This window comes from Muscardinus avellanarius (assembly GCF_963383645.1).
Source record: "Muscardinus avellanarius genome assembly, chromosome: 6".
Lineage (NCBI taxonomy): Eukaryota > Metazoa > Chordata > Mammalia > Rodentia > Gliridae > Muscardinus > Muscardinus avellanarius.
Window position 1 is genome coordinate 52,013,769 of NC_137791.1, and position 72,089 is coordinate 52,085,857.

Below are 72,089 nucleotides of genomic sequence, written 5' to 3' on the forward strand. Positions count from 1 at the left end.
AAAGAAGTTGGGTACAACTGCCTGGGAAAGCAAATTTTACTATTTTAAGGGGGTGGTTATTGGAGGGAGACTCATTTGATTAAAGTTTATAGACTTTTGTTGTGGAAATGTACATGTACATATGCATATGATGTTCTGTATACCATTTCAAGAATTTATTAACATAAAATCCTACACATTGATGCAGATTCAGGGATTCAGATAAAGGAGATTATATATATATATATATATATATATATATATATATATATATATATATATATATATTCTGCATATGCCTTAACTGTAGTAATAACCAGTTGCAAGAAATGATTATGTTTGACTTTTCTTTGTGATACTGGGGATGGAACCCAGGGGTATTCTACCTACAAGCTACATCCCTAGCCCTATTTTTTATTCTTTTATTTTGAAACAGTGTCTTACTGAGTTGCAAAAGGCCTTACTAGTAGCTGAGATTGTCTGCGAACCAATATCCTCCTGTCTCAGACTCACAGATGCTGGGATTACAAGCGTGCATCACCATGCCTGGCTTATGTTTGACTTTTAACCCCTCCTGAATAATTAAAAATAAACAATTAAATGTAATCAGTACTTACTAAGCACCTACCATGTTTTTGGCAATGCAAGAAATATAAAAATGTTTAAGATGTAATCCTTGCCCACAGTGGTAAATATACTATTGGGAATATGAACAAGTGATTCTAATACAAGACAGGCTTAATAAGTGTGCAAATCAAAGTACAAAGTATCGTAAAGGAACACAGTTTGTAAGATTGATTCTGATCCTGAGAAGCCCTAAGGGAAAAACATCCTAAAACTCAGTTCTAATTTTTTTTTTTTTTTGGCTTGTGCTCTTTTCAAAAGTTTGCTGCCTACAAAGTTTGAACTTAAATTGATAAAGTAGAAAATTTTGAGCACACTCAAAAGTTGCTCAAAAGCAACACTCTGTCTAATTTTTCAAAATATCTATGTAAAGTTAGGACAAATTTCAAAATGCTTCCAAATCAGATACTCTTGCTTGCTATGCAGTTTGGAATATCCAAGAATAAGTTGTAGCAGGTATGAGGGCCAGAAAATATAACCTAAAAGAGCTGGTGAGAATGTGGCTTTTTAAAACCAAAGCCTATTTATGAGGTGTCACAGCAAACAATGTACTAGCTCATGAGTAACTCATCAGTATGCGTGGGAACGACTGATAAAATCCCCATGCCATGGAAAACAAGGGCTCACAAATGCACGCCGAGTTCAGCTGAATTCTGAAAGGCTGTTTTCGGGTCTTGGTTTCAGTTTTGCAAACCTCCGTAGTAAGCCCACCATTTTACCAGCACACTTAAACTCAGAATGAGTTACCTGTTCTTTTGAAAACATAGCAGAATAGGATCAATAAAATTAGCCTCCAAAGCCTGGCTAGAAGGAAGAAGGGAAGGAGAAGGACAATGCAGGATGGCCCAATAGATTTTTTTAAATTATTATGGTAATTTTTGGAAAACACAAGCCGTCTCAACTTATTGCTGGTGAGCCAGCTTTCAGTCCAGTCCCAGTGTCACCTTACTAATGAACTGTTAACCCATGGAAGATAGTTTCCCATTTGGTCAGAGACAACCATGACAAAATATCTCTTTTGACTTCTGCCAACAAGCCTACTTGGTAACTTCCGGCCAGTATCTGTATATAAAGCAAGAAACAAAAACAGAAACAAAACAAAACAAAACAAACAAACAAAAAAGAACCCTCAACAAACACAATAACAAAAAAGAGCCCCATTTATCTTAGAAAAGGAAGATACAGCTCTGAAACACTTTTCAAAGTGTGGAGAAGGAACTTTAAGAGATTTTCTCCATCTACGTGTCTGCTTCTGTTGTACCTGGCTCGGCTGTTTCTTGTTTCCTTCACAGCTTGGGCACGAGAAACAAAGCATTTCCTAACTGATCTACTAAGTTCTTTTCTTACCCCCTGTACCAGGAACACTGATTTCATAGCTTCCCGTGTGTTCCCCAAACTGAGAGTGATTCACACATTTCATCAGCAGAGCTGATGGGAATGAGGAAGGAAGCATTTCATCTGCCTAAAATTCACAAGTTGTCAAGCAGATACATGCTGTTTTGCATGGTTATTTATTTCTAAATAATAATCTTTTAGAGAAATTAACTATTTTTTTCTTTCTAATGTTTTTTCAGTCTCAGACTTAAATAAATGCAATATGGGCTTTTGTGTTGTCAAAATCAAGGGGGGTTTCCTACACAGCAGTGAGTGACTTTTATTACTTGGTTGGTGGTATAATATTTTACAGTGTCCAATTGGCACAGCTGTTCTTTTGAAATACATATGGGGGCTTCCTGACTGTCACTCTTTTCTAAGGTTTTTCTAAATTACATTTTAAACTGAGCGAACACCTACAGTAGCTTTTAAGCTCTCTTGACTTTTAAGTCTAGGTCAGTGAGCTTTGGACTGCCAGGACTGAGGAGGTAAATAGGAAGGAATGCCAAGAAAACAGGAGGCCCTGGAAATAATATGTGTTTATTTTTCAAGCGCCACTTGATCTTTATACCTTACATAAATTTAGAAAAAAAATTTAAGGTTTGAAGCATTTGGAAGTAGGAACAGATACCCTTTATTGGTATCTGAAAGAGGATTTAAATGCTTAGAGAAATTCATTTGTTAGTTATTAAACATTCAATTTCATAAAACAAAAATTGATTGAATATTCTATAAGCAGACTCTATGCTAAATACTGTAGTTTTATAAAGTTCAATAAGGAGCTAAGGATGTGGCTCGGTGATAGAGAGCTTGCCTAGGAAGCACAAGTTTTGATTCCTGGTGTCAAGAGTTTTAGAGAGGAAGGGGGGAGGGAGGGAGAGAGAGAGAGAGAGAGAAACACAGTAAGATTCATCTTTTGCCCTAGAAGTGGGAAAGGGGAAGGATGAGCCCTGTAATATATTTGATCACATTGTAGATCTTAGGAGGTAAATAAATAATTGTTTGGAAACTTCATAACTAGCTTAGTTGGGGATATAGGGACATTAAAAAATTCACCACATAAAACTATAAATTATAATGAGATTTGAATCTTGAAAACAGTAGGTTCAATCTGAATAAAAGTTCTCAAGTAGTAACACTGAAACATCAATATATTCTAGTCTAGAAATGTAAGGAGGCCCCATGTTGGGCACAGTTAAGTATTAAGAAGTAATATTGGAAATATGGCATCAAGTAATATAAAAAAACAGGATAAAAATATTAACTGATATTTGCTGGGGATATGGCTCATTGGCAGAGCATGCTTAACATGTATGAAGCCGTAGGCTCAACCCCCAATACCACCATAAATATATTAATTCATAGAGTTACTTAATTTAGAACCTTGTAAATGTGTTTGATCATGGAAAATTATATAATTGGGACTATGAATTTGGAAGCTCAATCTGTCAGCAGAATATAGATCACTATTAGAGTCAGGAGATATAAAAGGTGAAGAAATTGTTCAAGTGTCACTGCAAGTTCGAGAGTCTGTCAATAAAATAAAAAGAAGTGCCTGGAAAGAGACTTAAGAAAATAAGAAGTGTGTTATTTTACGTGTTATTTATACCGTCAATGAGAGAGAAGGTGGCTGAAATGTAAAAGTAGGGGAGTGGGGGTGAGGAAAGAAAGAAGAAAATTGTTTAGAATGAAAATGATGTTTATTTTGGACATGGTGATTTTGAAGTCCTGATGATAAGATATTCTAGTTGAGCTGTTCAATGATAAAAACATGCCCAGTAAGTAGTGAAAACATCCCTGGTTTTGGATGGGGGGGACAATGATGAGAATCTCAGTGGTTATTAGTCCTGAATCCAGAGTTCTTAGTTCTTCCCATGATAACTAACCATAAAGAGAATCAATTGGCTTTCCTTCTTGATACACATATTTTCATCTGTCTTATGACACTTATTTTCAATTCCATCAGAGTTATTTGTGTGAATATCTTATCTCCTTTACTACATTATAAATACCTTGAAAAAAGAAACCACGTTTATTTTCTTGTTTGCCCAGTAACAGTACTAAACACATAATGAGACATTGTTATCTAAATGATTGTAAAGATGAATGAAATAGTTGCCTCATTATTATTTCCATCTTTTTTTCCTTCCTATGATGATCACTAATCAGACTACAGCCCTGTCCTTGAGAGAACTCATGGGCGTATATGAATCACATAGCATGACATGGATATGAGTAGATCGTTTTTCCAGGCTATGAAATGATCACCAAATATAAGGAAAAGGGCTCCTTATCAAGGCTAGCCAGGTCCCAAACCAAGTAAAAAAGAAGATGATAATAATAGGTTAACAACATAGTTTAAGGTAATAGTAATTCTACAGTTCTGAAGAAAGTAATTGCTATGACTATTACTATCGGGAGAGAAAAGATCCAAAAATTTACTCTATTTCTCCTTTTATGATATTAAATACTTAATGCAATGCTTCCTTATAGTTAGGGATGTTCATGGATATATTATATTCTCAATCAATTTCTTGAAATTACAAAATGGAGTTTTTAAAAAGCAAAGTTCTAAAAAGGAGATGTTAGAAGAAAGATAAATCCTGCACACCATTATTTTATGTGTCATTTTAGATGGCATGAGTTGGGTGCTCAAAAATAGATTTTATTGTATTTCAGTATAGCTTAATCCACATCAATATGTCTTACCTGAGAAAAGTAAACTAATATGGAACAAATCCAATGGGAAAAGTAGTTCTCAAACCATTTCTTTAGCATTCTTTCTTTACAAATCCTTTTTTTTTTATGGCCCCCACCAAAAGTTTGAGGGTAATCACTAAAAGTAGAATTTATTATTCTGGAATTCCTGTTCAGTAGATTCATTATAGTTGTAGGAAACAAATTCACTGGCAATTTTATCTTATGAATAGTAATTGTTCAGAAATTTAAGCAGAAAATCAAAGAAGAACCTATGAGAGATTTAGAAAGCATTTAATTTACTAGATAATTGCCCACCTTTTCCCTTTTTCTTTTTTTCTTTTTTTTGGTGGTACTGGGGTTCCTGGAAACCCTTCTACCTCCAGGCTACACTCCCAGACCTATATATATATAACATATATAATATGTATAAAATATATAATATATATAATATATAATATGTATAATATATATGTGTGTGTGTGTGTATATATATATATATATATATATATATGTATATATTATTTTTTAATTTGGAAACAAGGTCTCTTAAGCCAGCTCGGCTGGCTCCGAACCAGCACGATCCTCCTGTCTCTGCCTCCCAAGCACAGGGATTACAAGCGTGTGTCACCACACCCGGCCACATTTTCCCTTTTATTGGTTAAGATACACTTTAAGCTTCAGGCAAATATTGTAACTTGTGAATAATTATTTAATCCAAATTAGTAATATTCTTTATTTTCTTAACAATCACTTTCAAAGTTTCTCATCCTTAAGAACAATTTGAGTGCCCATTTCTAAACACCGAATATCAAAACAGGACTCTACTGTAAGTCATTCAACTTTTGTGTAGTATCTTCTTGCTTCTGAATTCCTATTGGTTATCATAGTTTGGTCTGATACTACCTGCTGGGTGTTAGAAGAAGCTGTCTTAGTTAGCAAACAAGATCCTTTTTGTATTATTGCCTATAATGGCAGTATCAACATGAAAAGCTTTAATGGTGTCAGTTGCATCTAGAAAAACCACTATATATTTTCCAAACACTCAACAACTATAAGAAAAATCATCTTCTAAATTTGAATAAAGATTCCATATCTTGAAGAAGGTTATATCAGTAAAGCCGATGAGAATAGGTCTCTAAATAGAAGCAGTCACCATATGAATATTAGGTACCTGCTTTGTCTTTCCCTGCATCTTTTCTGGCCACATGTTCTATTGCTGTGGCAATCAGCTATGCACAGGTGTAACTATGCCTTTTAGGCATATATGTTGCTGCCAGGTGCTGTTCTGATACCAATGTATGTTTCAGAATGCCATGTGACACTGTTAGATGCTTGGGCTTGAAGTGCAGAACCCCGGAACTAGGCAGGAATGGAGCCAGTGAATAGATGCTTTCTTCTTCTATCCTGCTTCAGGTGCACTAGTTTAGTCCTCTATTTCTTTCCCTGAGATTATGTTCCTCTAAACTATCTGATCATTCATCCTTATCTCAGGCTCTGCTTTCTGAAGAATTTCAAGATTTATTATTTTTCTCTATGGAAACATTTTGGTTTTAATGATAGTGTACACCTAGGTATAGATTTGCTATGGTTGCTCTCATACTTTAATTAATATGTATTACCTTTCTTTCTCTTAAAACAACTAAAACATATTGATCATTCTTTTTTTTTTTTTTGGTGGTGGTACTGGGGTTCCTGTAAACCCTTCTACCTCCGGGCTACACTCCCAGATCTATTTTATATTTTTGAAAAAGGGGCTCTTAGACCAGCGCAGCTGGCTTCGAACCTGCACTATCCTCCTGTCTCTGCCTCCCAAGCACGGGGATTACAAATGTGCGCCACCACTCCGGCTATTTATTTTGAAACAAGGTGTCACTAAGTTGCAAAGGGCCTTACTAAGTTGCTGAGACTGGTGGCAAGCCTGCAATCCTCCTGTCTCAGCCTCCCAAGTACTGGGATTATAAGCATGCACCAGCACATGCAACTCATGACAATTTTTTTCTTTTCTTTTCTTTTCTTTTCTTTTCTTTTCTTTTCTTTTCTTTTCTTTTCTTTCCTTTCCTTTCCTTTCCTTTCCTTTCCTTTTCTTTCTTTTTCTTTTTCTTTTTCTTTTCCTTTTTCTTTTTCTTTTTTTGTGAGTTGGGTCTGGGAAGGAACCCAGGGGCATTCTACCTCCGAGCTACACCTCCTGCCCTATTTTTTTATTTTATTTAGAAACAGGGTCTCACTAAGTTAGCCAGGTGTGGGGGTGTGGTGGCGCATGTTTGTAATCCCAGAACCAGCATTCGGGAGGCTGAGACCAGAGGATCGCAGTTCCTGGACAGCCTCAGCTACTTAGTGAGGCCCTCCACAACTTAGGGAGACCCTATTTTCATAACAATTTCTTAGCATCCTGAATTCAACTCACTCTTCAGAAATAATTTGGAAGGAGTTTAAGTATTGTCTACCTACCTGTTATGTTGGTTAAAATAAAATGAGTTTGTTTCTAAATGTCAAACAAGACTTCAGGGAGAAGGAGAGAAACTAAAAGGAAATAACCATCACCCAATTAAATAACTTAGTGTCACATGTTTCTGGAATATTCAAACCCAGATTGTATGGGTTTGAATTCCACCTCTGCCACTTAAGTGGTATGAACTTGAGAAAGTTACTTAACTTTTAGCTTCTTTGATTATAAAGTGAGAATAAGAATAGTCCTTACCTCACAAGGACATTGCCACGATCATGGGAGAGAACATGCATGAAGTACTTAGAACATTGGCCATCATGTGGTGAATTTTACATAATTGTGCTGAATTCTGAAACTCAGATTCCATAGTTTATTTTTTAAATTTTTTTATTTTGTTATTTGGGGGGTAGTACTGGGGGTGGAACCCAGGGGCTTTCTACCTCCAGGCTATACTCCCAAACCTATTTTATACTTTATTTGGAAACATGGTCTCACTAAGTTGCTGAGAGCCTCACTAAGTAGCTGAGGCTGGCTTTGAACCTGCGTGATCCTCTGTTTCAGCCTCCTAAGTGTGGGGATTACGAGCATGCGCCACCACGCCCGGCTCTCCCATAGTTTGTTATAGCCCACCCGTTAGATAAGACACTTTAATTCCAAGCTGATTCCAATCAGAATCAGAAAATGTTTAAAGAATTATAATGTTAGTTCTCGCAAACTAAAACATAAGCCCATAGAAACTGTTCACAATGGAATTAGTATAGGATTCTACTAAGATGGCTGTCAAATTCTATTTTAATCACAATATATACAGGTACAATTTGATATATTTAAACTTGCATATTCTCTAGAATGTCTTTTAAATTTGAAAATTATTTAGCAGATTCTTTGAACCATCATTAAAGTTTATAGGCAAAATGGTGTTTGTATTTTATGGAATTTCTAACTTTTTAGTCTGAAAATAATCAACATCCACAAATATTATTACCTGTCATAAAGTATTGTTCACTGCTTAATCTGAGAGGTGGAGTATGTCAGTGAAATGAACTTGGCCTTAGTTTGAAAAATAAGTTTGGATCTAGCTTCTTACTGTGCTTAAATTGACCAACATGCTAAATCCTACTACAATCCTACTACAGTGTTCTACAATTTATTTTCTCCTCCTCCTCCTCCTCCTCCTCCTCCTCCTCCTCCTCCTCCTCCTCCTCCTCCTCCTCCTCCTCCTCCTTCTTCTTCTTCTTCTTCTTCTTCTTCTTCTTCCTTGCAGTACTGGGGATGGAACCCATAGGCATTCCATCTCTGAGCTACACCCCCAGTCATATTTTTTATTCTGTATTGTATTGTATTGTATTGTATTGTATTGTATTGTATTGTATTGTATTTTTGCGGGTGTGGGGATGGAACCCAGGGGCATTCGCCCTCCAAGCTAAACCCCTTGCCATTGTTTTTAATTCTTTATTTTGAAACCGGATCTGAGTTGCAGAGGACCTCATTAAGTAGCTGAGGCTGTCCGCAAACCTCCATCCTCCGGTCTCAGCTCCCCAGCACCCCCACCCCCCCGAATGCTGAGGGTGGAACCCAGGGGCTTTCTACCTCCGGGCTATACTCCCAGACCTATTTTATAATTTATTTGGAAACAGGGTCTCACTAAGTTGCTGAGCGCCTCACTAAGTAGCTGAGGCTGGCTTCGAACCTGTGTGATCCTCTTGTCTTAGCCTTCCAAGTGCCGGGATTACAAGCGTGTGCCACCACGCTCGGCTCCAGCTATTTTTTATTTTAAAATAGGCTCTCAAACCAGGCGTGGTGGCGCACGCTTGTAATCTCAACATTCGGGAGGCTGAGACCTGAGGATCGCTGTTCCGACCACTTCAGCTACTTAGTGAGGCCCTCCACAACTCACTTAGACCCGGTTTCAAAATAAAGAATAAAAGCGCCCAGCGTGGTGGCGCACACTTGTAATCCCCGTGCCTGGGAGGCGGAGACAGGAGGATCGCGCTAGTTCAAAGCCAGCTGCTCTGGCTTAAGAGACCCTGTTTCCAAATAAATTAAAAAAAAAAAAAATATATATATATATATATATATATATATATATATATATATATATATATATATATATGTGTGTGTGTGTGTGTGTGTGTGTGTGTGTGTGTGTGTGTATGTAATTAGGTCTGGGAGTGTAACCCGGAGGTAGAAGGGCTTCCAGGAACCCCAGTAACCACCAAAAAAAAAAAAAAAAAAAAAGAATAAAAAAATAGTGCAGGGGTTGAATGCCCCTGGGTTCCATCCCCAGATCAAAAACAAAACAAAACAAAACAAAACAAAAAAACAGGCTCTCACTGAGTTTCAAAGGGCTTCACTAAGTAGCCAAGGGCTGTCCTCTAACTGCGATCCTCCTGCCTCAACCTCCCAAATGCTCGGATTAAAAGCATGAACCACCACACCAGGTTTACAATTTCTGTATCTAAAAATGAGAACAGGGCTATGTATTGATATACATAGTACTGGTGCTTTATGACAATGAGAAACCGGTTTTTAAAATCTGGTGGAAGTCATATATTTCTATTAAAATATTAATTATCATTTTTAGCTAGCATTAAAATCACAGAATCATTTCATAACTTTCAAAATTTCTTCTTTCTAGCTGGCCCTCTGTCACCCCACCATTTCTCTTTTATCCATAATACCTTTACATATTTTTTGTAACTGTCCACATCCAAATAGCCATGTGTTGAAATAATGCTTGAGTTATAAAAAGCACAGAGAAAACCATTTGTATCACACATTGAATTTATTTTTAACTGGAGTGGGAAGAGAAATCCTTTCTTGTGGTATGAACTGTGAAATTGCCCTCCTGGGGTTTGACCAAGTGTGAAGACAAGAGTGGGAGCTCTTGGAAGCTCTTCACCAGGGTGCAGAGGCCACTTCTACACTCCTCAGTTCAAAGATACTCTGACAGTTTCTCTATCCAACCTGAGGATGTCTCTCCATTATGTCTCTCCATGAAAATCCAAATCTAAAAGATGAGCAAACAAGCCTATTTATAGATTTATTAATAGCAATTGCATCATTGAAATTAGGATAATTAAATCATGTGAGTCAATAAGCTTTTTATTATTTTTCTTCTTTCCCTTTCATTTTCTGGCAGCTTCACTTACTGGTTCCACTCTTATAATGTAGGGTCTAAACCTCTACAGGCTCACAAAATAAAAGAAAAATTACAGTTCCACCAACTACTTGAATACCTTTCACTAGGATCAGTTAGCACCTAATTCTATATAAATTTCTTGGGAGGAGGGACAATATTTTCCTAGATGAAAGTTATAAATATGTTTTTCTCTTAAAGTTATAAATATTATTTTCTATATTCAATCAGTGATTCACCCAGAATTGGCTTTATATATAATGTTACATAGGAATCCAATTTAATTTTTCCCCCATGACCACCCAATGGCCCCAGCAGCATTGGTTAAAAAGATCAATTCTTTCCTACTGCTCTGTCTTGTTTTTGTTGTTTTGTTTTTCTAACAATGCATATTGAATTTTTAGAAAAAAATTTTTCTGTATCTACTGAGATGATCATACTTTTTCCCTTATTCTATCAAAGTAGTGAATTATGTTGATTGAATCTCTAGTGCTGTATCAACTTCAGATTACTAATTAATCCCAATTGGGCATAATGAAATACCTTTTTAAAAGTATTTTGATTTATAAAAACAAAACTTTTTAAAAAATTGCCTATAGCATTCCTATTTTATAGTACTGCTTTCAAGTTTTGGGTTCTACCATATACTAATTTTATATCATAAGTTGAAGAGTAAAACTTCTGTTTTTATTCTTTATAAGAGTTTATGTAAAACTGAATTTACTTATTACTTGAGTATTTTGTGTAACATTCTGGTGACACTAAGCAGGCTGGGTATTTACTTTGTGAGAAGATAAATTGCTGAGTCAATTTCTTTAATGGTTAAAAGTCTATTGAAATTTTACTTTCCTGCTTGAATCAGTTTGGGTAGGCTATATTTTCAAGAAATTTATTAATTTTATAGAAATTTCCAAAATTATTGGTCTATAGATTTTCATGAAATCCACTTAGTAAGCATAAATTTTAGCAGAATCTGAAATAATATCTCCTTTTTATTTATCAATTTTTCTCTTTTCTCTGAAATTGTATTGATAGAAACATAGCAATTTTATTTATTATCTACAAAATAAAATTCTTGTATTACACGTTTCTCTTCTGTTTAATTAACTTATGCTCTTATTTTTGTTATTTTCTCCCATCCCTTTTATTTGGGATTATTTTGGTCCTCTTTTATTTTTTCTTCTCTAATGTGGATAATTAAGAACATAGTTTCTACTAATCATTCAATTACATTATATACATTTTCTTACAATATATTTTATTTCTTTTTATATTTAACCTACTTTTGAATTCCATAGTTATTTTATCTCTAACCTAAATGTTATTTATAAAAAGCTGCCTTGTTTTTTAAAATAAATGTTTAGTGTGTATATTTAAGATATACAGCATGATGTTATGAGAGACAAATAAAGTGGTTATAATAGTAGTGAATATCTTAATTCCTAAATATACAGAAATTTTATTAGTCTAACTATAATATTGACTTATATTATGACTGCATTAAATTCAGAGAAAGCATTCAGGTCTTTAATAGTTTTCAAAGAAAGTGTGAAGACACCTAGCACAGTGTGTGGTCATTAAAGTTTTAATCAAGTATCTGATTCCAACATGGGGGTGTTCAGAAAGAGATTTGAGAGGGAACAGGGAAGTAGAAAAATAAAGACCCTGTAAAGAAACTGTGCTGTGGAATCCAATTGCACACTGGCATGGGAGAGAAATTTCAATTATTATTTTGGATTATACATTCTAATTTTACATTGATACATGCTGAAAATTTAGTTAGCCACAAATTGTCCATTTATTAAGAATAAAAAAAATCCATGGTTCCTGGATAGTTTTATCAAAGATGGGAAATTTCTGTTCACCAAATTAATATTAAAGATATTGTGAAGAACCTAATTAAACAGAATTTAATCGCATTTTGTGATTTGTAGCTTCTGTGTTCTTGAAATCACTTTTTTAAGTTTTCTGCTTTATTAAGACTATGGAACAAAACAATAATCAATAATAAGTTATTATTTATAGGAATATTTTAATACAGGGATTATTTTAAAAATAGAAAACGTTGGTGGCTGTAATGTTTCCAAAATTCTGAGGTTGACTTGGAAGCTTAGTTAGTTGAAGGAAATATTGCCCAGAACTCTGTTTTTTCAACACCCATTGAGCCATCAGAGACATGATGACAACTTTGCAAATTGTATACCTAATGTTTAGATGAAATACCACAGGGACCATGAAACAGGTGAAAGGATTAACCTCAAATGTCTACAGCTGGGCAGAGAGGTGAACCAGAGGATCAGGTAGGATATGAGTTCATGTTTGTGGGACAAAGGATACACTCCTCTATTTAGAAGGGCACTAAAATTTAAATCTCACTGAATGATACCACGAGGCAAGATGAACCCTCTTCCACCCAGAAAAACCTGAAAACAAGATTTTTCTTTCTTTTTCTATTGATCCTATTATTTTGTGAAGTTCACTTATTTTGGAATATTCTCCTAGAGTCATAAAACACTGTGCAGCCAGACGACACACACCTGCAGATTCTAAGTCAAGGCTCATTCGTGAACTCTGGGAGCAAGGCTGACTAGCTCCTCCCATAGCTTCTTCCAGTTTGTTAAGTAATGATGGGAAATGAACCAGTTGGCCAATTTCTTGGAGCCTTTTCACAGTACTTAAAGTTGTTCTGCACACCTTCCCCAAATGTGGAGCACCACACCTTCTCCCTTTCTTTTTGTGCTCACATAGTCTTTATCAGTGCTAGTCATTTCATCCTCCATCCCTTCTCAAACAATCCAGGCACTTCACAGTACCCTGGGAACCAGAAATCTTTGTATTTGGATTAGCAAGCATTCTGACCCACTTAAACTTGGAAGTAAATACTATAACTGCATCCCCAATCAAATTATTGCTAAAAGTGGCTAATTTTCCGGAGTAGCCTATAAAGGGCTACAGTTTGTGGGTGCTGATGAAAGCAGAAGAGAGATTAATAATGGAGTTGAAAGCAATCAACAAAATTTTATAATGGCTGGGGGTGAAGGGTACCTGTTGATGAGGAGATGCTCAAAGAAAGCTGTACTTTAATCCTCTGTGCCAAATTTACACTCTCTTAGATTAAAAATGTACACATAGAGGGTAAGCCCATAAAGTAAGGTTAAGACTTATTGCCAAGTCAGATGAGGCGTTACCTCTGGAGCAATGGGGAATGGAGAAATTCTGGAGAGTATGTTCCCAAGGAGCTCTGCACTGCCAGCAATATCACTTTTTTTTTTAATGTTGGTCATGATTATACCAGATTTAGCCTAAGATTTATTCATCATATGTACATTAATATTTTTGCACTTTTCTCCCTGTTATCTTTTTAAACTATAACAAAAGTTAGGGGAAATAAATAAGACAGATTCCAACTTTAAAATTTTTAAATTGAAGCAGAGATCTATTTAAAGGGGAATAAGCAGTCTTATTGGGAAAAGAAGCTAAGACCCTTCAAAGCCTTGGGATTGATTACTACTTAACCAAGCCCAATGCATTTAACTAAAAAACCTTGAGAAATATCAAGAAGCAGACGCTATGGAGAGAAATGTCTGTATCTGTCTGAAGCGTTTTGTAGCAAGACCAAAAGTTTTTTTGGCAAATAAATTTGTGTTATCATTACTTCTACACTATTTGCAGATTCTCTATTTCTTCACATTCCTGGAACCAATATCCTATGAATATAAAATATGCACTGTGCACATTTAAACTTTAATTTACCTATTATTGATTCCTCTCAAACCCACCCTGTTATTCTCCTGAATTCTAGTTTCTCATTAAAACTTACTTGTTTCAAGTCAGAAACATTCCACATAAGATTCAACTCAGCTCAGGCTTAAGCCAAGTAGCACTGAGATAGCTTTCTGCAAGATGTCACTGCCTCCAATTATTTTAGTAGTCAGAGGTATTCATCTCTAACTAGCTATACAGCAGTTGCATGTCTGTTTTTGCACTAGATTGAAGACTGATGCTGAGGATTTATGGCTCCCTGAGCCTCTCAAGGTCTCTGGTCTCCACGGGGTCTTTATCATGTGTCAGAGAGTTATCTGCTAAAGTCCAAATTCAAGCTTGCATGCTATGCCTCCTGGTCCTTAGGGCAGACTATTAGTAGTTGGAAAATGTTTAAATTCTACGGAAGACTTTTAATTCCATTTAAATTTGACTTTTCCCAACCCTCATCTAATTTAGGGTAGAAGTGATTTTTAAAAAATTTTAACCCTTCTAAGGACTGATTAAACCTTTATTTAAAGAGCTTCTGAGCAAAACCATGTGCATATTTTCTATTGAATTAGTTCAATATAGAAGCATATCTGATTTTATAATTAATAATAATCCATTATATGTATATCAATTGAGAGTTTACAAAGTAATTCTCATTCATTATATATACAGAATCCTATAAGCTAGGCCAAATGGTACATGTGAACTATTTTAAATTTATTTGTTTTTATTTTTTTTAAGTTTTTAAAAATTTATTATGAAACAGAGATAAATTAGTTTTTAATATGATATCTGCATATCTCTAATATGAATATAACTAATCATCATACTATATTTTTTTCTTTTAACAATTTTTTATTGAACATAAATAGTATACATTTAAACTATATTTGGTGCCCTCTCCCCCCTGCCCCCGTTTTCCCTTCCCCCCTCCCACCAATGGTTGTCCAAGTTAACCATGTCTTATTCATAATTTTACACATGTTCAAATGTAGACCCTCATTAATCAAGATCAGCCTTCCCCCTCTCCTATCTTTCCATTCAAACTTTGCTGGTATTTCCCCTCCATTATCTGGAGTCCCACTGGTATCCTTTGTGTTTCCTAGTTTGGGCATATTAGAGGAAATATTTATTTTTATTTTTCATCGGTACATTGTAGTTATACATTTTAATGGGATATGAGATGGTGGAGACATACCTGCACACATCACCCAATTTGCTCCTACCCAATTCCCACCCCATTCCCATCCCCTCCCTCCTTCTCATGTTTGGCTTAGTGATTGATATTGGTATGTTTGTTAAAGTATATCATGTGCATTAGAGAATTTCCCTCTTTCCCCCTCTCATCCCCTCAGTTAGGTCGCCTTATTTGCTCATCTGTAGTATCTCCTTCTTTGTCTAGCATTCCTCCTATTTATAGTAGTATTAAATAATTAAGAAAATTCAACAAAATATATAAATTGGAGTAAATATTAAAGGGTATCTCAGGTGATAGCCAAATTTGCTGTACTAATAGAATAATAACATTTGTAAATTGAACTTAAAGTTAACAGTACATGGATTTATTTTTTTCTGACTAAAAGAAATTGAATATTGTCTTCGAAAGCCTACTTAACCTCTTAAAAATCTTTTCTACAAACAAAATATAGACTTGAAGACATTTTTAAAAACCTGTAAGAACATAGATACACATTCATTAGTTCGGTAGTTTGGTTTCCTTTCTTTTGGGTAAATACCCAGAAGTAGTATTGCTGGATCATATGGTAAGTTCCCATTCTTGTGGGGATCCTCCATACTGTTTTCCAAAGTGGTTGTACTAATTTGCAATCCCACCAACAATGTATTAGGGTTACCATTTCTCCACATCCTCACCAACATTTGTTGTTGTTTGTGTTTTGAATGATTGCCATTCCAGTTGGAGTTAGGTGAAAACTCAGGGTAGTTTTGATTCATAGCTGCACAATCCACCATTGCCAAACTATGGAACTATCCAAGACATCCATCAACAGATGTATGGATTACAAAACCATGGGATACGTACACAGTGGAATTTTACTTAGCTATACACAATTAAAAAAGAAATACACAATTATGTCATTTACAGGGAAATGAATGGAACTGGAAGCCATTATGCTAAGTGAGATTAGTCAGTCACAAAAAATAAGAAATTGGATACTCTCCCTAATATGCAGAAGCTAGGGAGAAATGGGTAACAGGAGGAATTCTAGATGAAGAAGGAGATACTATAAATGAGAAAATAAGGTGACATAACTGAGGGGATGAGAGGGGGGAAGAGGGGAATTCTCTAATGCACATGATGTACTTAAACAAACCAATGTCAATGACTAAGCCAAACATGAAAAGGAGGGAGGAGAAAGGAATGGGGTGTAAACTGTATAAAGGCTAATTGGGTGAAGAGTACAGGTATGTCTCCACCATCCTGTATCCCATTAAGATGTGTGACTAGAATGTACCAATAAGAAATTTTTTAAAAGAATTATAAAGTACTAATTTTGATTAGAAAACAGAACTTTTTCCTAAATTATATTACTTCTCTTTTAGTAACTAATCATTACAGCACCAATATTCTTTTTTAGCTCCTTTCCATCAAATAAAAAAAAACCTGTAAGAATATACCTACATGATGTACTAAATATTATCATGATAAGATACATGCATGAATTATTTGAATTGATAAGGGAAATGAGTAATTAATGTTTACATCATCATATAGTACAGCCCTGGCACATAATATACATTCAGTAATTCTTTGTGTTGAGTGAAAAATAATCATTAAGTATTTAGTTGTGGAGTTTAGGAAGTATACGTGTAGGAATGCTGGGGAAAGGAGAGTCATTGCAGGTGGAGCTGCATGCAGGTGATGTCATGTGAAATTTAATGAATGAAAAATTACTCATATTTTCTAGAAGGAGCTTTCTTAAATAAAAAGAGGGAGGAACAATATGGACATGGCTAGAGAGTTTAAAACAGTAATGACTGCTGTATTTAAGGGATAGCAAGTTTATCTGTTGGAGAGTAGTGAGAAATCAGAGTGAATAGATTTAGGTTATAAATAAAATAAAATGTTAAAGTTTCTTCTAGGATACCAAAATTCACTTTGAAAAATGTAATAATCTTTGTCCTGGACAGTCATTCAACACATTTTAAACACTGGTAGCCCACAGTCTCCCCGAGGTGCTTGACTTCTGGTATTCCTGCCTCTGGGTGGACCATCATTTCCACACTGAATCAGGGTTGCATTGGGTGACTAATAGAATATGGTGAAAGCGATGTTGTGGCACTTCCAAACGAGATAGTAAAAGACATGTGGCTTCTACTGTGATATCTTAGATTGCTTTGGGTGGAGGTAGCTAGCCATCATATTGTGAGAACAATCAGGCAGCTGCGGAACAGCCAGGCGGGATTTCTCGGCACAGGGAACATCTAAAGCTCCCAGTGGCTGAGCTCAGCACACGCTGAAGGGATTCAGAGTGGAACTCAAAAGCAAGAAGAAATAAGCCAGCCTCACGGCCGAGGGCGTAACAGCGGCACCATATTGCCACCGGCGGCAGCAGCAGCGAATTCCCCGAGTCCAGAACAGCTACATCTGCATACTCAAGAACAGTGAGTCAAATTGCGGGCCACAGAGGAGAAATCCCAGTACTGTACTCCTTGGGACTTGACCCAGTGGGGGAGTGGCGGTGGCAGAGATATCACACCATAGGAGAACGTGCAACCTGGCACCCCCCACAGTCTAAAGCAGCCTCTATCGACTCCCTGGGTTGGAGACTCTGTGATACAACCCAGTAAAGGAGTAGTGGGGTCTGAGATACTACTGACTCGAGATCCAGAACACCTTAAGTGAAGTCATAGTGACCCAAGGGAAGAACCCAGAGAAGGCACAAACTTCCAAAATCATGGGAAAGAGGAATAACACTGGAGCAATGAATGCCCACAACCCCACAACATCAGAACCCGATAAAACAGAAAATCAGAGATTTCTAGAAGATCAAATCAGGAAAATAACTGTAGAAATAATAGAGGTGCTTCGAAAAGAACTCAGAGAGAGCCAAAAAGAGATAAAGGATGCAATTAATGAAGTAAAGGCCTCAATTCAAAGCACAAACAACTGATTAGACCACATGGAGAACAGAATCTCACTCTTAGAAGATGATCATTCCAAAAATGAACACATAGTTTCTAATCTAGAAAAAAATATCCGACAGCAGGAATCTGACATTGAAGAAATACGGGCCCATTTTAAGAGAGCTAACCTAAGAATAATTGGAATAGAGGAGGGAAAAGAAAGTGAAACCAAAGGGATCAACAATCTCTTCAAGGAAGTAATAGCAGAAAATTTTCCAAACATAGAGTAAGAGGTTGATATACAGGTCCAGGAAACTTATAGAACTCCCTTTAGACAGGATCAGAGAAGAGGATCCCCACGCAACATAATTGTCAAAATGACCAATGTGGAAGCCAAGCAGAGAATCTTAAAGGCAACAAAAACAAAGGGCCAAGTGACATTCAGAGGCAAACCAATTAGAATCACTCCAGACTTCCCAAACCAAGTCATGAGAGCCAGAAGGGCTTGGAGTAACATATTCCAAACTCTGAAAGAAAACAACTTCCAGCCAAAAATTTCCTACCCAGCAAAACTTTCTATCAAATTAGATGGAGAAATAAGAAGCTTCCATGACAAACAGAAACTGAAGGAATTTATGTCTTCAAAACCAGCACTAGAGAAAATACTCAAAGAGATTAACTACAAAGAAGAAATAGGTAACACACACCAGAACCAGAGAAACAAGAGTTTCCATCCAACAGACAACTAAGACTGGTTATCTGTGGAGATTCATTATTTATGTTAGTCTTTTACCTATCTCTAAATGGTATTGTTTGCCTTTATTGTTGTTAATTTTTAGGATTTCTAGTTGGAATATTAATATACCTTCAGATACAACATTTGGAAATATTTTATCCCATTCTATTAGTAACTGTTAACTCTGTTTACATTGTATTTGGATATACAATATATTTTTTTTATTTTTTAGGGAGTTTGTATACTCTTCTGTTGCCTGTGCCATTGAAATCATATCCAAGAAATCACTGCCAATTTCAATGTTATGAGGTTTTATGACCCCGATTTTCTCCTAAAAGTTTATAGTCTTAAGATTTATATTTAGGTCTTTTATATATTTTGAGTTAATATTTGTATATGGGATTAGGTAAGGGTCCAATTTTATTCTTTTCCATGTAATTATTATTTTTCAACAATATTTAGTTAAAAGATTATTATTTCTACCACCAAATGTTCGTGGAAACCTTGTCAAAAATAACTTGACAATATAGGGAAGAATTTTGCTCTAGGCTTTTATTTAACTCCAATGGTTTATGTATCTGCCTTTAGAATAGTACTACACTATTTCAATTATTGTAGCTTTATATGGTTTGAAATCAGAAAATATAGATCTTCTAGCTTTGTTCTTTTTCAAGATCGTTTTGGGTATCTAGAGTCCATATTCCATATTAGGATAGATTTTTTTTTCTGAAAAATAAATATATAAATATATGATAGTTTCACCTAAAAAAATAGAAAAAAATATTCTCTGGTAAGAAAGAAAGTAAAAAGAAATATTGAAATGTTATCTTAAAGTCATCAAAAGCTTGGTATCAGACAAATGAAACTGTTATGTGAGATTATCATTTTTAATTTTGGATAAATTGCTATAATACTAGATGTCAACCACTAAACCAAGCGTTGGAGGGAGGGATGGGGATAGAATGGGGTGGGGATCGGGTGGGGGCTGACTGGGTGATGTGTGCATGTATGTCTACAAAAGTTTGTATCCCACTATGATGTATGAATACAGTGCACCGATAAAAATTTTAAAAAAAAAGAATTCACAAATGTTATCTCTGATATACTAAAAAATTTCACACAAAAATCTAGAAAACATTTTATTGCCAAATACTAAAAATATCTCAGGTTAAAGTGATTATGGCTGCTATCGAGTCTATTTCTTCTAATCATCCTGACATATTTATAAAGTTTAGCTTTATAGTCAACACTGTCTAGAATAACTTTCTGAGAAAATTTTACAGTTATGCTTTTCTTAGAAAACACATTATTGTGATTCTACATATTTGATTCTGAGTTTAGTAAATGATATTTAATGAAATAAGTAAACTATTCCATATAACTCAAATGTCACATTCATATCTCCACTTTTTAACATAATAGTATGGTCAGACTGAAGACTAATCCTGTTCTCTGAAAAATATCCCAAACTTTTTGTGAATCTTTTTGACATAGAAAGTATTAAATTCTCGTGATTGTCTTTCTTCCAACTTTTATCATCGACCAAATCTTAAACTTCTTTTGGTTTCTTAAGACATGTTCTTTAACTTTGCATTACCAAGAACAAGATTTTTCTGGCCATACCTCTCTTATAAGCATTGCCAGAAAAATCTACTTAACTAAGTCTTGGTGAGTATTTGCACACTTTGGTGAAGGAGGGCAGTTTTATAACAGAAAGATACAAATCAAAGAGTGAATTTTAGACACTATTATTAATATTATTATTAGGCAGTAGGGATTGAACCCACTTGGAGGTAGAATACCTCCAAGTTACACCCAGACACCTTTTATTTTTGGTTAAAAATAGGGTCTTGCTATGTAGATTGCTAAGGATCTTACTAAGTTGCTGAGGCTGACCTTGAACCTTCCACAATCCTGTCTCAGCCTCTCAAGTACTGGAATTACAGGCATGTGCCACCAGGCCCAGCTAGGTGTAGATATACCTATGTTTTAAAGTCTTTTGAATGCTTTTTTTCTTGTCCTTTTCTCTCTTTTGCCCCACATCCTCATGTGTAATATATATATATATATATATATATATATATATATATATATATATATATATATATATATATATATGGGAGGGCAGAGCAAATTTAGTTTCCTTCAGCCATTTCTTTTTCACTGGGTCTTGGGCATCCTTTTAAATGTTCAAATTATCTCCTGCAAGGACCCAGCTGACAATGTGTTCTTAGATAAGTATCATTTCTGACTAAGTCTTTACCTTGACATTTATGAAAAGATCTTGTAGTGGTTCATTTTCCTAATTAAAATTAGTAGATAATATCATATATTGGGATATTACTTTAAAATAATTAAGCATATTTTAATCAATTGGCAAACAAAAGTGCACAGTTTACACTATGTCCTCTTTTTCTATAAATATGGATTTCCAATCCTCCACTATCTGCGGAGCACATACTTGCCAACCAGTCTTTGAAAGCATTTTACTGCAAATGTTTCTGTTACCTTACCTTCCACTAAATTAAAAATCTGTTGTAATGTTCACTGTCGGCTCTTCCTTTATCCAAAGCCTGCATTTGCCCCACAACATGCAGAGTTATTTTTAAATGCCTTAGATGTAATTAATCTCCCCCAATTAACTTCTTTCATGGCATCCTAGTGGAATAGTTTTAAATAATTTTGTCTGAGAAAGTTCTTATTTCTCTTTCAATTTTTAACAGATACTTTCTCAAGGTACAGAATTATGGGTTGGCAGGTTTTCCCTTTGAACATTAAATATTTCACTGTGCCCCCTTCTTGCTTACATAGTTTCTGAGAAGACAAAATTCATTTTTTTAAAATTAAGTCATTTCTTTTTTTAACTTAAGATTTTATTTTTAAGGTTTTAGTTCATAATTTTATTGGTATATTATAATTAGATGTGGTAGTGAAATTCATAGTGATATACTCATACATGTACATGTCATTACTAGCTCCATTTCTCTTCCCCTGTTTCTCCGTTCCTTTCCCTCCTCCTTCCCCATGCCAAAATATTTTCAATTTGGGAAATACACCTTTTAAAAACCTAATCTCTAAAAGCAGAATATAAAAACTCATAAAGTCTCCTCTGTTCTTGGATAAATACATGATGTGTTCCTGCTGCGTGCATGGTTCAGAGAAGTTTTTCCATCTTCAATGTGGAGAAACTGGTGAGACAGACTCAAAGAAAGATAAGATACCTGTTGTTCTAGTCATACGGGGTGTTTCCTCTTATTGGGTTCTTATCCAATAGATTTCAACGAATAAACTAATGAAGGGTATAGAAATATGAAAGTTTATTTTAAGTCAAGAAAATAGAAAACAAAAACAGTTCCCTGCAGGGGTGGGGAAAGGATGTCCCTGAAAGAGGGTAACCACCAAAGCTCTTGAGAGGTGGACTTTTTAAACCTCATTGAGTTTCGCATCTGTTCTTTTATGATTGGTCAGAATTGGGTCGTTGGGAACCAATGTGTTCAGACCAATTTCAATCTTTAATTTGAATTGCTATCTTGTGGGCTGGTGGCCCTGATCTCCTGGTGCCCACTGGTCTCTCACTTCCCTGCTCACCCCCCTCACCTCACAGGTAGTATAGATGGCCTTCTCTAAACCCCCCTATTTCCTGGTCCTCTACCTTGACTCAGTAGCATTTAGAACTGGTATATACTTGAACCAAAGGGCTGAAAATCTCTTGCTTTGTGGGTATTGGCTGATATGATTTTCATTAAAAGGCCTAAGTCATGGCTATGTAGAGAGATACCCTGACTACTTACTGAAAATGAATAAGAAAAAAATTTAAATAAATTCTGACACAGTTCTACCTGTGATTTCTTGAACAAAATTAACTAAACTTTACTATTATTCATATACGAATTGAAGATCCATAAGGAAGAGGTCCCCCAGTTTTTTTAAGATGACTACCTCATTTACATGGAAAAAACTGAAACACCTACTGATAATTTCACCTACTGGTTGACAAAAGAGAAATAAAAAGCTCCTGAGTATATGGCAATTTTTAAAAATGTAATTTATTTTAATAGAAACCATAGATATTTTAAAATAGTAGCAAATATGTATGAATTAATATTTCAAAATACATGTAATATTATTATGAATATTAATACACATATCCCTGGTAGAAATTTCAGATCTTAATAGCCCAGTGCCCACAGTAACTAACTATTAATGCAGGGCTTATATAGCTGCAATATGTAATATCACTTTCTTACACTATATAAAGCCAACTTCCAAGTTTTCTTTTATGTATCCTTCAGTATTTTTTCTCTACTACTATAGTAACAGTTTCTTGGAAGGAATGGTATACAAATGTTAGAAAAGGGAGATAATAAGTGGTACATAGCTATGAGTCTAGTACTTGGGAGCCTGAGACAGGAGAGTTGCAGGTTCAAGGATAACATCAGCAATGTAGTGAGACTGTTTCAAAACAAAAAATGAGCCGGGCATGGTGGAGCATGCTTGTAATCCCCACGCTTGGGAGGCAGAGACAGGAGGATGGTGCAGGTTCGGAGCCAGCCACGCTGGCTTAAGAGACCCTGTTTCAAAAAAAAAAAAGTATAAAAATAGGTCTAGGAGTGTATTCTGAGTAGAATGTTCTCTAGTATAGTCCCTAGTAACACATGGAAGGAAGGGAAAGGAAGGAAGGAAGGAAGGAAGGAAGGAAGGAAGGAAGGAAGGAAGAGAAAAAGGAGGATAATAAAAATAACTAAAATCTAGCAAAGTAGTAATCAAAGTAAGAACTTTATTAGGAATATCAGATTATAATTTGAAGAAAAACTTAAGTTTTTCTCAGAAAGACTTACTGGCTTGGACCTACTGACTGTTGAATATGGGCCTCAAACTGGTTGAGTCTATAGAGACAATATTAGTAAGTAATATAAATTTACCTGAACCAATAGTAGAATTCTAAAATGTACTTCATTTTTTATTCTTTTTTAGTGGCACTGAAAGTAGAATCCAGGGGCTTTTCTACCTTCGGGCTATACTCCCAGACCTATTTAATACTTTATTTGGAAACAGGATCTCACTAAGTTGCTGAGAGCCTCACTAAGTAGCTGAGGCTGGCTTCAAACCTATGTGATCCTCCTGTTTCTGCCTCCCAAATACTGGAATTACAAGCCTGTGCCACCATGTCTAGCTAAAATGTACTTCATTTAATTGAGTTTTTCATAAGAATATATTCAAGTGTAACCATGTTAGCTCTACTGCTTATCTTTTTATATATATTTAATATTGTAATCTGCATGAATTATCTATAAAGTATATTTTATCTGATGAAACCTGAGTTTTTATTAGGTTGTTTTCCATCACTATAATGAAATACCTGAGGTAGTTATGTATATAAAGAAAAATGGTTATTCAGCTCACAGTACTGGAGGTTCAAGGGCATGGTACAGGCATCAGCTCAGTTTTCAACTGTGTCACAGTGTGGTATATACCAAAACAGAAGCACATGCATAGCAATAAGTTATTACATCTAAAGCCAGGTGCACAGAGAAAGGGTGGGGTTGAAACCTGGGCTATAATTACAATCTTCTCATGAGAATCAACAAAGATTTACAGGAGAACTACCTTCTGGGTGCATACTCCCAAGGACAAAAGGGCTTTCTACTAGTCCTCACCTCCTAAAAGTTCTACCATTTCTCAGTAGCACCACAATGAAATCAAAATTTCAATATATGAACCTTTTTGGGGACAGTCAACATATCAGAGATTAAAGAGGTTAACCCATGTGCATATGGGTCACCTAACTCTTAAGTCATGGGGTCAAAACTCAAACTAAGTGACATGCAGTTACCCATGAGCCCTAGTGTTACCCACTCCCTACCCTAGCTTATTAATAAATTATTTTTTATTTAGCATCAGATTCACAAAGGATACATATAAATAAATAATGTGCTAAGAAGTTCACTGATCACTCTATTGGAAGCCCTTTATATATAATGTGCTTCTTATCTCTTGCTGCTCTCAAAATATATTCTTTGTCTTGGATATTTTATTTTAGTTTATGTGCGTCTTAGTGAATTTCTCTTTGTATTGAATTTGTTTGAAGATCTCTGTGCTTCTTGTATCTGAATAGTGGCATCTTTTCAGAGATTATGAAACTTTTCAGTCATTATTTATGTAAATATGCTCTTTGGCTCCTTTTCTCTTTTTTGAATTTGTATTATACACACATTGGCTCTCTTACTGGTGTCTTGTGATTCCCGCAGGCTTTCTTCACTCATTTTTATTCTTTTATCCTTTTGCTTTTCTAATTGGAAAATGCCAAATTCTCTATCTCCAAGTTCATTGATTTATTCTTCAGCTCGATTGAGCCTACCTTTGAAATTTCTTTTACATTTTTCAGTTCAGCCATGTTATTTATCTCCAGGATTTCTATCTTTTGGAGTTGTTCCTGTTCCTATTTCCTTGTTAAACTAGTCATACTTTTGTATATTGTTTCCTAAAATTATTGTCTTTTAAATTTTATTTAATATTTATCTACATATTTTATAGAGCACTGAACTTTGTTTCTTTAGGGTTCATTGTTGATGATTTATTAGGAATTTTCTTTTTTTTTTTAAGGTATCATGATTTCCCATATCTTTGCCTTGCATTAATGTCTCTGAATTTGAGCAGACAACCACCCTTTCTGGATGCTATAGGTCTTTGGTAGGGTAGACATTTGCTATTTATTTTACCTTGTGTTTCCAGTGGACGAGCTAGCAAAAACACAGACACAGACCAAGTTTTCTTTCCAGTTCTCTAGATGACTATACTGGTGCTTTTTCTCTAAGTTTGAGTGGGGCAGCTGGATGGGGGCTTCTATCCATTGAGACCACTTGTCAAGCTCTACAATAAGCTTACGCTACTAGATGGACACTATGACTACCAAAGACTGGGCCAGGCCACTGAGTGTGTTTCTAGCTGGGCAGCACTACTGTGTAAATTAAGGAATAGAACAGGGTTGCTGTAGGGGCCACAAGCTTAAGTGGAATTATTGACTAGGCTAGATAACAGCTCCTCTGTTCTGTAGAAATTTATAGTGCAATTCACTTTCTTACTTACTTATATGAGATTTCAGGATGTGCTTTAAGGATGGGATGAGCATTGTTTTAATCCCTAGCTGTGATAGACCGAGAACCTGCTCTTTACCAAAATTTGCTATGGTGGTCATCCCCCTCCACAGATGATTTCTTGGAATAAGCTTAGTGGTCACCTGTAGTACTAATAAATGCTTGAGCATGGCACAATTATTTTCTTTTAAAAGCAGTAAAAACTGAAATAGCAATGTGCAGGTATAAAAATCAGTTCATTGGCAAATGAAACAGAATATAGAATACAGAAATATTTCAATGATGGTGCCAAGTACACACATTGGTAAAAGGAGAGTTTCAGTACTAAATGATGTTGAGAAAACTAGATATCCATAACAAAATAATACAATTATATCTTTGTCTCACACCATATATAAAAACCAACCCCACATTTATTAAAACCTAAACATAGGTCTGAAACTGGATAACCACTAGAAACATTCAGGGAGAACTACAGGACACTGATGTAGGATATAATTTTTTAATTTAACACCCCAAATCTTAGGCAACAAAACAAAAAGTAGACAAATGAGATTACGTCAAAATACAAAGTTTCTACACATTCAAAGAAAACAAGAAACCAGATGGAGAGACAATCGACAGTATCAGAAGAAAATATTTGCAAGCCATACGTCTGATAAGGGTTAATATCCAATACATATAATAAGCTCAAACAATTTTATAGAAAAATAACAAATAATCTCTCTAAAATTGGCAAGGAACCTGAATAGGTGTTTCTCAAAAGAAGATACTCAAATAGTCAACAGTTCAATGAAAAAAATGTTCAACTTCACTAATCACTAGGGGAATAAAAACCTAAACTACAATAAGTTAATGCCTCACATCTGTTAGAATGACTGTTTCAAAATAAGAAAAGGTAAGTATTGGAGAGGATGTAGAGAAAATAAACCCTTATACTATTGGCAGGAATGTAAACTAGTATAGCTATTATAAAAACTAGTATGGAGATTCCACCAAAAAATTAAATAGAACTACCATAGACCCAGCAACCCTCCTACTGTAGAAACATACCCAAAGAAATTGAAATCAATAGGTCAAAGAGATATCTGAACCTATGTGTTTATTGCAGTACTCACAGTAATCAAGTTATAGAATCCATCAGAAGTGTCCATCAAAAGATACATGCATATATATATATATATACATATATATACATATATACACATATATACATATATATGTGTATGTGTATATATATGTATGTATGTATGTATGTATGTATATGTGTATATATATATATATATATATATGTATTCATAGCCACACAATTCATAATTGCCAAACTATGGAACTAGCCAAGATATCCATCAATAGAATGGATAACAAAACTATGGGATATGTACACAATGAAATTTACTCAACAACAAAGAACAAAATTATGTCCTTTACAAGTAAATGGATAGAATTAGAGAACATTGTGCTAAGTGAGATTAACCAGTCACAAAAAGTAAAAATAAAAAAAATCAGATGCTCTCCCTAATCTGTGGAAGCTAGGGAGAAAAAGGAGGAGCTCAAGAGGAGGAAGGAGAAGCCATAGATGAGCAAATAAGGCAACCTAAGTGAGGGTGATGGGAGGGAGTAAGGAGAAAATTCCCTAATGTACATGATGTACATTTACAAATATATCAAAATCAATCACTAAGCCGAACATGAGAAGGAGGGAGGAGAGCGGAAGTGAGGAAGGATCGGGGAAGGGCTAAATGAGTGATGTGCGCATGTATGTCTCTTCTATTTTGTACTCTATTAAGATGTATGACTATAATGCACCAATTAGTATATATATATATATATATATATATATATATATATATATATTTGTATATATATATGAAAAAGAAAAATGTGGAACATAAACTCATTGGAATATTATTCAGTCTTAAAAATTTAAATAAAATTTGTCATTTATATAAACATGGCTAAAATTAGATAACATTATGCTAAGTGAAAAAATACAGCCACAGAAAGACAAACTGCCTGATTTCACTTAGATATGGGATCTAAAACTATCATGCTCAAAGAAGCAGGGAGTGGGATAGTGGTTGGGAAAAATGAGGAGATGTTGGTCAAAGGATACAAAGCTTCAACTACACAGGAAGAATAAGATTTTTATTTGAGATATATTGATATATATTGGTGAATATGTTAATGTATTTTTTAAATCACTAAGAGTAAATTTCAAATATATGCACCACATACAGTATTTGGGATTATGAATATGTTCATTGGTTTTATTTATTTCACATTGTTTTCACAAATAAATTATAACATCAATTTACTCCCCATAAATATATAAAACTGTAATGTGTCAGTTTATAATTAGGGCAAAAAATATTATCTTTGATTTTTTAGAAAACAGAAATAAACCCTTTTCAACTTTACCCTTTAATAACTAAAAGTAGTCTTTCAAATTGTATAAATTAAAGCATTTAAAATCAACTAGATAATTTTAATTTACACTTAGAGTAAATAAAAAGAAAAGTATATGATTGAAAAGACATCTCAAACTCAACTAAATGTGTTTCTAGTTTCCAATCATGTCATTTCATGTATATAAATCAGTATCCCCGGCTAATATGATCTAGTAACAAGTGCCTAGTGGGATTATCTATGTGTCTGGGAAAATGCTCAGAAAAGACTGTAGTTTAAGACTCAAGATTTCAAGTAGCTATATTCTAAGTTCAGAGGAAATCTGAAGAGAAGAGAAAGTGGCATTTGAGAAGAAGAGAAACTATAAGGACACCTACTATCACCTCCCCTTCATGGGTCCCAGAGCAGGGATAGAACAGTGCTGCTGATCCCAGGATGGAGCGGCCCACCATCCTGGTCTCCTTTCTGAAGTCAAGGCACTTGTCTGTGAAGTTTGTTGGTGCCTACCAGGACATGCTGGGCCTGGGCATCTTCTTTTCTTGGCAGGTATCTTGTGAGCTGCAGAAGCATAATTTCCCTCTAGACTCAGAAACTGCACAGAAGAAGAGATCTTGAGGCAATAGTCTGAAAGCCCAGGAGGATTCCTGGGTTGCTCCTTTTCCCTCCCATTCCTAGCTCTACAAATTTTAAATATAACCTTTGCCTTTTTGTACCTTAAGGAGTTGAAATTTATCAATCAAACCTTGTACATTAGCTAAAAATCTCCTTATAGTAAAGACCACAATCTAAAGGTATCTCATGATTATGGAACAATATCTTTAAAGAGTCACCAATTTGTGAAGGAAAAATAACTGGCATTGCCTCATACCCCTGAATGTGACACCTGGGTGAGAAGAGGCGATTTACCTGACTCCGCTCCATCCATTTGCCGCCAGAACTCCCCAGATTCTTAAGTCCATTTTGCAGATATGTTCGTTTTCTGTTCAACAAGCTCACCAGTGTGACGCTGCTTTCCTGTTCTCCCCAGAGGGAGCAGGTGGCTGTGACACCTGTCCACGCTCAGAGCCGGCCAGGCCTGGCACTCCCTCACGGCCTCACAGATGGCTGGATCCCGAGGAGATGTCTTGTTACGGCATGGCTTTCCTCTGCAACTCTCAGCATCTTTCTCTTGATGAGAGATAAGATTTTCTTGTTACTTATCCACTACCTTCCCCATTACCCCACATAGAAAATAAAAGCATTCTCAAACCGGTGAGCTTTCTATCATATTATTTAGATTTAATTGAGAATGTACTTTTAACTTAAAATCCTGTATTTTAAGAGTTGTCACAAGCTTCCATGTTTCATTTAAAATGATATTGTCCTGTGTTCCTCTCCCAAAAGATTGTTTATAATTGTTATAGAGCCCATTCGGGCCTTGTATTATATGGCCACTGTTTATTTGGCATTATTGTTTTTTCCCTTTTATTTGAATGTGAAATATTTTATTTCCTCTTGTGCCTAATGATTTATACCTCTTGAAATTTCTTCCTTCAAAATAATTATGCTGATTATTTTACACCTAAAGAGATATGACCTTACTTTGATTTCACTTAACATTGGGAAGAACCAGCTATATACTATTTATATAACTGGTTATATATTATTTAACTGGTTATATAAAATATATTGGTTTAATTATGTAGTTCTGTTTTATTTGGCACAGCTCCATGTACAATATTATAGTGTGTGTATGTGTAATGTGTGTGTGGGTATGTGTGTGTGTGTGTGTATATATATATATATATATATATATATATATAATATTTAATTATGGTTTGAGTATCAAAATAAAATTGCAAATTCCTCTAGGAAAAACATATATTTTAAATCTTCTTTAGTTCCTGTTTAAATAGATGCTTACAAAACGTTTAGTGGGTAAAGTAACTCTTTGGCTGATAAATTATTTATTAATTTACTATAAGATATAAAATTTCTTGATCAATGCAAATAGAAAAAAATTATTTGACTACACTATCACATAATTCTTTTCTTTAGTTTTATTTATTTTGTACTGAGTATTGAGCTCAGGGGCATTCTACCTCCAAGCTATACCTCCCTCTCTGTGAAATTTTTAGTTTCTTAAAACAGGGTTCCACTAGGTTGCTAAGGTCCTCACTGAGTTGCTGAGAATGGCTTTGAACCTGCGATCCTCCTTGTCTCACCCTCCAAAATAGTGTACCGCCATGCCCAGAAATTATTTTTCTTAATAAAAAAATTTAATTTCTCTACTTTGATGGGTAGTGCATAAAGTGACATCTTGGGTTAAAAGAGAGTTACCACTTGTGTAAAGGTATGTTAATATGAAACCGATAATAAAAAGGAGTTGATGTCATGTCTTTATACATCTTATAAATATGTAAAAAAATTGAAATTTTCAATTCAAACTACATTAATAGTCATTTTCTAGCAATGAAAGTATACAGCACTTATCTGTTAAATGATAAGATTTATAATGGTAGCAATTACTAACAAATAACCATGAAAGTCAACCTCCTCTTTATACAATCCTGACCAACGTGGTGCCATTACACGCAAACTTATAAATTGTATACATTCATTATATGCCATGATTCATAGGGGATAAGGACTTGCAAAATCATAACTGAACAGTTGATAATTGCTTTATTCCAAGATAAAATCTTTTAAATAATTTTAAAAGCCTGATGAAATGGGAGTGTATTGAAGGTGGGATTGTATTAAAATAATATGAGCCCATATAAGAAGAACAGGAAATCACAAAATGAATAACCTAATGACACACCTCAAAGCCCTTGAAAAACAGGAATAGTCTAACACCAAAGCCAGTAGAAGACAGGAAATTATTAAAATCAGAGCAGAAATTAACAAAGTCGATAATTTAAAAATGCAGAAAATCAACAAAACCAAAAGTTGGTTCCTTGAAAAAATTAACAAGATAGATAAACCACTAGCCAACTTAACCCAAAAAAGTGAAAATCAACTAAATTGCAAAGATAAGAGATGAAAAGGGAGATATTATCACCAATAGTGTAGAAACCCAGAGGATTATCAGAAACTACTTTGAAAAACTATACTCCAACAATAGGAAATCTTGAAGAAATTGACAACTATCTACATAAATACAACCTTTCTAAACTGAATAGAGAAGATGTAGAAAACTTAATCCAACCAATAGCAATCAAAGACATTGGAGCAGCAATAAAGAGCCAACCATTAAAGAAAAGCCCAGGACCAGAGGATTTCCCAAGTGAATTTTATAAAACCTTTATAGAAGAGCTAATCCCAATACTCCTCAACCTATTTTATGAAATAGAAATGGGACCCTCCCAAATACATTCAGTGAAGCCAACATCACATTAATACACAAAACCAAATAAATACAGCTCAAGAAAGGAAAACTACAGACCTATATCTTTGATGTAGCTGGATGCAAAACTACTAAACAAAATGCTAGCAACATGCATTGAAAAACACATCAAGAAAATCATACATCTTGACCATGTAGGGTTCATCCCAGAGATGCAAGGCTGGTTTAACATACAAAAGTCAATCCATGTAATTCATCACTTAAACAGAACCAAAGAAAAAATCACACAATCATTTCAATAGACACTGAAAAACCATTTGACAAAATCCAACATCCAATGATGCTAAAAGCACAGCAGAGAATCAAAATAAAGGAACATACCTCAACATCATAAAAGCAATCTAAACTAGGCTCACAGCCAACATAATATTAAATGGGGAAAAACTGTGAGAATTCCCCCTAAAAACAGGAACAAGACAAGGATGTCCATTGTCACCACTTCTTTTTTTTTTATTGGTTCATTGTTTTCACACATCATAATGGGGTAAAAAACTTGTGTAAGCCGGGCGTGGTGGCGCACGCTTGTAATCCCCGTGCTTGGGAGGCCAAGACAGGAGGATTGCACGGGTTCAAAGCCAGCCTCAGCTACTTAGTGAGGCTTTCAGCAACTTAGTGAGACCCTGTTTCCAAATAAAAAATATAAAAAAGGTCTGGGAGTATAGCCCAGAGGTAGAAAACCTCTGGGTTCCACCCCCAGTACCACCAAAAAAAAAAAAAAAAAAAAACTTGTGTAGGCATACATGCACACATCACCCAGTTAGCCCCCCTACGCAATCCCCACCCCATTCCCTCCCCATCCCTCCTTCCCATGCTTGGCTTAGTGGTTGAAAATTTTAAAATTGTATTATATTATAATGTCAATTCTTTTCAAGGAGTAGATGTATCTTCTTTAGAAGTAGATTTTTAATAGAGTTTGGATATGAACTTGGTAGAGGAGAAATTATTGTCAAAAGAGAAAAGATAAGCCGGGTGTGGTGGTGTACACTTGTAATCCCAACATTTGGGAAGCTGAGACAGGATGATCCAGGTTCACGGACAGCCTCAGCTACTTAGTAAGGCCGTCTGCAACTTGAGACCCTGTTTTAAAATAAAAAATAAAATAGGGTAGGGGGTATAACTCAGAGGTAGAATGCCCCTGAGTTCCATCCTCAGTACTGCAAAAAAAAAGAAAAAAGGAAAGAAAGATAATTGGAGAGAGATCTGTTCATTATTAACACGAATGAAAGTCTAAATTTTAGAGACAATTTATGAGTTTCATTGAAATATAAATATAAATACAAAAATATAAATATAAAGCATGTCTAAAAAGTTTGGAGTAGATTTTCATTTGAAAACAGGAGAAAATATATTTAGCTTAATGTCATATGCTGAATTACCAGAGAGAAGATAGACAAATTCTCATGAAAAGTCCTATAGAATTATATATGTAGATAGCTGAGAACTTCCTATCATCTTGAATTCTAGTGGATGCAGAATTTTTTTAGTATCCATAGAAATACTTTAATAAATCTCTCATATAGTTTTCATAATTAAAATATATATATTGCATACTTGAAAAATCTAGAAAAACAAGACAAACAAAAAAGAATATTGTATTAAAATCTAGATAATGGTTTATCTGTTGAAGTACAGGAAACTAGTTATCACAGTGCCCCTTTTCAGTCTTCATGTCTGAGTATAAAGGGTAGGGCAGAGTCAAGGCAATATACCTTCTGTTTCTCTTATATATTCCAGAAGCAGCACCATCTAATTTTGCATGAGCCCTTTTGAATTTATCTTCAATCATTTTGGAGATAAAAAGGGGAACAATTATCTCTCCATATACTATAATGAGAAAGATACTTCAGAATAAGCCTATTCCTGAAACTTTATCATGAGATCAAATCACACCTAGGAGAAACTTAATATCTGGTGGCTATTTGTATCATGGTCAATAAATTTTTCCACTGTGTTAGTTGTAATAGTTCCTTTTTACCACACCAGAAGAGAAAGTTTTTAGTTGCAGAATTTTTCAAGCTGAACCACCCTTCGTTTTCCATCTAAATAGTTATAGCTCCACCGGGCGTGGTGGCGCAAGCTTGTAATCCCAGCATTCAGGAGGCAGAGACCGGAGGATCATGGTTCGCAGACAGCCTCAGCTACTTAGAGTAGCTTAGAGGTAGGATGTCCTGGGTTCCATCCCCAGTACCACAAAAAAAAAAAGAAAGAAAGAAAGAAGGAAAGAAGGAAAGAAGGAAAGAAAGAAAGAAAGAAAGAAAGAAAGAAAGAAAGAAAGAAAGAAAGAGTTATAGTTCATTGGAAATTCCTTTCAAGCTTAAAGTCTACCATGAAAATATTTCTGTGTGCTTGCATAGATTTAGTTGTATATGTAACGGCATGAAAAGTGTGTAACTTTTTAAGAAATACTTTCGAGGTGTTTTCTCTATTTCCTCATTCTGGGTTCATAAGCATTCCTGTGTCTGTCACTTCCTCCCTTTTTATATCACATCCTGTGGAAGGCAGGGGCAATGAAGCTGGGGTATGTAGAGTTGTTCAAGTATGGTGGTTGAAGGTATATTCTCTGGAGCCACACCTTCTGCATTAAAATTCCAACAATATCACTTTCCAGTGTATAAGGCAGCCAAGATATTTATCCTTTTTGAGCGTTGGTGCCTATACCCATAAAATGGTTCACAAGAGATTGGCCTTTTAATGTCATTGTTAGGCTAAGTTAGACAATCAGTTGAATGTGATTATTATTGAACTTGGCATACTTTAGCTATTTTCAGTCCTTGCCAAAAGAGGGGACGGTTTCCTCTGAACAAAGCAAAGATGTAAAAATGGAAGTGTAATTAGTGCTAATGGATCCAGGTTTTACTCAGAAGAAATTGGTAGCCAAGTATGTTTGAAAAGATGAAGAGGAAAAGATCTAACATCTCGATCTTAGCACCTCAGTGATTAGAGATTTGCCTACTTGCAGCTTGCATCAAGTCATGTTATGGCTATGAGAGGGAGGGAGAAAAAAAAGGAAAGGAGAGAGAGAGGGAGAGTGGAAGGAGGGAGAGAGAGAGGGGAGGTGGGAGGGAGAGAGGGAGAGTGGAAGGAGGGAGAGAGAGAGGGGAGGTGGGAGGGAGAGAGGGAGGAGGGAGGGAGAGAGGGAGGAAGAAAGGAGAGAGGGAGGAGGGAGGGAGAGAGGGAGGAAGAAAGGAGAGAGGGAGGAGGGAGGGAGAGAGGGAGGAGGGAAGGAGAGAGGGAGGAGGGAAGGAGAGAAGGAGGAGGGAAGGAGAGAGGGAGGAGGGAGGGAGAGAGGGAGGAGGGAGGGAGAGAGGGAGGAGGGAGGGAAAATCTTAGGATGATGAGTATGCTTCAAAATTAACGATTTAGGAAGTCAACAGATTGGGTTCATTTGAAATGTTTAGAGGTAAATTTTCTTAACTGAGTGGTATACTTCATCGAATAATCTCATCAATTCAATATAAATTTAGAAATTAGTGTTTCAAAATGGAATCTAGGACTAAAAGGAAGATGACTAGAACAAAATAGTCAAGAAAGAACAGATAACCACACACAGCCTGTGTTCCAGCTCCCTGCTGAATATTGGAGGTGAAGAGTGCAAGACCATGGGTGTGAAATGAATTTCCAGAGATTAAAAAAAAAAAAAAGCTTTTAACTTGACCTCCATAAAGCCTGTGAAAGTGTGGTTCTGTCACTACTGTATGTGCTGAATATATCAAGCAATTTCTGTTTGCCCTGTCTATAAATAAAGCCAGTGCTAAGAGCTAACACTTCCAAATACTTCAGGGCTAGAAAATGAGACAGAAAATACTCTCCATTTCATGGCATCAGAGACATTGCCTCTCACTGACTTGCCAGATACTGGTTTCTTTCAGATTCATTCACAGAATGAATATAGTTTGATATAAATATAGTTGAAATGTAAGCTATATATAATTTATATTCAAATATAAACATAGTTTAAATTTGAGAATCCACACAACTAACATACATTTACAGTTATTATATATCCAGGTGGACAGAGATCTGAACATAAGTTTTTTTTTTGTTTTTTTTTTGCAGTACTGGGGATTGAACCAGGGGCATTCTATCTCTGAGTGACACCCCCAGCCCTAATTTTGTTTTTATTTTTTTATATTTGAAATAGGGTCTTACTGAGTTGCCAGGGGCCTCTCTAAGAAGCTGAGGCTATCTGAGAACCACGATCGTCCGGTCTCCGCCTCTGAATGCTGGGATTACAAGTGTGTGCCACCACATCCAGCTGAACATAGCTTTTATTATTCAAAGTCCATTCTCTTAACTAACATACTATACTACATACACCATACAGACATACTACATACAAAGCAAGTAATGGCACAGAAAACGGTATCTTCCATAGATATACTTCTTCCAAATTCTTAGACATTTGTTTCCATATTTTGATCTTGAACATAACAGTGAGTGTCTAAAGATGAATACAATAAAATATAGAACCCAAAAACTATATAAATGCTAAGGACAATTTTATGTGAAGCAAATCTTTTTTTGTGTGTGTGTGTGTGTGGTACTGGGGATGGAACCTAGGGGTATTCAGCCTCTGAGCTGCAGCCCCCAGTCCTATTTTTTAATCTTTATTTTGAAATAGGGTCTCACTGAGTTGCGGAGGGCCTCACTAAGTAGCCGAGGCTGTCTGCCAACCTGGATCCTCTTGTTTTAGCCTCCTGGATGCTGGGATTACAAGCATGTGCCACCACTCTGTTTATTATAATTTATTGTCTTTGGTCCCATGCTATTGGTTATCCAAACATGGTTATGATTTAGAGAAATAAAGAATTAGAAAACACAGATTTATTGTAGTTCCATCACTCCAAGAGAATCATGGGTTCACAGACAGTCTTAGCTACTTAGTGAGGCTTTCTGCAACTTAGTGAGACCCTTTTTCAAGGTAAAGAATAAAAAATAGGGCTAGGGGGTATCTCGGAGGTAGAATGCTCCTGGGTTCCATCCTCACTACCACACACATAAATAAAGAAAAAAATATATATATATTAATATTGACATTGTATTATGCAATAACTTCGATGTATTATAAAAAAATTTAAGAAAACATCTGCAGTTCAGAAAGTTTCCATTTAATTATTTCATCTGGTGAGTCTAGTCTAGTTGGTTTAAAAATATTGTTAAATTTTGAATTTATAAATTTATCACTCATTAGTTTTCTCACATATTAGGTAGTCTCAGAATCACAGATTGCGCTGGTGGCCATCTTGAAAACTCACACCACTGATGAGAAGCAGGTGGAATTGGAGCACAAATACTGAGCTAAGGATGAGTTCATTACAAGTAGAAAATCTGTTCCCCTCTGGCTAGGTTAACAGTAGTTTATAAAGTTTACTAGACATTAAATGGATTCGTCTGTTGATTGTTAAAATAAATGTAAATGTCAATGCAACTCCTTTAGCACAATTTTCTTTTTTTCAGATGTTGTAGGTACAAGTACTCCTGTATCATCAGCAACAATTTCTACAATAAAAGCATCAGAAACAATACTAACCACAACATTACCACCAACTCCTACTATCAAAGCAACAACCGAAACATCTCTTGAAGGTAGGATTAGCTCTTAATGGGACTTAATTTAACTCCATCGAACAAAATTAGTAGAAATATATAATTTAATACATTCCTGCTTGAGAATGATCCTTTTGTGGAAGCTTACCATTCTGAGCAGACTTAGACCACGGAAGCCATCAAAACAAGGTCACAAACCTTTTAAGAACGTTTACTGCAATCATTTATTATTATTCTTTAATTTTATAAGACAGGTTCTTTATCTGTTAACACTCCATGCAAACTTTATACAATGTATGATATTTTAGGGCAGAGAGAGAGAGAGAAAAGGAGAGAATAGAAGAGAAATTAGTAAAGCCTGGAAGGCAGGTTGGACAGTCCATGTCCCATGGAGCTCAGCTGACTGTTAGGATCTCAGGTGTGGATCAGCTGTGAGTCTGATCCAGGTCTTCACCCTGACCTTAACCAGTGGTCAACCAGAACCAAGGACAAGGACTTGCCCAATTGCTGCTAGCACAGCTACCAGGTCAGCGTTCAGCCTCACTGTCAGTGGGAAGAATAGCAAGGTACAAGGCTCCTTGGCAGAAGAAGCGGTGAATGTTCAGTCTCAAGTGCTGACAGTTGCAGTCCTCAGGTTGCCAGGGACTCCAGCTGGTTGTCAGAGCATTATAGCTGGGTGGCCTATCAGGCCTGAGCTTTGCACTTTTGCACCTTTGTGCCTGGTGCCTGTGTGTTGCCCCTGATGCCTGGGTGTGCTGTGCCGCACCTGTGTTTGCTGCAAGAGTTACAGAGTCAGGCTTGTGTGCTGTGCATCTTGGTGAACCACACCCAGGTGTGCGTTGGGACTTAAGTCCCTCTTCGGCTTTAATGGAGTCTCTTGCCCTTGTTTTTAAATATGTGCTGCATACACTTACATAGACAAATTTTATTTTTAGAGAGGAAAATAATTACTGTGCTTTGCCATGAAAATACGTTTCTAATATTCTAGTTCTTCACTTAAAAATTTGAAATTGCCAGGTGTGGTGGCGCACGCTTGTAATCCCCGCACTTGGGAGGCAGAGACAGGAGGATAGGGCAGGTTCGAAGCCCCTTACTGGCTTAAGAAACCTTTCCTAATAAAAATATAAAATAGGTCTGGGAATATAGCCCAGAGGTAGAAGGGTTCCATCCCCAGTACCACCCCCCCAAAAAAACTGAAATTGTTATAAAAACCCACATAGCCAACAAAGTGAAACTATTTTTTAAAATATCATATTTTTGTGGATTGCACTATGCTGATAATAGATTAAATTTGTAGGTTTTAGTGGCAGTGTCATCATTATGGTTACTGTACTGAGTTTAAAGTGTACCAGGTTTTTTGGTGAGGTATTAAAGGGAATTACTTTATTATCCATAAAAGTTTAAAAAGCCATTAGAATCATTCAATTAAAATATCCAAAGCATCGTCAAGGGACGCGTAATAGCCTGCTTGCAACACACACAAAACGAAGCATACCACTTACTTTCAGTAATCAATGAAAGAGAAAAAGAAATGTTAGTCGATTGCCTAGGGGCAGAAACTCTTGTTAGAATGTTAAGGTCACAGAAAGACAAGGAAATCCTCAATAAATGAATGGCTAAAATTCCTACTTTGGTCTTCTAACCTCTCTATTCTTCCTTATTTTTTATTCTAAGACCAAGCTCAAACACATGTAGATCAATGAAAGTTAGTTCAAGGAGCCTGAATGGAGTGGTGATTCTGAGATAAAGGATATAATGATCAAAGCCTACTATTTCTGCAAAGTGTGATTTGGAGATGAAAGCAAACCAGTCCTCCTAGAATTTCTCTACCAAGACAGGAGAAAACATTACACAATGAGAACAGCATGGAGGATTTTATTCCCAGAATATTGTATAACCTGTATTTCCAACCAAAGGGAACTCCAAATGATATGGTTAGAAAGCCGTGGCCTTCTAGCCAACTCCTACACACTATATTTTATATTTTAAGTGTGTGTGTGTGTGTGTGAGTGTGCGTGTGTGTGTGCATACGTTTGTGTTACTGTTGCTGGGGATTGAATCCTGGGGTATTTTTCCTCTGAGCTACATCCCTCAGCTCTATTTCATTTTACTTTTGTTGCAAACAGGGCCTCACTAAGTGGCTGAAACTATTTTCAAAGTTGTGATCTTTCTGTCTCAACCTCCCCAGTACTGGGATTACAGGTGTGTGCTACCAAGCCTAATTTTATTTTTTAATTGGTCAGCCCTGTGTTTTCAGCTTTTGAGAACAGGCATTTCAGCACTTTTACAAAGTATAACTATTTGCTTGTCTTTCTCTGTAAGTTTCCATCAGAGTCCGTGGTTCTAAATTGGTATTTTGTCATTAACAATATTCATTATTAATAATAATACAGAAAATTTGAGTGCTGTTGTTGCATGCAGAGTCATAAGTTTGAAGTTGCACAATTTTTATCTCCAGCACTGTGAACTTGTGCTTTCTCAGTGGGTGGACTCCTAGCCCTGCCTGTAAGTATCCATGGTGAATGACACCATCCAAATCATAACACAGATCCTTACCTCTATGTTAAGTGACCATAAAAAGGCACAGGTGATGTTTCAATAAAGCAATTCAGGCAGAATTATAATGTGTGGTTACAGGAAGGCATCCTTATTTGCTGACTTAGAAATGTTATGTTACATGTTGGGACATAAGAAAGATTGTGCTTCTGGTTTACTTACCATTAGTGATCCTGTAGTGAGACTCTAAAACAGGTGCATAGAACACTTAAACGTATATATAAATCACACAAGTGTGCATGTGCACGCGCACATATAAACACATTACTGTTTAAAATTTCCTTGTGGATTTTTATATGCTTTAAGTGATTTCTATCACCCAATTAATAGAAATTAAACTCTGGCTTGTGATCTTCAGAGTTTCCCCTGGTGAATTTTAAACCATTCAATTGTAAAGTTGGAATGCCAGAGCAATTTTATTTTTATTAATTTTTATCAAAAAAAATTCAAGTTGGATGTGGTGCCTCACGCTTGTAATCCCACTACTTGGGAGGCTGAGACAGGAGCATCACAGGTTGTACCCAGCCCCAGATACTTAGTGAAGCTCTCAGCAACTTAGTGAGAACCTGTTTTAAAATAAAAAATAAGGCTGGGGGCATAGATCAGAGGTAGAATGTCCCTGGGTTCAGTCCTCACCTCAGTACTGAAAAAAGAATTTTTTTCAGATGCACTAAAAAATAAAAAGTACTATAATTAATCTCTATATACCCATCTCCTCAAATCAATATCTTTCTAAGTTATTCCCACATTTGCTTCAGTGGTATTTTTCTCTTCCTTCTTTCTTTTCACACTCTCTTTTTACTTGGCTGTTGAAGGATTTTGAAAGAAATCCAGACTTCTTGCCATATTACCTCTAACACAACAAATATGCAGATCAAAAAAATATGGTCAATTTACTAATGAGTCACAATGCCATTATCAAACCCTCCAAGTTTACAGCTGTAGCTCGGTATCACTTAATATCTATTTAGAGAAGTTTCAAGTGTTCTAATCTAGCAGCCACGTATACAGCAGTGAGAGGGGGAAGTAACTCCATCCTGAGGTATCTAAGGAGACCAGCTGAGAGTGAGGAGGGAAAGAAAAGGAAGCAGAAACGAGAGGCCCCCCTGTCCAGCTGCTTAGATCCCAAACAGAAAGCCTGGCCTGGTGTAGGGCTGAGTGGAGCCAGGGACAGACTGGGGAGCGGGGACTTGCGGGCCTTATAAGAGAATTGGAGAATCAAACTAGAGAAGGAAAACCGAGAAAGAAACTTGGGGGTGGGGTCTTCCTTGCCTGATCGCCAATGTGTATTAAGGATGCAGGTGAGTTAACTATGTCTAATGGATGTAGGACATCCTCTGACAGGTAACACAATTAAAACACAGTAATGCAGGTGGTGGGAAATCAGCGTTAAAGCCAGCCCATGTTCTAAGCAGTGTGATAGTATATCTGGCTTCTTAATTTCAGGCCTGTGAGGAGCTTAAATTTCAGGTTGTTTTATACATTGTTCCATCTTTTAATATATCCATTTTGAAACTATATAATAATACCAAAAATTTGCATGTATACTGAAGCTGTCCCTTCTTATCTCTTCCTCAAGGCCAACGGCCCTGTTAGCCACAATAACAATATTTGCCGAAAAATTGCAATGCGTAGAAGCTTCTTTATTTTCATTTTAAGGTCTTCCAGTCAGATTTTCTTTGCTTACAGGTCAAAAGACATTTGGCTTAATATTGCTTATGTCTATCTAAACCACATAAATGTTCTTTTTTTGCCAACGGCAGGAGTTGTATCAACAGAAAAGTTAAGAAACGAAGAAAAAATTCTCAATGAGATGAGAATTCTTGTAGCAACATAGCCATAGTGGCAGAAGTGACTGATAGATCTGTGCCTGGAGCAGGGCTTGCTTTCAGAGATTTACCCAATTAGGGAGAAGGGACTTGACCTCTTTCTAGATATACATCAAGTACCCTGAACATTTTGAGCAAAGGCCATATGGCCAGAGTTAAAAATCAATATCTGGCAGATGCTGCATAACACCATCATAAAATGAGCTTCTAGGATACAAAAAAAAGACCTAAGATCTTGTTTTTAAAATATGGTCGTTTCTTAACTTGATTCAAAGACATTTAATAGTCAAATATTTTAATAAGCTGATATATATTGCAGGAATAAAAATTTCTCAGCCACTGTTACTATATTAGTCAGCATTTCATTGCTGAGACCAGAATACCTGTCAAGAACAACTCAGAGGAGGAAAGGTTCACTTGGGCTCAGGGTTTCAGAGGTTCAGTCCATGGTTGGCTGGCTCCAAGGCAGAAGCATCATGGAAATGTGGAGGTGAGCTCCACATTTCAACTCATGGAAGTTGGAAGCAGAAAAAGCGAGACAAGAAGTGTCCAGGGAGAGAGATAGTCCTCTTCAGTACACACGCACACAGCCCTACCTTCTTCAGCCACACTCTGCCTGTCTATAGTTACCACCCAGCAAATCCATTTGGATTATTAATCCATAAATGGATTTACTCACTAGTGAGGTTAGAACCCCAATTCAATTATTTCAACTAGACATTTCTGCATTGCCAGCACATGAGTGTTCCTGGGGTACATTCCATATCCAAACCGTAACAGGTACTAAAACTTCTGGCACTTTGTAGGCATACGATTTCAATTGAGGTCGGTAGAGGAATCAGATATTTTTGGCCATCTATTTCAAATAAGGTGTTGGATATGGTAACCTTAAAATTTAGTGTTTAAAGTTTCATGTCCTCTACTTAGAAAATGAATAGTTGAAACAACAGACTTTTAAAAGACATTCTTAAATTTTTTCTTTTATGATTAGCTGGAAATAAAATGGTTTGGAACCCTCAGTTTTCTTATTGTATTAAACTTTTTATCCATTCTTTCTATCCTTAAGTTTTAATTTAAAATGAACTGTCGGAATATTTTTTTACTTGGTTATTTGGTTTCTCCTTTGTGTATAATTTCAAACTAGCAAAGTTAACTTTTTTTTTTTTTTTTGGTGGTACTGGGGTTTCTGGAAGCCCTTCTATGTCCGTGCTACACTCCCAGACCCATTTTTATATTTTTATTTGGAAACAGGGTCTCTTAAGCCAGCGAGGCTGGCTCCAAACCAGCCCGATCCTCCTGTCTCTGCCTCCCAAGCACGGGGATTACAAGCATGCGCCACCACGCCCGGCTAAAGTTAACATTTTATTCTAAGTTTACTCTCACAAAATATGAAATATTTATAAATTAAGTGTTTTCTTGAAATGCTTGTGATAAAAATAAAATTTAACATAGCTCTCCAAGGTTATTTTGAAAAATGTATGTTAGTTCACTAAGCTGTTTTTCAGAGTAGAATTTGGGATTCTAGAAATTTAATAATGTATCCTTAAATATATACAGCTATCATACTCTCAATGTTTCTATCAACTTTTCTCTATCTCTGATCCACTACTTGAAAGCACTTATCAATGTTTCTGTACTCAAAATTAACAGAAATCACAGATATCATTAATTACTGACATTTTAATCATAATAATAATTTGTATTTATACTTCCAAATTTTAACATATCTAGCACATAAGGAAAATTTCACAATAACATATATAGATAATATTTACTCATGTTTGAAAGCACTTAATTATTATTTTTCACATAAAATTAACAATAATCACAGCTATCATTAGTTACTGGAACATTTTACTCATAATCTGTATTTATACTTCACAATTTTAACATATCTAAAACATAAGGAGAATTTCACTATTATATATAGTGTTTATTTCTATCTGAAAGAAATGTTCATAACTTAGCAATAAATCTAAAATAGTGTCAATATTCTCACCAAAACGACAAAAAGTGCTAAGGATGTGAAGTGATAGATACACTGACATGCTCGACTTAACAATCATTTCACAAGGCATGTATACATAAACATTACATTGTACACTTTAAATATATAACATTTTATCTGTCAATTGCAGATTGACAGATAAAGCCAAAGCTGAAAAATAAGCTAAATTTATTTAGGTTATAAATATCATTACTCTGTATATAACAATTAGCAACATCAGAAATATATAGATATTAGCTGGGCATGGTGGTGCATGCTTGTTAATACCCGCATTTGGAGGCTGAGACAAGAGGATTCAGTTCGAAGACAGCCTCAGCTACTTAGGCCTTTTGCAACTCAGTGAGACCTTGTTTCAAAATAAAGAATAAAGCTGGGTGTGGTGGCGCACGCTTGTAATCCCAGCATTCGGGAGGCTGAGACCGAAGGATCACGGTTCGCGGACAGCCTCAGCTACTTAGTGAGGCCCTCTGCAACTCAGTGAGACCCGGTTTCAAAATAAAGAGTAAAAAATAGGGCAGGAGATGTAGCTCGGAGGTAGAATGCCCCTGGGTTCCATCCCCAGACCCGCAAAAATAAATAAATAAACTAATTAAATAAAAATAAAGAATAAAAATAGGGCTCAGGGTGTAGCTCAGAGGTAGATGACCCTGGATTCCATCCCTAGTGCCGCAAAATTAAAAAAAGAAATATATAGATATTTGGTTCTTCAGTTTTGTAAAGACCAAAGCTAAACCTGAAGCCAAATGGAAAATTCTAGCTAAGTATTGAATTCATTATGTCTCTTTCTTCAACAAACATGAAGTTGGAATAGGTATAAAAAAAAGGCTCAATTTTAAAAACTCAGAAACAGTACACTCGACATTTTCTATGTTCATATTCATTCCTCTCATTACTTATGTCCTCATTTATCTTTATGTTTTGAATTTTCCAGCAATCTATGAGGCATAGGCCAGTGAAAGATTTAAAAAAAAAACACATGATTTTAAAATTTTGATTTATCCTGTTATTGGAACCAAGAATCCAAAGAATACTGATAAGATGACAAGAAGGACACTCACTGGGCCTGGGTGGAGGGGACACTTTATTTCTATAGCTACATCCTTACTTTTAAGATGTGCAACATGTGGGTGGACAATGCAACATTAACCCAGCTTTTGGAAGTAAGGTTTCCTCTTAAAGTATAACATCGTGCGATTTTAAAAGACTTCCACAAAGTCCCAAGTGTGTATGTGCTCTCCACATTATAGTACAATTTGCAAAATCTGTGCACGACAGCCACTTTCCATTGCCCTAATAATCTATGTTCCCCAGTAAACAGTGAGGACAGAGGAGTAAGTAAGAGGCCAAGACCTCCCTACCTGCTTGGAAGTGTGCCATCTTCCACCAGTCTTGCCTTCCTCTTGTGGCTCCTTAGCACCCTCCAACCAATTTACCTTTAACATGCTCCTCTGGGTTGGGGCTGGAAAATATTAGATTAACTCTACAGAGCCAAACAGCTCTTCCTCTAAATACAGTGCTGTTTCATAGATATAAGACACACAAATATGTGACACGTGTCACAGTAAATATGGAAGCTGTGCTCTAATTTTAAAAAGTACATTATAAAATATATTTTAAAAGAAAAGAATGTTGTTACAAAGTGTGAATTAGTCTGATGAACTGGCTTCTAAAGACAAATATTTGTCCTTTGTTAATGATGATTCTATATAGCTACTATATAGAAATACAATTTATTTTTATATATTAACATATTCTGACACTTTGTCGAACATATTTATTGAGTGTAGGTGCGTGTGTGTATGTGTGTGTGTTTGTGTGTGTATGTTTGTGTGTGTGTGTTTGTGTGTGTGTGTGCAGGTTCCTTAGGGTTTTCTACATACAACATGATGTCTTCAGTAAATAGAGATAGTTTTACTTCTTCCTTTCCAGTATAGATGCCTCATGGGCAAATAGAATCGATATGTCTGAGAAAATAAAGAAGAAACCTCTATCAATATTTGCTCTGATTCCAAGAAACACTGGTAAAATGAACGTTAGGGAAGAGGAGAGTCAACACTGACATGCTAATGAAGCCTCTAAGGAAGAGTAGAAATGTTTTAAATCCCCAATTCTGGGTTCCTCTGATACCACCAAACTATCCTACCTCGCTTGACTTCTAGGGTTTATATTACTGAGATGAGTCCCAAATTCTTATAAGAACTAAACATGGGTAAATGGGGTTAGAAATTGAATAGGTCTGAAAATATCTGATTACTCAGTTAGCCAAGACCTAAACAACAGCAAGCTCTTGAAAGTCTGCTCCCTGGGGTACCCAGACCTTGCAGGAGCAAGAACATTGCTCTACATGCAATCCCAAAGGGCCCTTAGTGGCTCACCTTACCCATCTGCTAAAGGACATAGAAAATAAAAAAGAAATGTAAAACTGACATAGAACTAAAGCTCCCTCCCCTTTTTTGTCTCCTACTAATTCAAATCCTACTCACCTACATTCTTGCACCACTGGTTTGTTTGTTTGTTTGTTTGTTTGTTTGTTTGTTTGTTTTCTTCAGAATCCTTTGAATTCTACTCTGGCCTGGTTCCCTTATCTGACTTTCTCTTTTCTAGGGGTGAAATTCTGGAGAAGAGAACCTCATAAGTTCCCCTTGGATAGTTGGTCGGCTCACATTCATATCATGGTCCCATCCCCACCCTTTGGCCTTAACTCTGAAGTTTATTTTCAACCTGGGATGTTTATTTTCATTCAAAGAAAGATTAAAAGCATCTGAGCAAAATCTTTGAGTTTTTGCCAATGCTTAGAACCATCTTCTTAGGATCATGGGTATGAACACGCACGACTTCACAATTCTACTCTATGAGACTTTTTAGTATTACTCCAGAAGTCTCTGAAATGAAGCCACCATTACTTTAATTACTCACTTTGTCATTGGTACAGAATGTCTATGGAGCACTCATTCAAAATAGTGTCTGAAATTGGAGGTCCTTGGGCAATTACTTTAAAAAACACCACCCTCCTAAGGTTTTATGATACATAATAACGCGTTTTTATAATTTAGCAGTCCTAACATAATGCCATTAAAATTTAATCTATGTACCTCCAAATTAACTTTACAAATCTTTTTTTTTTTTGTGGTGGTACTGGGGTTCCTGGAAGCCCTTCTACCTCCTGGCTACACTCCCAGACCTATTTTTACATTTTTTAAATTTGGAAACAGGGTCTCCTAAGCCAGCGCGCGGCTGGCTTCGAACCTGCGCGATTCTCCTGTCTCTGCCTCCCAAGCGCGGGGATTACAAGCGTGGGCTACCACGCCCGGCTACAAATCTTTTAAGAATGTCATTGTGTATATTTAAGGTATACAGCATACTGTTGTGGGATATATAGAATAAAACAATTACTATTTATAGTGAAACAAATTAACAGCAACTGCTGTTATATCATGGAAGCCACAAGCAAGAGAGAGCAAGCAAGGAGATTCAGGATACAAGCACAGCCTCCTAGGCCACTTTTCAACAACCACCTCCTCCAGCCATACCTCACCTTCTTAGGTCAATAAACACACTCAATAAACCCATTAGAATAGATTTATCCACTGGTGACATTATAACACTCATGATTTTATTATATCAACTCTGAACACTAATGCATGAGCTCCTTCTGGGGATATTCTATATCTAAACCACAACAGTACTGTCTTTAACTGCTACCACTTTCTTATTCTACCTTTTTCAGCAGTGCTAAGTAATTGACCTTTATATCAAAAAGGCTCAAATTCAGATTATGGATCTATCCTACTACAAATGGCTAGAGGAAAATTACTTAACTTCTCTGACTCTTAAATAAAAAAGATAATCATAATAATTATTTATAGGATATTACATTGATAAGTCAGATCACTTATGGCAATCACATAGAAATGTCTAATGGCACTCTATCTGGATCACCAAAAGGTGAACATTAAAATGTTAAATTTCTAAATTTTGGTCAAAATACTTTCTGCAACACATTGCCAAGGTATAACTGCTTACAAATGTGGATATTTATAATACTAGCTAGCAATTGTTATATTCTGGGTGGCAACTCTTTTTTTTTTTCATAATTAGGAACCACAAGCCCTAGCGTCACAAAGAATTACAGTGAGTTCATCAGTACGAACACAACGATGACAAATCTTCCACTTTCAAGTGCTGTTTCGACATTGCAAAGTTTTCAACAGAAGAGTAAGTGTGAGGATTTTTGCTAATGTCTACTAAGGCACTGGATATGACTAACTTTGAAATTTTTTCCAGTCCACAGCGGCAAAGGTACTGTGTTCTACCTGTGTTCTCTTCTAGTCTCCATCAAGTAAATAATCATTTGAAAACCTTGTTTTTCATAGTGACACTCTGTCCACTACAGCCATAAATGTGTTCCAGGAAAGATTAATAATAGGTCGGGCAGCAATCTACTACCTTATCTGGCACCAAAAGAACAGTTTGGCCAGCACAGTAAATAATTTCAATAAAGTGAGAAAATTCATGGAAACAAATTTCTAAAATTGACTCAAAAACAAACAGAAGTCTGAAAAGACTTATAATAATGAAAGAAATTAAAAATAAAACCATGAAGAAACCTGCAAGCCAACCCCAACTTCAGGATGAATTCATCTGTGAATTCAAAAAATGATAACAATTTTCCCCCCAATCTTTTAGAAAATAAAAGAGATATGCATGCACTAGTTGGATAATTTGGTTTCTATTTTTTTAGGTAGATATCAAAAGAGCATATGGTAAGTTCATTCTCATTCTTCTGAGGATCCTCCATACTGTTTTCCTAAGTGGTTGCACTAATTTGCAATCCGAACAACAATGTATTAGAGTTCCCACTTCTCCACAGGCTTGCCAGCATTTGTTGTTGTTTGTGTTTTAATGATTGCCATTCTATTGGAATTAGGTGAAATCTCAAGGTCGTTTTGATTTACATCTCTCTGAGTGATAATGATGTTGAGCATTTTTTCATACATTTTTTGGCCATTTGAATTTCTTTCTTTGTGAAATGTTTATTTAGTTCAAGTGCCCATTTTTTGATGGCGTTATTTGCTTTCTTAGTGCTAAGTTTCTTGAGTTTTTCTGTATATTCTAGATATTAGTTTTCTTAGACCTGAGTTCCTTGAGTTTCTCGAGTTTCTCTGTAAATTCTAGATAGTCCTCTACTGGAAAAATAGTTGGCAAAAATGTTCTCCCATTCTGTTGGCTCTCTATTGAGATTATTTCCCTTCGCTTCACGGAAGCTTTTCAGTTTAATGCAGTCCCACATATTGATCTGCATGTTTATGTTCATAGCTGCACAATTCACAACTGCAAAACTATGGAACCAGCCAAGATGTCCATCAACAAATGAATGGATTACAAAACTATGGGGATATGTATACAATGGAATTTTACTCAGCCATAAAGAAAAACAAAATTACATCATTTACAGGGAAATGAATGGAACTGGAGGACATCAAATGAGATCAGTCAGTCCCATAAATAAGAAATCAATGCTTTCCCTAAAATGAAAAGGCTAGGGGAAAATGGGTCATAGGAGGAACTCTAGATGAAGAAGGAAAAACTATAGATGAGCAAATAAGACAACCTAACTGAGGGGGATGGGAGGGAAAATAGAGAAATTCCCTAATGTACATATTGTACATTCACAAACATATCAAAGTCAATCACTAAGTCAAACATGAGAAGGAGGGAGGAGGGAGGAAATGAGGTGAGAGTTGGGTAAAGGCTGATTGGGTGATGTGTGCATGTATGCCTCTACCATCTTATACTCCATTAAGTTGTACGACTACAATGCACCATAAAAAATTTTTTTAAAGAAAATAGAAGAGAGAATACTATATTTGTAGTTCTTTGAGGCCTGTATTATTCATATACTAAATCTGCAAAGGAATAAAAAGATAAAAGTAAAGTGCAGACCAATATTCTCTTATAAATATAAATGCAAAAATCATTAGTACAATACTAGCAAACAAATCCAGAAATACATAGAAAGAAATATAAAACATGAACAAGTAGGATTTATTTAATAAATACAGGGTTAATGATGCATATGTAAACCAAATGCACCATATTAGCAGAACCAGTACATGCAGAAAGAGCATTTAATAAAACCCATAACCACTCATAATAAAAATATCAATAAACCAGAAATAAAAGTGGAACTTCTTAAAATCTGGAACACAGAAAAACTGTTCATTCTTATTATTTCTATTTAGCATATAACCAGAAGTTCTAAATAGTACTTAAGTAGATGAACAAAGAGATAGATAGGTAGATACAACTAGTTGGATAGGAAGAAATAAAAATTTTATTAGCAGACTGCACAATTATCTATGTAGAAAATTCAAAGAACTCACAATATAACTACTAGGAAATGAAATGTTTGTATCACAAGGTATAATATATTTTAAAAATCATATTTTTATATGTTAACAATGGCAATCAAAAATAAAATTAAGAAAACAATTCCAAGTACAATAACATAAAATCTACAAGATATTAAGGATAAATTTTAACAGTAGAAGTAAAAGATTCATTTACTAAAGTACACAACATGTTGGAGAGTAATGAACTATCAAAATAGAAGAACATGATGTATTAAAGGAGTGGAAAACTTGATATTTCAAACAGTAGTTCTTCCCAAATTGATCAATAATTTATTATTATTTTCAATGCGTTCCCTTTCAGAATCCCAGTACATTTTTAAGAGATAAATGAGCTCATCCTAAAATTTGTACAGAAATAAGAAGGCTCTATCCAAAATACGTTTGAAAAAGAATAAAGTTAAAGGGTTTACATAACCCAATTCTGATTTTACTCTAAAGCTGTAATAATCAAGTATGAACCTCAAAATATTTTTTTCAGTGGACAGGTGTGATGACACATGCCTATAATCTCAGTACTTGGAAGCCCTACCAGGAAGATCACAGGTTCTAGGCCAACCTCAGCAATTCAGCATAATTTTCACTAACTGGGGGCTTAGCTTAGAGATAAATGCCCATGAGTCCAATCCCCAATACCAAAGGAAAAAAAGAAAGAAAATATTTTCCCAGTGAATGGAGCTATACACAAAATATGACATATAATATGATCTTGTTTATATTAAACATATAGAAAGAGAATTTAAATTTATTTTAATTGACATACAAAAATTCTACTTATTCATAAATTACACTGTGATTGTGTGTGTGTGTTTGTGTGTGTGTGTGTGTGTGTGTGTGTGTGTGTGTGTGTTACTAGGGATTGAACCCAGAGGCATTCTACTTCTGAGCCACATCCCCAACCCTTTCTTTTATTTTTCACTTTTTGAAACAGGGTCTTGCTAGGTTGCTGAGAGTCTTGCTGAGTTGCTTAGACTGGTTTCAAACCTGCAATCCGGTCTCGACCACCCCCCCCAAGTACTGGAATTACAAGCATGTGCCACCATGCCTGGCACAATGTGATATTTTGATACATACATACATTATATAATGTTGAAATCCTCAAACTTCTATCATCATTTTTTTATGTTGAAAACATTTAGAATCTTTTAGTGTTCAAAATATACATTATTGTTATCTATAGGTATCCTACTGTACAATGGCACACAAAAATTCTTGCTCCTAACTATAGCTTTTGATTAACCTTTTCTTTTTCTTTCTTTCTTATTTGTTTTTCTTTTTGCAGTACTGGGGATGGAACCCAGGGGCATTCTACCTCCAAGCTACATTCCCAGCCCTATTTTTTTGAGTCTTTATTTTGAGTTGCAAAGGCCTCACTAAGTAGTAGTGAAAAGCAAGATAATGAAATAAGAGTATTTATTGTCACCCTTTGCATTTGTTGTTTGATTAACCAGTTCTATATTAAATCCTGTAGATATTTGTTACAAATGCCACACATTTATAAAAAAATACTATTGCCCAGATTGCGCTTCAAGGTGCTTTCTACCCAGCATAGACTCTACATGATATAATGAATTTGCACACATTTTCATTTGCCAACTGTTAAAATTTATCCCCCATAGTGTTGGCTAGCAGAGCTCAGCTCTCTTTTCTCCCCTTATATACATACATCTCCAGAACTGGGAGAGTCAGGACAGGGTGGACCGAGTATAAGACACTCTGCTGTCAAGGTTGACTAGCTGAAGATTCATCTGTGGTTCCTTGGGTAGTGAATATCAGATGAGGCATATAAGGTATGTCGTCTACAAACGAAAGCAAATGCATGTCTGATTTAGAGTAAAAGAGTTAGTGATGTTTGCTGCTTTACTGCCTAGAAAGGTGAAATATAGATAAAAAGAAAGCATATTCTCATAACATTCATCTGTTCCCATTATTTTAGATTTGTGTGTATTTCTCCTGTTTGTGTCTTTTGTTTTGCCTACAGAAGGTAAATTCCTAAAATCAATTTTAAGATATAAATCCTCGTATGTTTGTTTGATACTCTAACATTATAGTTAAAGCAATGTGGGGATACTGAATTAATTTATTCATTAAAAATCTTTAAAAGGTCACTTGTGTACCTGACATTATTCTAGTTTGTGGGAAGTAGTTATATATATTAGAGAATTCTGTCATAGAACTTGCCTACCAATGGATAAAAAGATAAGTAAGTTTAATATTAATAATTTTATATCAAGCAGTCATAGTCTTAATGCAGTCCAATAACGCATAATAAAGTAAAAGTAAGTGATGGCAACTTTCAAAGTTCTCAAGGAAACCCTCTCTGAAAAAGAGGCATTTGGAGAGAGAACTAAAGTGAGAGGGTGAACACATGGATATCTCTGGGGGAAAAGTAAGAGAAAATAAGAAATACTGCAGGGCTGGCATGTTGATGGGTTTCTTTTGTTTGAATCACAAAGAGAAGGCCCCTGTGGTGGAGAGAAGGGAGTAGGAAGCAAGGTCTCATCCTACAGGATCAGGAAGGCCAGGTAAAAACACTAAGTTTTACTCTCACCACAGAGTAAAGATAGAATCTTATCTATAGTTTCAAAACATGTACAATTATAAAACTACTAGAAGAAAGCATGGTGGCAAAACTCAATGATTTTAGTCTGGGCAATGTGGTTTTTTTTTTTGGGGGGGTGGACATAGTCTCGAAAGCACACAAAAAAAGCAATAATATACAAATTAGGTGATATTACATGAAACTAAAAAAAAATCTATGCAGCTAAGGAAAGAAGAAACAGTAAAGAGGCAATCTACAAAATGAGAGATAGAAAAATAAAGAGGACTCACACACACACACACACACACACACACACACACACACACACTTCCTAATTTAAAATTTATATAAATTGACAGTAACCAAAGCTGTGTGGTACTAGCATAAATACAGATGTATAGACTAACAGAATAAAATAGAGAACTCAGAAATAACCCCAATGTATATGGTCAAATGGTATTCAACAAAGTTCCAAGACTACACAATAAGAAAAGGATAGTTTCTTCAATAAATTATGTTGGGACTTCCGGGAAGATGGCGACCGAGAAAAGCAGGGCTTAAGAGCCCCGCTAACAACAAATCTCCATTACCACAAAATCAGCGCCTTTCAAAGCCAGAAAACAACATCACCAGAGAAACAAAAAAGATCACCAGGCTCCAGAGAGAAAGCGGACTGAGAACAGAGCCACAGAGGAGATCCTCACGCCCGAGGACGCGGCAGCGGCAGCAGCACCATACTGCCGGTGGCACCGGCGAATTCACGGGACGGCCACAGCAAGCCGAGGGGAGCCGCTGCGGAACAGCCAGGCGGGATTTCTCGGCGCAGAGGGCATCTAAAGCTCCCAGTGGCTGAGCTCAGCACACGCTGCAGGGATTCAGAGTGGAAATCAAAACCAAGAAAAAAAAACGCCAGCCCCATAGCCGAGGGCGTAGCAGCGGCGCCATATTGCCACTGGCGGCAACAGCACCGAATTCACTGAATTCACTACAGCTACATCTGCGTACTCAAGAACAGTGAGTCAAATTGCGGGCCACAGAGGAGAAATCCCAGTACTGAACTCACTGGGACTTGACCCAGTGGGAGAGGGGTGGTGGCAGTGATATCACACCATAGGAGAGCGTGCAACTTGGCACCCCCCACAGTCTAAAGCAGCCTCTATCGACTCTCTGGGTCGGAGACTCTGTGATAAAACCCAGTAAAGGAGTAGTGGGGTCTGAGATACTACTGACTCGAGATCCAGAGCACCTTAAGTGAAGTCATAGTGACCCAAGGGAAGAACCCAGAGAAGCACAAACTTCCGAAATCATGGGAAAGAGGAATAATACTGGAGCAATGAATGCTCACAACCCCACAACATCAGAACCCGATAAAACAGAAAATCAGAGATTTCTAGAAGATCAAATCAGGAAAATAACTGTAGAAATAATAGAGGTGCTTCGAAAAGAACTCAGAGAGAGCCAAAAAATTATAAAGGATGCAATTAATGAAGTAAAGGCCTCAATTCAAAGCACAAACAACCGATTAGAACACATGGAGAACAGAATCTCGCTCTTAGAAGATGATCATTCCAAAAATGAATGCATAGTTTCTAATCTAGGAAAAAATATCCGACAGCAGGAATCTGATATTGAAGAAATATAGACCCATTTTAAGAGAGCTAACCTAAGAATAATTGGAATAGAGGAGAGAAAAGAAAGTGAAACCAAAGGGATTAACAATCTCTTCAAGGAAGTAATAGCAGAAAATTTTCCAGACATAGAGCAAGAGGTCGATACACAGGTCCAGGAAACGTATAGAACTCCTTTTAGACAGGATCGGAGAAGAGGATCCCCACGCCACATAATTGTCAAAATGACCAATGTGGAAGCCAAGCAGAGAATCTTAAAGACAACAAAAGCAAAGGGCCAAGTGACATTCAGAGGCAAACCAATTAGAATCACTCCAGACTTCCCAAATCAAGTTATGAGAGCCAGGAGGGCTTGGAGTAACATATTCCCAATTCTGAAAGAAAACAACTTCCAGCCAAAAATTTCCTACCCAGCAAAACTTTCTATCAAATTAGATGGAGAAATAAGAAGCTTCCATGACAAACAGAAACTGAAGGAATTTATGTCTTCAAAACCAGCACTAGAGAAAATACTCAAAGAGATTAACTACAAAGAAGAAATAGGTAACACACATCAGAACTAGAGAAACAAGATTTTCCATCCAACAGACAACTAAGATTGGTTATCTGTGGGATTCATTATTTATGTTAGTCTTTTACCTATCTCTAAAGGGTATTGTTTGCCTTTATTGTTGTTAATTTTTAGGATTTCTAGTTGGAACATTAATATACCTTCAGATATAGCATTTTGAAATATTTTATCCCATTCTATTAGTAACTGTTAACTCTGTTTACATTGTCTTTGGATATACAATGTTTTTTTTTTATTTTTTAGGGAGTTTGTATACTCTTCTGTTGCCTGTGCCATTGAAATCATAACCAAGAAATCACTGCCAATTTCAATGTTGTAAGGTTTTATGACCCAGATTTTCTCCTAAAAGTTTATAGTCTTAAGATTTATATTTAGGTCTTTTATCTATTTTGAGTTAATATTTGTATATGGGATTAGGTAAGGGTCCAACTTTATTCTTTTCCATGTAATTATTATTTTTCAACAATATTTAGTTAAAAGATTATTATTTCCGCCACCAAATGTTCGTGGAAACCTTGTCAAAAATAACTTGACAATATAGGGAAGAATTTAGCTCTAGGCTTTTATTTAACTCCAATGGTTTATATATCTGCCTTTAGAATAGTACTACACTGTTTCAATTATTGTAGCTTTATATGGTTTGAAATCAGAAAATATAGATCTTCTAGCTTTGTTCTTTTTCAAGATCGTTTTGGGTATCTAGAGTCCATATTCCATATTAGGATAGATTTTTTTTCTGAAAAATAAATATATAAATATATGATAGTTTCACCTAAAAAATAGAAAAAATAGATTCTCTGGTAAGAAAGAAAGTAAAAAGAAATATTGAAATGTTATCTTTAAGTCATCAAAAGCTTGGTATCAGACAAATGAAACTGTTATGTGAGATTATCATTTTTAATTTTTGATAAATTGCTATAATACTAGATGTCAATCACTAAGCCAAGCATGGGAGGGAGGGATAGGGAGAGAATGGGGTGGGGATCGGGTGGGGGCTGACTGGGCAATGTGTGCATGTATGTCTACAAAAGTATGTATCCCACTATGATGTATGAATACAGCGCACCAATTAAAAAAAAAAAAGAATTACAAAAAAAAAAAATTATGTTGGAAAAACTGGATGTCCACATAAATAAGAATAAAATTGGACCTTTATCTTATACCACATACAAAAATTAACTAAAAGTAAAACTAAGATCGACAAGGACAACAGATAATAGAAACAATTATACAGAATATACACATAATAAATTTATCAGATATTCATGTGTTCAAAGGAAATAAAACGGCTCGCGGCGCAGCGGGCTCTCCGCCCGCCGGGTCCGGCCTCGCGGGCGGCTGCGCGGGGCGGGCCCGGGATCCAGCTGGGGTCGGGATCCAGGATCCGATTGGGATTGGGATCGGGATCGGGATCCGGGCCAGGGCAGCTGCGACCTGCACCCACCGCGGGGAGTGGGGCGGTGGCGCAGCCGCGGACAGGAGCCCCTCCGGCCGGGTAACTTACAAGATTAAAATTAATTTGGTTGCTGATGGTTTTGAACAAATACAGCTCATAGGTTTGTCATTTTGAAGATTGAGGATGAGGGAAATCTTCGGGAAAGTGTATTCATATAGCAAAAATGTGAATTTCCAGGCTTAATAACCTGAAGGGCGTGTACAACATAGTAGACGTTGATGTAAATGTTCACACCCAGTCAGCTTGAAGAGTCTCAAAATGGGCACTACCACCGAGCATCAAGATGGCAGTCCACTATGGGGAACTCAGGAAAACGGATTAATACAAGACTGCTGTGATAATATACAACCAAGACAGGGTTCTTTTAACGTGGATTGCATGAAATGAATGAAGACAGGTTTCTTACCCAACACAAATGGACAGTGGATTTGCCTTTCTAAAGACGTTGTATCATTAAAACCAGTACTTTTTGACCTTTGAAGAAGAAAGATGGCACCTTAATACAAATGGTAGTTTGCATTTCTGAAATTTTTGCAATTTAATTTATGAATCTCATGGAATGTTAACTATAATAAAATTTCTATAGCACTTTTTTAAAAAAGGAAATAAAACAGCAAATACATGATATCACCAGGGGTGAGAAAACAAGGAAGGAAGGAAGGAAGGAAGGAAGGAAGGAAGGAAGGAAATTTTTAGTGTTAAAATTTAGTAAGTGTAATTTAAAAATTCAAGTATATGCTCAGTAATAGATACAGGTGAAAGACAGTAGGTCCACTGTAAATAGAACAGAAGAAAATGCCCAGAGAAAGAAAAATAATAAAATAAATTTTAAAACTGCTTGATCAGTTCAAAATAAAGCTAAAATGTTTTTAAGGCAAAAATATATCACAGGTAGGACAAACAAAAAACAAGAAATAAAATGGCAAATAAAACACAACTATATATGTGAGCAACTACAAGGATCTATGTGTCAGTGGTCTGGATTCTCCAAATTAAAAAGAAAAAGATCAGCAGAAACACCTGTACACATAACCCTACAATATGCTGCTTATGTTTACAAAGGTTGCACAATAGTTGACCTTAAAAGGATAAAATAAAAAAAGCCAGGTGTAGTGGTGCATATCTATAAATACGTGGGAGACTGAGACAGGAGGATCTCAGATTTGAAGACAGCCACAGCAATATAGCAAAATACTCAGCAACCTATTGAGACCCCATTTCAAAGACAAATATATATATATGGGCTGGAGTTTAGCTAGAAGGTCGAATGCCCCTGGCCTCAGTCCCCAGAAAAACACACACACACATACACATTATTAAAAAAAAAAAAAGGCATACTGCAAAAATCTTAATTAACTAAAAATGGCAAAGATATACTAGTATTGGAAAAAGCAGAATATAAGGCAAAAAATATATAAATTTAAAAGCATCTTATAATAATTAAATTTTCAAGGCAAAACATAAATTAATATTTCATGTATGTAAAAATTTCACATCTGGTGCGCGCGGGGCACGCCAGATGGGGCCCGGGTCACGGGACTCTGGGCCCCGGGCCGAACTGCGCGTAGCACGCCAGACCCCTGGAGAAACCGGGCCCAGAACAGAAAAAGATAAAGAAAAATATCAGAGAGGAGGTAAGAAAGCCGTTATGGATGCCAGGACACTGGAGATGCAGACAAAATTTATCTAAATGCACTGGAACTTATGGAAAAATTCGCCGTGAAAGTGGACTGCTATTTCTCTATATTGTTAAGAATCTCAGACATCACCTGTAAGGAGAGAGTTTAGCGGAGACCAAGGAGAAATGCGGTGTTGAAAGAGTTCTCCGCGATGGTGGTGGAGACTTGTATTCAGGAGAAGCAGAAACCGGATCTTACCAACTTTATTTTTTTGGAGAAATTACACCAAATGTCGAATGCTACCATCACGCATGCTTAGGAACACTGGACAACATTCAGAGTGGAAAAAGAGCCTGGGAAGGATTTGAAACGATGGAGGCAGTGGCAATGCCAGTGGCCAATACTCGGGGGAGGCAGAGATCTGATACACTACACCTGGAACCTTTGAAATAATAACCACAGAGACAGTGATCGGAACCTGCTGAGGAGTTAGGCGGGTGCCGGGGCCAGTGGCCGACATCGGAGCTTGCTGTGAGGCAAGGCCACTACTGAGGCCTCCGTGGCCGGGATTGGAACCTGCCGAGGGGTTAGACCGATGCTGGGGCCAGCGAGGCCGGCATTGGAGCCTGCCATGAGGGAAGGCTTGTGCTGGGGCCTCCGAGGTCGGGTCCAGAACCTGCTGAGGGGTTAGGCCAGTGCTGGGACCAGCGAGGCCGGCATCGGAGCCTGCCGTGAGGCAAGGCCGGTACTGGGGCCCCGAGGCCAGGATAAGAGCCTGCCGAGGGGTTAGGCCAGTGCTGGGGTCAGTGAGGCCGGCATCGGAGCCTGCCGTGAGGCAAGGCCGGTGCTGGGGCCTCCGAGGACGGGACCAGAGCCTGCCGAGGGGTTAGGCTGGTGCTGGGGCCAGTGAGGCCGGCATCGGAGCCTGCCATGAGACAAGGCCGGTACTGGGGCCTCTGAGGACGGGCCGGAGCCTGCTGAGGGGTTAGGCCGGTGCTGGTGCCAGCGAGGCCGGCATCGGAGCCTGCCGTGAGGCAAGGCCGGTACTGGGACCTCCGAGGCCAGGATAACAACCTGCCGAAGGGCTAGACCGGTGCTGGGGCCAGCAAGGCCGGCATCGGTGCCTGCCATGAGGCGAGGCTAGCATCGGAGCCTGCCGTGAGACATGGCCAGTGCTGGGGCTTCCTAACCTGGGAACGGAACATGCCGAGGGGTTAGGCCGGTGCTGGGGCCAACTAGGCCGGCATTGGAGCCTGCCGTGAGGCTAGGCCGGTGCGGGGGCCTCCGAGGCCGGGATTGGAATCCTGCCAAGGGGTTAGGCCGGTGCAGGGGCCAATGGCCAGCATCGGAGCCTGGCGGTAGGCAAGTTCACTCCTGCGGACTCCAAGGCCGGGACCAAAGCCAGCTTAGGGGTTAGACCGGTGCAGGGGCCAGCGAGACCAGAACTGGGGCCTCCCATGAGGCAAGGCCGCTGCTTGAGCCAGCGAGGTCTGGATCAGTCCACTGAGTAGCCAGGCCACTACTGGGACCATCAAGAGTGGGATCGGTACTTGCAACGCAGCATGCACAGAGAAATATCGTAGAAAATATAAATCAGACGCTTCTCTTAATCAGCAATAACTAGGAGTAAAAGGGCAACAGGAAGAGATTGAACTATAGAAAGGGCCCTATAGTGAAGCAACTAATGTGACCAATCAGAGGGTATGTAATACTGGAGGACGGAGCCTCTTTAAAACGCAGGAGGTACATAAACAAATGTATCAAAGTAAATCACCAAAGAAGTGTGGGATGGAGGGAGGGGGAGGGAATGGGATGGGGGCTAGAGGAGGGCTAATTGGATGATGTGTGCTTGTATATCCTCTCAAGTCTTGTACTCCAATGTGATTGATATATGACTATAATGCACCAATTTAAAAAATTAATTAAAAAAATTTCACATCTCTAGTGACTATTTTAGTATACCTATCTCAGAAGTTGACAAAACAAGCAAATTAATAATGATGTTTAGTTAACCAGTGTGAGCATCAAACTTATCTAATGGACAGATATATAACACTGCACTTTAAATTATTTTAAAATATATAAAGTCTTTACTATAATAGACTCTAGCTTGTGTCATAAACATGTCTCCATACATTTTAAATAATATTATGCAATATTGAAGTGAAAGCCAGTCTTTAGTGAAATAACTAGCTCTAAAAATTCAGGAAGGAGAGGCCAGGATGTAGCTCAGTGGCAAAGCACCTGTTTTGCAGGTGTGGCGCTCTGGGTACGATCCCCGGTTCGAAAAAAGACCAAAAAAAAAAAATTTTTTTTCAGGAAGGAAAAATAATAGTTTAAACTTGATTATCTGAACAACCATCTCAAGAAGTTAGGAGAGGAAAAACATAACAAAACCAGCAAAATTATAAGGAAGAAAATAATAAAAATATTATTAGAAACTAATGAATTAAGGCTGAGCGTAGTGGCACATGCTTTTTTAAAAATTTTTATTGGTGCATTGTATTCATACATCATATTGGGGTAAAAAACTTGTGTGTACATACATGTACACATCACTGGTTTAACCCCTACCCAATTCCCACCCCATTCCCTCCCCATCCCTCCTTCCCTTGCTTGGCTTAGTGGTTGACTTCGATATGTTCAAGTACATTGTATGTTTTAGAGATTTTCCTTCTCCCCCCCTCCTTTCTCCTCCTTTAGGTTGTCTTGTTTGCTGCTCTATAGGATCTCCTTTTTCATCTAGAGTTCCTCCTATGACCCGTTTCTCCTTAGCTTTCACATATTAGGGAAAGCATCTGATATCTTATTTTTTGTGACTGACTAAGCTCGCTTAGCATAATGTGCTCCAGTTCCATCCATTTCCCTGAAAATGATGTAATTAAGTTTTTTTAATGGCTGAGTAAAATTCCATTGTGTACATATCCCACAGTTTTGTAATCAATCCCAGCATTTGGGAGACTCAGACCGGAGGACCACAGTTTGCAGACAGCCTCAGCTCAGTGAGGCCCTTCGCAACTCAGTGAGACCCAATTTCAAAAATTAAAAACGACTAAAAAATAGGTCCAGGGGTGTAGCTTGGAGGTAGAATGCCCCTAGGTTTCATCTCTAGTACCACAAAAAAAAAATTTAATGAATTAAAAGCAACCATACAATACAGTAGATCAACAAAAATAAAAGTATTGTGTTTTGAACACTAAGAAATAGCAATAAAAACTAGAAAAGAATGAAACATAAGAAAAACTGAGGGGAAAGTGAAACATCAGGAAGCTGTAGGCCTAAGGGGCCCAGCGTGCACGGATGAGAAGATCCAGAAAAAGGGCAGGGTGAATAGGAAGGGTTGAAGAAATATTTCCAAACTGTGATTAAAATTCTAGACCCATAGATTCAGGGATGGCAATGAGCCTCAGACTGAAGAAACAGAAAGCCTACTGTAGCACAGTGCATGATGGTCAAGTCATAGAGAACTAAAATTAAAGAGAAGATCCCGAAAGAGGAGGTTTAAAACCAACCAGTCAAGTGGTCGAGCCGTTATGAAGATGACAAGAGTCTCACCAGGACAATGCTTACTAGGATAAGAAGCAACCAAGAGCCGGGCGTGGTGGCGCAAGCTTATAATCCCCGCTCTTGGGAGGCAGAGACAGGAGGATTGCACAGGTTCAAAGCCAGCCCCTGTTTATAAATAAAAATATAAAAAATGGGTCTGGGAGTATAGCCCGGAGGTAGAAGGGTTTCCAGGAGCCCCAGTACCACCAAAAAAAAAAAAAAAGTAACCAAGAGTTAATTATTAGCTAATTTTTCTGTAAAGAAAGGGAGTCCTTGAGTGCCAGAAACACAGAAAGGTAAACTGAGAGCCAGGCCTGGTGCTACTGCCCTGTAATCCCAGTACTTGGGAGGCTGAGACAACAGGGTCACAGGGTGGAGGACGGCCTCAGCAAGGAGTGAGACCTCAGCAACCTAGGGAGACCCTCTTTTAAATATCCCTGAATTTAGGACAGAGATTTGTAAAAAGAATATCCAATCTCAGTCTTGGGGGCCTAACAGGAATTCCAGAGGGAGAAAAAATATATGATATGGGAGACAAAATATAATAGCTGAATAATAAAATCAATTCTTTTGAAACAGGGTTTCACTAGGTTGCTGAGAGTCTTGCAAAATTGCTGAGGCTGGTCTCAAACCTGTGATCCTCCTATCTTAGCCTCCCAAGTATAGGGATGAAAGGCATGGGCCATAATGCCAGTCTGGCTCTCATATTCTTTTTTTTTTTTTTTTGGTGGTACTGGGGTTCCTGGAAGCCCTTCTACTTCCGGGATACACTTCCAGACCTATTTTATATTTTTATTTGGAAACAGGGTCTCGTAAGCCAGCACAGCTGGCTTTGAACCTGCGCGATCCTCCTGTCTCCGCCTCCCAAGCGCGGGGATTACAAGCGTGTGCCACCACGCCTGGCTCATATTCTTACTAATTGTCCACAATTAATCCTGCTGCACACACTCAAACCAAATCGTCCACTTGCCTTGTATCAAATGTCTTCTAAATTTTTCCACTCTGTGCCTTTGTTACATCACTCTGATTGTTACTTATTTTTCAGCCCCCAAACTAGATTCTTTCCCCCACGCCTGCAGAACTGTAGAACCAAGGACAAGACCTGCACCAAGGGAGTGGTGAAGGAAACTTTAATTCTCAGCCAAGAATAGGAAAAGTGGCATGTAAACTGACAAATCAACTGCTTACCCCTCTGATGTCAGGAGACCACAGATATAGGGTGAAAGAAATGAGAGGGAGGGATGGAGTAACAAGGGAGAGGAATATTCATGTCCTTTAATATAATGGGGTTAGAGGTTGTCAGATAGTCACTCCGAGCACCTTAGATCGAGGCAGCTTCAGCCAGCCCAGCTGAAGAGAGCGCTTGCATGCATTCTAAATTAATTTTTTTGCAGAAGTCACCATGCACTGTGAATTCTCAGAAGCCACATTTTCTTTCTACTTCTCTAATGATATGCCACATCTTGCTTATTATTATTATTATTATTAGTCCTTTACTGACATTTGTACACTTAAGATATATTAATTAAACCAATATATAATGAGTTTTTCTAGTGTTCTGAGAATATAAGTGCATCTAAGTAGTCTGTGTCCCAAAGTAGCCGATAGGAAGAAATACCTTTGAGGAGCGGGAGATTTGCATGGACACCTCAGTTCTGCTCCCCTCCTCAGGTGGCTCTAAGAATTTCCTCCTGGTTAGCATTAAAACCCTGGTCATCATCAAGACACTACTCCTGCTCTCATCCACCTGCCAAGGTTTTTGCAGCTTTGATTCAAACAGCTGATGTTTGTCATTCTAACTGGTGTTAGATGACATCTCAATATAGTTTTGATTTGCATTTCCTTGACTACTAATGATATTGAATATTTCTTCATATATTTGTTGGCCATTTGTTTTATTCTTTTGAGAAGTATCTACTGAATTCAATTGCCCAAGGACTAAGATTACAGGTGTGCACCCCTGCACCCAGCTCTAAGTATACGTTTCTAGAATTTCTAGTTCTTTAAAAATTTTGTCTTTTTTCTTATAGTGAATGGCTACATATCTTTTCAATGCCTTTTATATTTTCATAATTAGATCTTTTTTCAAAACAATAAATAAGGGCTGGGGGTATAGCTCAGAGGTAGGATGCCCATGGGTTCAATCCCAGTAACACATACACACACACACACACACACACACACACACACACACACACACTCACACCCCATGAGACTAGATGTGTAGGCCTTGCCTGTCAGACTAAATGATTTGGACCATTCGATAAAGAAAAAACAGCTCTCAGGTACCTTAATGCCTTAGGGTTTTTAACAAAAAGGTAATAAAATCAGAACTGTCATTTAGTAAGATAGATCCAACCTATAGTTCGTATAAGTTGAACTAGAGAAGAAAGTCAAAAAAGTCAGAAAATCAGTTATTTCTCATGTCACTAAGATTCTTTTTTTTTTTTTTTTTTTTTTTTTTGGTGGTACTAGGGTTCCTGGAAACCCTTCTACCTCCGGGCTACACTCCCAGACCTATTGCATATTTTTGAAACAGGGGCTCTTACACCAGCGCGGCTGGCTTCGAACCTGCGCGATCCTCCTGTCTCCACCTCCCAAGCGCGGGGATTACAAGCGTGCACCACCACGCCCAGCTTAAGATTCTTGATGGTGACAGAAAATTGACAAAATAAATTTATGGATTGTAACCAAAATATCGAGGGTAGATGTGCTCAGGCATGTCTTTATCCAGCCAGGATTGTATAATAAAAGATTTGGCTGTCTTTTGTCCTAGACTCCTGAGAAGTAATCTCTAAATCCCTGAAAATTCCTGAGTAATAGGAATGTTTCTGCTATTCACGATGGGCCTTTATAGTTTGTGCTAATGAGGTGACTCATGTTGGGCTACTAGATAGTTCATCTTAAAATGACTCATCTTGGGGGCTGATTATGCCAGAAAAACCAAACTTGTGATTAGAGGGTTGGAGATGTGACCTGTATGTTATCAACTTAACCTCCGGGGATGAGAGACAAGGCTGCAGATTGAGTTCAGTCACACGGTGAACGATTCAATCAATGATGCCAATATAATGAAACTCCAGTTAAGAACCTGGGGACAGTAGCTCACGCGAAGGTCCCTGGTTAGCAACATTCTGTGTGTATGTTATGCACCAGCCTGCTGGGCCATTGTTGCTGACTCTAAAGTACTTTGTGTTAGTTTTCTGTGCTGTGACCGAAACACCTGACATAAAGAAAACACAGCCAACAACTTTGTCTCATGGTTAAAGAAGTTTCAGTCTATGGTCAGCTGGCTCAAAGAAAACATCGTGGCAGAAAGGTATGGCTGAGGAAGGAGAGAGAGAGAGAGAGAGAGAGAGAGAGAGAGAGAGAGAGAGAGAGAGAGAGAGAGAAGGAGGAGGAGGAGGAGGAGGAGGAGGAGGAGGAGGAGGAGGAGGAGGAGGAGAGCAAGGGGGAGGCACTGCGGTACTTCCAGGACACACCTCAAATGATCTACTTCTTCCAAAGATGTCCCTCCTCCCAGCAGCTCATTGAGCCGCCAATGGTTACTTCCTTAAAGGGATCCCTCCACTGATGAGCTCGGAGCACTCAAGGGCCAGTCATTGCCCAAAGCCCCACCTCTTGCTGCGCTGAGAACCACAGTTTCAACATGAGGCTTTGAGAACTTCCCAGATTCAAACCTTACCATGCTTCTTTTGGCTGGTATTGATTTGTATTCTTTCTTCTTTTATAAAACTGTAATCATAGGTATGCAGTTGACTCTTGAACAACAAAGGATTTAGGGACACTGACCCCCTCTGTACTAAAAAAAATCTGATTGAGGTGTGGAGTTGGGTGCCTTTAACCCCAATATTTGGGAGGTTGAGACAAGAGGATGGAAGGTTTGATGCCATGATCCAGTAACTTAGTGAAAACCTATTTCAAAGTTCAATCCCCAGTACCACCAAAAAGTAACAATACATAAATAAATCTGAGCATAATGTTTGACTCCCACAAGAGAACAGGAGGTAAGATGACTTGTGGTAGCAGAGTGTGTGCTATGATTAGTTTTATGCAATTATGATTTCATACTGCATTAAAAATTGGTTTACATTTTGCTCAACTAAAATTGGTACTATGTATATTATATAATTTATAGTAGTAAATGATAAAAGACTGTTACCTACACATATTTTGTGGATTCAAAACAAAACTTTTTTTTTAATTTTTTGGGGGGTTACTGGGGATTTAACTCATTGATGTTCCACCTTAGAGCTACCCCCCCAGCCCTATTTTATTTTTTATTTTGAAACAAGGTCTCACTAATTGTTGAGGGCCTCATTAAATTGTTGGGGCTGTCCTCAAACCTGAGATCCTCCTGTCTCGGCCTTCCAACCACTGGGATTATAGCAGTGCACAGCCATACCTGGCTTTTTAAGTTGTTTTGCTATTTCTAAGCTACATCTGTGAGTTTTCCTAGATTTTCACAATATTTTCCAAAAAAATTCCACAAATAAGTGGATTTTTGCAGTTCAAACCCATGATGTTCAACTACTTTCCAGAGTTTTGTGAATCATTCTAGTTAATTACCAAACTTGAGGCATAGTATGGACCCCTGAATTGGTTGGTAGCTAAAGGACAGAAGTGGAATTTTCTGAATTTACTCCTACTTTCTGGAGTAAGGCAGGAATGTGGTGTGTGTGTGTGTGTGTGTGTGTGTGTGTGTGTGTGTGTATGTGTGTGTATGTGTGTGTTACTGGAGATTAGAGCTATGCGTGTTCTTCTGAGCTACATCATCAGCCCTTTTAATTTTTTTGCTACTTGTGATCGAACCCAGGGGCATACTGCTTCTGAGCCACACCCCATGCCCTTTATTTTTTTTATTTTGAGACAGGGTCTTACTAAGTTGCTGAAGGTCTCACTAAATTGCTAAGGCTGGCCTCAAATGTGAGATCTTCCTGATTCAGCCTTCCAAGTACAGCTATTACAGGCCTGTGTTACTATACCCTGCTCTTAAATTTTTTTTAAAGTCTTTCTGGGTGCTATATGAAAAATATTGATTGGACTGGAGGCAGACAGGAGGTCAGGTGAGAGATGGAGCTGTCTTGGAAGAGAGCACCTCTGTAAGTAAGGAGAGAGAAATGGCTGTATGGGGTATGCTTTGAAGGAAGGCAATATGTTGATAAGCTGGATGTGGAGTATGAGAAAAAGAAAGAAGTCATAGATAAATGTTCCAAATTTTTGTCCAGGCAACAGGGCAAGAACTATAAAGTATTATTGAAAGGAAAATGTGGCCACATGATCATGACTGAGTCACATGTCCATCCCTGGATCAAGGGGTGAAGTCAGTGCTGACCAAAATACATGTACCAAGAGTGGAAGGTTTTCACCAGAGTCAGATCAGAGCACCCTACCAAAAGCAGGGAAACACACTGGGCAACCAAGAATGAGAAACAGCTCACTGAAGGTCTGTTATCTCTACTTTAGAAGACACATTGAGTAAAACGAGCTTTAAGAATAAAATTTAAGCCAGCTGTGGTGGTGCATACATGTAACCTCAGTGTTTGGGAGGCTGAAGGAAGAGGATCACCAGTCTTAGGCTAGATTCAGCAATTAGCAGGACCCTCAGCAACTTAGCATGACCCTGTTTTAACATTAAAAAATCAAACAAACAAAAAACCAAAATGGGGCTGGGAGGTAGACTTTAGAGGCGAACACTTTGGGGTTCAATTCCAAGAACCGTAAACCAACAAAAAAGTTAGATTTTTCCTTTTTTCCCCATCCCAGACAATTCAGTCCAAAGTCTTGATGGGGTGAGCAAAGCAGGCATCTGCTCCAGGGGCAGGAGGTGAAGTACCTGGCCCTGTCTGCCTAGAACAGCTGAAACCCACTGGAAAGTTGTCCACGTCTTGGCTTCTAAGTATCATCCTTCAGTGCATGAAAGAAAAATGTCAGATTCCAGAGCTAGGGCAAAAAATGTGCCACATGAGTCTAAAATACATAACTAACAGAAAGAAAATGGTAAAAAAAAAAATGGAGACATCAAAAGCACATCAAAGTTAGCTTGAAAGCACTAGTTAACAGGGATAGTTTGAACCTTAAGTAACGATAGTAATAAGATGCTGTGAGTCCAAATTGATAACATAATGAATAACTTGAAAGTTGGAATGAATAGGACGTTTACGTGAAGTTTCAGAATGTCTTCTTACAAAGCAGGTGTCAGTTACAAACAGAGAAAGAGCAACCTCACAGTGAAGACTGGTGGTACCATTGGTTTGTTACTGCTTGTTTTTGGTACTGGGAATTGAGCCCAGGGACAGTCTACCTCTAAGCTACATCCCCAGCCCTTTTTATTTTGATAAAAGGTTTTTTTAAGTTGCCAAGGCTATCCTTGAACCTGCAATCCTCCTGTTTCAGTCCCCCAAGTCCTGGAATTACAGACATGTACTACCATGCCCTGATATTTATTTATTTTTTTACAGCTAACTAATATTACTTGTTGGTGATCTAAAGGGTTTTTTACTTATGCATTTGCTCCAAATAAAGCTGTTTCCTACAAAAACATTGCTATTTTCTTACAATAGGTTCTTCTGATCTTAAATATAGACAAATTCTCTTTTTCTCTCAGTGGTGCTGGGAGTGAGCTAAGCAATCTACCACTAAGCTTTACCTCCAGCCCCAAATTTCTCTACACATCATCTTAGTTTGAAAATTTTGGAGATCTGTGGATTGATCATAATTTCTTGTTGGAGAACTTTATCTTTAGCAAACAGCTTTATACTACTTATAACAAAACCTACATTGGGGCCAAACCTACGCTCCAGAGAAAGTCCTTACAGAAAAGGTGAGTAGTTTTATTCATCCATTCAAGCAGTAGTTTTTAACATCAAAGTTTGGATACTAATTTAAGATTAATAAAAATATAATGCAGTTGTACATAGGAATATATTAAGGTCACTGTATTGCAATTCTTTGCTGGCCTTCCCTTATCATTCCAAGTTACTTTAAGAATTTCACACTGAAACCAGGCATAGTGCTGTATACCTGTAATGCCAGTATTCGGGAGGCTGAGACAAGGTCATTGTAATTTCAAGGCCAGCCTCAGCAATTTAGTGAGACACTGTTTCAAATTAATATTATAAAGGGATGGGTGTAACTTGGAGGTAGAATGCCAAGCAATATTACAGAGGGATGTAGCTTGGAAATGAAATTCCAGGCAATATTACAGACCTGTAACCTGGAAGAGAGAACCTAGGTTTTATTACGTAGAAGTGAATAGTATTTATAAATAAATAGTATTTATAAATAAACCGTGGATTAAGTAGGAATTCATGAACATTTATGCATAATAAGTAGATTATCAAATACATTTACATTTTATATAAGTGATCCTAGCTTAATATGGAGTTTATTTTTATACAGAAAACAAATAATTTCACAATAATCAGGTAGACATTTTAGATATGGTCCTGACTGAATATGAGACTTGCCTACACCCGAGCCTGTGTTGTTCAAGGCGCCACACCCTTCATAAAATTGGTCTCTTCAATCACTCCAGGAGGAACTTGGCTTATTGATTATGAATAATAATTCTGAAGACAGATCGCTAAGGATCAAGATAAGCACTGCTTATTTGTGTGATGGCTTTGAGTCAGCTGCTTGACTTCTCTGAATGCTGGTGTGCTCATTTGTAAAATGGTTATAATAAGATTACACCCTAATATGATCCTTATGGAAATTAAAAGAGATGAAACTTATAAAGCATAAAAAAGTGTCTGGCAAGTAAACACTTCACAGATTTTGGCTATTATCTTGCAAATCATAATCCTCACAAAAGCCAGGCAAACATGGTGTTGTGATATTTATGATTCCAGTTTCGCCAACAAGGGAAGAGGTTCAGAAAGACTAAATGACTTGACCTGTATTCAATTAAAAACATGAAATTCAAACCCTGTTTTTCTTTCTCAAATGTTGCAAATTCTCCACTTTTTTCCATCTTGTTCTCATAACAACTATTTTATATATAGTGTCTAAATTTCAGAAAACAATTAGATCTTAATTGGGTGCTTCATGTACTCGACAGGTAGATGTTCAATAAAGACAAAAGAATACATTGACTTTACTGAGAGAGTGAATGTGGACCTGTCATTCTGATCTGGGCAGTCTTCTCGCTAATTCCTCCTGGACCAGCTCAATCCTTGTGTTTTTCTTCATCTGGAAATCCACGACATTCATTTGTCCAGTCCTAATCCTTTCTTCTTCCCTTCTCTCCTCCAATTGGTGATTTTAATTCTACACATCCATCCTAGGCCTCTACAAGGTTTTACCTTCATAGTCCTTATAACCTCAAGACTGTTGCCAGCAAGGTTTACCATCTGTGCTATTGTTTATTTAGCACCTTTCCTTAAGTTGATGCACTTTTGATTCTTAAATTTGTTTGAAAAAGAAACTGCTATAAATAATAAAACATCTTTATTTGGGATAAGTGAACAGCAGCCATAAAAATCATGATGATGTAAACAAAATGAAATTCTAGCTAGACTCCATTGCTGGTCAAAGGCTCAGAGCTTAAATCTTACTCATTCTTATTTAAAATAATAAGTCAAGATAAACACATGCTAGATGTTCATGAAATTGAAATTTTGAAACTTTCTCATTGAAATAACCAAGTAAACTAAAAGAAAACTGAAAGATAGCTTTCTCGTGAAATATTTCAATCGTACTGCCTTATAGCATCTATCATACAATGTTATCATCTCACACTGGAAAAGCATTAAATCACCTGACTGCCCACTCAGCTCAATATTTCTTTTGTGAGTTGCGCCATCTGCTGATGTCACTTATTTGGGGGGTCTTCATCATAACTTTTCTTATACGTTATAGTTTCCTTCACAAGACAAATACTACAGGACTCTTCAGGATAACAAAGTCTTAGTCACATGTCGTGAGTTAGCCAAACCAGAAACAATCTCATGTGCAGTGATTCAGTTGATGCCATATGGACAATAATAAAAGCCTGAATTGGTCATAACAAATCATTTTACTGTGAATCACATAAAGAATTATGTACAGGAATATCATCTGTATAGATTTTTTTTCTCCAGCACTTATTAATGACATCATCGCATTCCTTGTGCAACAGTAGTCTGTTAGCTAGAAAGACAGTATCTTTTAAATAAGAATATTTAACAAAGTTCTTTGTTGTGTGGTTATTAAAATGTTCTGATTTAGAAGCTGGTTAAGTAAAATGTAGCCCTGGGTTAATGTGATCAGAATTTCAAAGTTTATTTGCACTTCACAAGACTTCAGCTTCATTTTATTCTTATTATGTATTTATTTATTTAGTGGTACTGGGGATGGAAACCACAAGCCTTCAACCTCTAGCTACACTCCCAGACCTAGTTTTTATGTTTTTGGAAGTAAGGTCTCACTAAGTTGCTGAGAGCCTCACCTAAGCAGCTGAGGCTGGCTTTGAACCTGTGCAATCCTCCTATCTCAGCCTTCCAAGTACTGAAATTACAAGTGAGTACCACCATGCCCAGTTCCATTTCCTTCCTTCCTTCCTTTCTTTCTTTCTTTCTTTCTTTCTTTCTTTCTTCCTTCCTTCCTTCCTTCCTTCCTTCCTTCCTTTCTTTCTTTCTTTCTTTCTTTCTTTCTTTCTTTCTTTCTTTCTTTCTTTCTTTCTTTCTTCTGGAGATGGAACCCAGGGACATTCAACCTCCGAGCTACACCCTCTGTCCTATATTTTATTCTTTATTTTGAATCAAGGTTTCACTAAGTTGCAGAGGGCCTCACTAAGGAGCTGAGGCTTCCCGTGAACCGTGATCCTCCAGTCAGCCTCCTGAATACTGTGATTACAATCATGCACCACCACACCCAGTTTTATTTCTTATTTGAAAACAGGATCTACTAGGTTGCTGTAACTTTCACTAAGTTGTCTAGGCTCCCTAAGTTTCAAACCTGTGATCCTCCTTTGTCAGCCTCCCAAGTACTGGGATTACAAGTATGTACCACTACGCCCAGCTCCTTCAGCTTCATTTTAGAAAATCAAACTCGATCAAAAAATTTTAAGTTGCTAACCACCCTGCCTAAGGTTTTGGTCTTCACTAAACATGTAGGAGAAGCCCACTGCACTCCTGTGCTATTTGACATTTCTCTCTTCCCCCTCTATACCTGATTTTGTCCTTTTCTCAAAGCACTCCTGTATTATGAGGGATATAAATAAAAAAGAGTAAGTACAAATGTCTTTGCTTTTTATTAATTCTCATAGCTTGGCCATATTCCTTAATACTCATCTCTACTAAGCTTATATATGCACACAAAAAAATTAGTCCACATTTGAAAGCTGTATTTATATAAAAACAGTTTATCTTTTTCAAAATATCTCTTCAATGTCAAAGGAAGAAAAGGCATGTAATCTATCTACTCTTTTTTTTTTTTTTTTTTTTTTTTTTTGCAGTAATGCGGTGGAACTCAGGGGCATTCTACCTTCGAAATACACCCCCAGCCCTATTTTTTATTCTTCTTTTGAAACAGGGTCTCACTGAGTTGCAAATGGCCTCAGTAAGTAGCTGAGGTTTTTCCTGAACTGTGATCCTCCTGTCTCAGCCTCCCAAATGCTGGGATTACAAGTGTATGCCATGCCTGGCATCTCCATCTATTCTTTTTTT